Source organism: Capsicum annuum, chromosome 9 (genome assembly GCF_002878395.1).
Source record: "Capsicum annuum cultivar UCD-10X-F1 chromosome 9, UCD10Xv1.1, whole genome shotgun sequence".
Lineage (NCBI taxonomy): Eukaryota > Viridiplantae > Streptophyta > Magnoliopsida > Solanales > Solanaceae > Capsicum > Capsicum annuum.
The window spans coordinates 58,407,016-58,479,104 of NC_061119.1; the positions used below are offsets into that span (position 1 = coordinate 58,407,016).

Here is a 72,089-nt window from a genome sequence, read left to right on the forward strand (position 1 = left end):
TTATCAAAGTTTTTGCTGGAGCATAGACACACCAGAGGTAAAATTGACAATACCCTTTTCTTAAAAACTAATGGAAATGATTTGTTAGTTGTGCAGGTGTATGTGGATGACATTATTTTTGGCTCAACCAACATGAATATGAATCATGACTTTGCTAAACTCATGAGTTGTGAGTTTGAAATGAGAATGATGGGGAAGTTAAATTACTTCCTGGGTCTTCAAATAAGATAGTCAGCATCAGGAACAATGATCCATCAACAAAAGTATGTCAAAGAGCTTCTCAAGAAATTCTCCATGGAGGAAACTAAAGAAATAAGTACTCCCATTGCCACTGCCATAAAACTTGATTTGGATGAAACAGGTTCTGATGTAGAATAAAAACTGTATAGAGGTATGATAGGGTCCTTATTTTATCTCACAGCAAGCAGACCTGACATTGTGTTTAGTGTAGGACTGTGTACAAGGTTTCAAGCTAATCCAAAAGAATCTCATTTGAAGTCTGTAAAAAGAATCTTCAGATATTTGAAAGAAACTAGTGATCTTGGGTTGTGGTATCCCAAAGGTAGTAACTTTAATTTAGTAGGATACTCTGATGCTGATTATGTAGGATATTTGGTAGACAAGAAAAATAGTATGGCACACTTCTTAGGATCATGTTTGATTACCTGGTCTACAAAGAAGCAAAATTCAGTAGCTTTGTCTACTTCTGAGGCTGAATACGTTGCTGCTGGGTCATACTGTGCTTAATTATTATGGATCAAACAACAACTTCTGGATTTTAGGGTAGATGTAGGTTGTGTTCTCATCTTTTGTGATTACACAAGTGATATAAACATAGCCGAAAATCCTTTCCAACATAAAAGAACTAAGCATATTGATATCCGTCATCACTTTCTTCGAGACAATATTGAAAAAAGAAATATATCAATTATGTTTTGTTCAACTGAGGAACAAATTGCTGACATATTCACTAAGGCTTTGAGTAGGGAACTTTTTGAAAAAATTAGGTTAGCATTGGGAATGATTAAAATTATATAAATCTCCTTCAATGATTGACTAGAATATGCTATGCCTGAGTGATTGTTGATTAATTTAGTCTTACACATTTAGTTGTGTGTCCTAATTCCAAGATTTAAAGCAATGTGATATATCTATGTGTTTTTTTTATAGATGGATCATCAAGGCAAGAGTGGTCATGGACTAATCAAACACATGTATGATTATTGTTTTCCATAGTAGCATTAAGAGAAACAAGTCATCTACATAGTTCTTTCTATAATGATTAAAACCGCCCAAACCCAACAGTCATCTTCTCCAAAAGGCTGCCAGACCTTTCCCATCCGTACTGAACCTCTACATCAACACGTTTCTCCAAAATCACAGTCCCTTCATCTTTCAACTTCCTTCTCACTCTTCTTAAATACGCCTCTTGTTTTCTCTTCTATCTCCACTTCTCCTTCAACTTCTGAATATTCACCATACAATGGTGTCTTCCTCCTCTCCTCCTTCTTCTATAAAATCTGACATTAATCCTTCTACACAACTTATTCTCCACCCAAACATAAATTTACCGTCACTTATCCAACCCCAAATCCTTCTCAGCCTATCTGATTTCCTATTCATCAAGACTTTACCATACCCCTTCTCTCATTCTTCTTTCAAACCCTCACTCTTTCCAGAACCCTTACCATTATCAGTAGCTCCTCTTCAAATCCTTGATCGATATGACATTCCAATTGCCAACCTTATTCCTAGATGGTCAAGATCGAATCTAAAATAAAAACCCTCATTTGTCGCCATTGATGTCGATGATGATACTCCTGAACACTCTTCTACCGTCATCCCTTCATCTCAAACTCCACATACTCGGAGAAGGAAACAACAGAAAGATGCTTGTTTGGAAGAGGCACTTAGGGCAAGTAAAAAGAAATGAGTCGTGCCTAATGCTTCTCCTCCCCCATGTGATTCCTCTCCTGACATTCTCATTCGCTTCAAGAGAAAACTGAAGCAGAAGCATACCATAGCTAAAACATCAAAACCATATCTCTCTCATAAAATGTCCCCCCCTCCCACTCCCAAAGCCTCATCATCTTTAAAATCCATGTCAAAGCCTCTACTGACAAAGTCTCTACTGGAAAAATATCTACTCCTTCTAAAGATTCTCCAAAATCTGTGTCACTTCCGAAGAAACAGGTCCCCAAACCTGGTCCTTCTGTCTCATCTGCCTCAGATTCAGACTATCTTCCTGACACTTCTTCTGTGCCTCCTGATGATTCTGATGTTGATATTAATATTGATACTCCTGCTGATAAAGCTTCTCAATCATACCATATTCTGTATTTTCAGAAATGAAAGATGGTTAGAGGTAGGGTTGTCACTGGTTTTAGGGGTCCTGATATAGATACTTGGGTATCCAAATTGAGGGCTCAGGGGTGGTCATCCTTGCTTCTGCAAGGTAATCATCAAAAAGGTTTGGAAAAGATGAAGTGTATGAATTTTATACACATGGAGTTGCGATTGGGGAGATGATCTCAACCTCTATTCATGGAAAACTCATTAATCTTTATCCTGCTGATTTGGGTAGAATCCTAAGTGTTCCTACTGGAGGTTGGGGTCACTATGTGAAAGGATCTTGACCTCCTCTTGACAATCTTCCATCCGCCCTTGATATCTGCAAAAAATTTTCTAGAAATCCTCTCTTTCCTTCTCATCGTAGGGTAATGAAAAATGAAATGTCTTCTCTCTATCAATTGTATTTTGATGTGGTCCATAAAATGATCTTACCCAGGCAGGAGAGGCGCACAGTTGCAAGATTTCTTAATCTTACCTTAATGAAACTATTGGATTCTGAGATTCCAATAGACCTTCCCCAACTCATCATTAAGCATATGCAAAGGGTACTCGTCCAAGATAAAAATGGTCATGCTCTACCCTATCAGTTCTGGCTTGCCCCTGTGTTTGATGATTTTGTGTCTCTGTCAAGGTGCGGTTCTTACAGACGACTAAGGTTATGATTGGATAAGTGAACCATGTTATGTTACCTGCTGCTATGAGACATGCAGACAACCCTATACAAAAATTATGAAATGCCTTAGAGGCAAAGCAGGGTAAGTTGGAGGTTGCACAGGATGCATTGGAGGCTGCCCAGGCTATTCATGAAGATGAAAAGAGGGCTCTTGAAGCTCAAATTGCTTCTCTCACAGCCACTTTGGAGAAGGAAAGAACTGAAAATGCTACTATCATTCGATCATTGACCTCTTTTATCCCATTTACCTCCTCAAAATAAACTCCTCCTTCGTTCCTTAGTTTTTTTCGTTCTTCTTTGTTGCTTCTTGGTCTATCTTGTTTCTCTTTTTGGTCTTAATGGATAATGATAATTGTATCTGTTTTTGTGCATAAAATGGACCTCTTTTGCCTCACTTGATCTACTTCTGCTTAATTCAATGCTTAGTTATCTCTTACTCTGACTCTTGCTTGTTTTAGTGATAGCCCAGTGGCCATGGATTATTAAACAGTTTTTCACTTATTGGCTCAGCTTTTTGATGATGTCAAAAGGGGGAAGTATAGATTATACAATGCTTATAACTCAACTGATCTAACCTGTTTCATTCTACTGTGATCCTTTTATTGAATTTCTTATTGAGTATTTCAGGTTCTTGGTAATACTGTGCTGATAAGTTTGTCATTATCAAAAAGGGAGAATTCATTAGGGCATGAGAAGTTTTGATGATAGACAGATAAATGAAACATGTTGTGCAAGCTGGTCCATACAAGTGAAACTGCTTCAGACATATGGAGTGCATGCTGAAATCATTACATGCTAAAATTATGACATAAGCTGTCAACACATAGATAAGCAAAGGATGTTCATATGGCTATATGAAGATAATTGGAGCAGTTAGAGTTTGAGTAGATCAAGAAGTCTACAAGGCAAAAGGATAAAGCAAAAGAGTCCTACTTAATTTAGAAGAACGAGAGATGGTTACAATAAGGAGTGGGTTACTTGAAAGAGTCCTACACAAGATACAAAAAGAAGAAAAAGGACTGCATTTGAGGGAGCATATATAGAAGATAAGCTGCATTCAAATAACGATGATGCACTGATAAGAAAATCAATAATCAACAAAATCGTTTACCAACTTGAAGAAGAACCTAGTTCTCACTTAGTATGTTTTAGATTGCTTGTAATAGGAAGGTTCTTGAGTTGTAATGAGTAAATTGTTCTAGTCTCAGTACTCTATAAGCTGAGTTAGGAATCACGTCTTCAAGTTAGGGAACTCGAAGACTTGGGAACACTTATCTTGGGAAGATTTGTGTTTTTATAGTAATAGGAGTTAGAAGTTTTAATTCCTTCTTTACAAGAAGTTTTGTAATTGTGTTGATTGTTGAGGCTCAAAGTTATAGTGAAGATTGAGGTTAAATCCTGTAGAGGTACAGGTCGTGGTTTTTTACACCTTTTTGAGCCGGGTGTTTTCCACGTAAAAATTACTGTGTTCAGTTTTTACTTCTGTGAACCACGTATACTTACTTGTTCCACAGATAGGCAATCAGTAGGGATCATACTTTAACAAGTAGGGATTCAGATGTTTGTAGAGCAGGAGTAGAACAAACTAGATTGACAAGTTGTTGCATAGAGGTGTCTGAGACATGAATGTGGCTCAACCTCGAGAGACGGATTTGGAGATAGATCCACAGAAGAAGCCTCTGGCAATTGTTGAGCAACCTGATTGGCAGTGGAATCTCATGATTTATGGAGGGCACATACTAAGGAGTGGAGTCGTATGATTCTTTGTGCAGGATATCCCAACTGAAATTTAAAAAGTTCTTTTCCTTAATTGAGGAAAACATATCAGAAAAAGAAAATTTATTTTCATAAAGATAATATTTCAGAATATATATATACATATATTTTGAGAAATAAAATCATAACACTGATGACTATGATGAACATTTGAATAACCTAGGTAAACGCAAGGAGTAGATCTAGGATTCAATTTGTGTTTCACATACGATTTCAGCCATGAGTAACAAATGCAGCCAAGGGCCCTTATAAGTTGGTAATTTCGAATATCTCCAAATAACGTTTGGTATGGGGAATCATGATTGAGAGTTGGGGTAGGCAATATGTTAATCAGGAGCGTGGCTTGTAGACAAGCAAACGACCAAAATATTGGGGACATGAAAGCTGGATGTAAAATGATTTTGACTGTTTCAATAATGTGGCAGTGTCTACGTTCAACCATGGCTACTCATTGTGGGGTGTATAGGGGTGATACATGGTGTTCAATGCCGTTAGCATGAAGGAATGACTTGAGCCTTTCAAACTCACCACCACCATCAGTGTACATGAGAGTATTTTTGTATGAAAATAGTTTTCAACAAGGGGTTTAAATTTAGAAAAAAATACTTAAACCTCACTTTCGTTTTTAATTGTATAAAGCCAAACATATTTGGTAAATTGATCAACAAAAATTACATAATATAATTATTTATCAATCGATAAAACAAGTGGTGGCCCCCAGAGATCACTGAAATAATTTGCAAAGGCTTTTTATTCTATAAAGTATTCTGAAAAGAAAAGGTAACTAATGACTTTTATTAGAAGAGCAAGAGCAGGAATTATAATAATCAAACTTGTCTAAATTAGAAACAAGAATTGAAAACTTGTGTAAGAGTGTTTTAAACATTTTTTTATTTGAATGTCCTAATTTTCTTCGTCACGTTTGTTGAGTTTCCGCCTTATTTGTTTGGTAACTCAGATTGCATTGGCCTCCCCAGAGGGCCACTCATAAAGTCCGTCTCTATTTTGTTGCACGCCAATATCACCCTTGTACTCAAATCCTTCACAGGAAAAGAATAAGGAAAAAATTTCATGGATGTCAGGTTATCTTGACAAAATTTTGACACAGATATAAGGTTGTGCTTAATAGATGGGGCGCACAGAGTATTTCAAAGGTGAAATTTTTTGTTAAAAGCATTTAAAACTGAAAATGAACAGTGTAAGTTATAGGACTTGTGTTGCCGTTACCCATGGTAATTGTTTGGTGAACTGATGCCATTAAGGCATTATGACTAGTCTTGTCGAAAACGGATTTTATATTTGGGGTTGGGTACCTCTGAATTGTTCCCAGTGACAATCTTTAATGGCGTTGTCATGGTGCCGTCTATATAGCGGTAAAGGTTGTGGCCTAACATGAGATACTCAACCTGAGCCTTCCAAATAGCAAAGTTGTTTGGACCGGTAAGCTTTATGGGTAGTTGGGAACTTGGATTAAATTGAACCAGAGGTGATTGGTGTTATCAACAAAGATGACAGAGGAACCAAAAAAATATATGAAAGAGATGAGCAAACTGTTGATACTCGGAGCTTAGAGGGGCTGTGATACCATAAAGATACAAGGCAGAAACAATTGTGAAAGCTTCGGTGCTCGTCACAATGTGCAAAGTCATTTTAAATACGAAGAGTAACAATAACTCCTATATTATAGGAGTATTCCACTCATTTGGTAGAAGGAATAAGGAAAGTAATTCTGGGATAAAGTTTGGGACTAAATTTATCCCATGTTTTGTACTAAAATGGTGGGATTACTATTCTATGTGTAAGGTGAAATAAAATAATCCCATGTAATATCCCACCTCATGGGATATCCCTGCATACCAACCGACCCCTAAAAGTTACCTATAAGCACTACGTAACTAACTAACAATATCGACTCTGCACAATTAAACGAAGTGCAGTAACTCCACAACTGAATATGCACAATTACAGGGGGGGAGTTATGGGCCAATAATATGCAAATTTACATGTACATGAGTTCAAATTAAATACATAACAGCACAACAGACCTAGTATTGGGGGGGGGTCTACATTGTACAATCAATTAAAAGCAAATATCATAATACATTTCAGGCCAATATTCTAGAAACAAATCTTGAAGCACCTTCCCAAAGCATGGAAAAGCTCTATGCTTTTTGAGTAAAAAATACGAGAACAGGATCTATCACCTATAGTCGACTTCTGGAGCTGCGAATATACGCTGAAACATCCATTGGAATGGTCTCAGAAATTGTGCTTTCTGCTTCCTCCAGTACCAAATGGCCGCACTGTACTGTTCGTTACGAATTGTTCTTGTTGCAGCCTTCCAGCTGTATTTCTCCATTTCGATGCGTGCAGCTTTCCCCATGGTTTCTCTCAATTCACTATCGCATAAAAGTGGCACTAGTTTGTTCATGCAGTCGTCCAGGTCACCAGGATTAAACAGATACCCAATCTTGCCCTGCTGATCATCAGGGATGATATCTGGAACTCCTCCGGCACGTGCAGCCACTACAGGAAGCCCTGATGACATAGCCTCCAAAACGACAAGCCCCAATGTCTCCGACTCTGAAGGCATAAGAAAAACATCTCCACTGGCATATGCTTGGGAAAGATCCTCCCCTAGTAACATACCAGTGAACACGGCAGGCATGCCATGGAACATTTTCTCCAATTCCTCCCTACAAGCAGCAGACAGAACGACAATTTTACAATTTTTCAGGTACGGATCTTATATTGTAATAAACAGAACAGCTTCTAGGAATCCACATTCTTAGCTCAGCATTCAATAGTAGATTCCTTTTCTTTTCTTTTCTTTTCTTTTTTTGACAACTGAAAAATCCATTATTTACAGCCAGCTTCACAACTAAGCGGAATGAACCCGCCCCTCTACCATTCTAAGCTTAAATACCAAACTTGGTTCACAGCAGGATTCAAACTTGTGGCATGCGCCTTCCACATGTTCAGAGTTGAGCTACCTTTACCGTCGAACTAAAGCCCTGGGGAACATTTGACGGTAGATTCTTGCAAGCAAACAACTGTCTTGTCAGAAAGAGCTGCTGGCATCGCATTGTAAGATACTATTTATTACTTAACTATTATTTATGCCAAGAAGGTAAATAATTTACTTTTGACAACGGAAATGCCAGAAAATGTAATTTGACCTATATAATGATGACACATCAAGTATCTACAGAGGGCATGACGAGCATCATAAGCGCACCACCTGGCTTGCTAATACCAAAGTGATTCCCACCCACTTTAAAGAATCTGGGATTAGTCAAAGTGACAAAGTGGCTGAATAATGTGCTGAATTCTACTTCTTACTCAGTTCTCTATCGCATCCAATTATTTAACATACTTAAGCCTTAACAAACTAAGAAATCCTAAGCAATTAATCCAAAACTGACATATACTATCAGAATTTCTACACAAAGTTTCAGGTGAGATTTTTGGGTAAGCATTCCATTTCTTACAATTGGAAGTCTCTTTTGAATTTTTTACCTCACAACCTAAGTAAATATTCTGGCAATACTATTGAGAACGGGTAAATAACCCTCGAAGGGTCCAATCATGTTGCATTCTCTAAAACCGACATCAATAAAAATTCTGTAAACTGAACATTGGTTATGGTACAAGAAACAAGATTTAGTGTACTGTCTTAGCAAAGAACACGATACATTCCGGCTGATGTTCCAGAAACAAGAAGCAAACAATCATCATAACTCACCTGTATGGCCCATCTCCAATAAAAGCTATCCGAGCATCTGGAAGTCTATCCATAACCCTGTTTCAAAACCATTCTCCAATGTCATGTGAAAGTTATCGGCATTTTCATATTAACTTGACAAGCACATAATTTGCTTGATACAATATGTTAAAATTGCAAGTACATTTTCCCCCATATCAATGAAGGAAGACTATTTTGTAAAATGCTGGCCTGAGTTGAATTTAGATTGAGAACATGAATAGTGAGGATTCACATAGACCATTGTTTGAGACTGAAGCGTAATTATCGTTGTTGTATATTAACGAAGGAAGAGTTGTACCTTTTGAGGAAATCCAGACTCTTCTCAACTCCAATTCGTCCAACATGGACTATCAATGGTTTATCTGGTTCTCCATTACTTATTGTGAGTAATAGCAGGAGCAAAGGAGAAAGAATTATCAGCACAAACTAAAGATTGCTTCATACTGTATCAAATTTTAAGCTGAGAGGTCCTACCTTAGCCTTACTCGCATTTCACGAGACCGATACTGGGGGTGGAAGCTCTCTGAATCAACACCCTTATTCCACAAACGTATTTTGTTTGCTGGGAACAAAAGAAAAAGAAAAGCAAAGAGTGACCAACTTTTAGGAGAATGCTTTCATGGCAAACCATCTGAATCCAGCCAAAAACTGCTCTGATAGAACAGAGAAGATGTATATTTTCTTTTTTCTTTCTCCGGTCACTAATTACTAAAATCATCATTGGAGAGCAATTGACTAGTTCAAGTTTCTGCCTATTACCTGATGCTACCTTATAAGCTTCCAGATCCTTTGCGATAGCAGCAGATGGCACCAGTGTAAGATCAGCAGCTCTATGTAGAAACTCTGGGTGAGCAGTAAATGCATCTTAATTAGTATCAAGAAGGGGAGAAGAGAACAGACAATTGATAAGATATTGTAACTGACATACTTATAACCATCCACATTGGTTGAACTAGCCAACTAAAGGTGTATCTTGGTATGTACCTGAAGAACAGAATGAGGATCAGATCACTTATCCAGAGAAAGAAAAGAAACATAAATAGGATCAAAGTAAAGTCCTCCAGTGATATAGTGTAGATAATTCTAGAAGCTTCAGAGATTTATTGCTAAGTATTCCTCATCGTCAGATAGAACTTATGTTTCAGGGTTAATGTTGTATATTTAAGATATCAAATTTTCCAACATGGATTTGAGCTAAGAACCAGAAGGAAGGAGCAAACTTACACTGGCACATGTGTGTGATAAGACATTACAATTGGCACGGACAGAAGTTTTGCCATGATAAGAGCACCAAATACCTAAAAACAAGGAAAAAAAGTTATATAAGACAGGAAGCTGGAAAACATTAATTCCCTTCAGTTTTTCAATAGCAACAATGATATCATAACTGAAAGAAGGAAAAGAACTGAAATCTTACCATTATACCAGGAGATGATGCATGTATGATATCGGGCTTGAACTTTGCTACCTCTGAGATTATTCTAGGGCTGAGAGCAAGTGAGAGGGGTACTTTCCGGTACCAGGGGCAGGGAAAACTGCAAGAAAGGATATACTTCAGAAAGAAGCTTTCTTAGGAGACGGGAAAAGCTCCGTATATTGACAATTTTTCATAATCATGGAGTCCTTAACCTCAACTCTTTGAAGGTAACGTAGGAAAAATGAGTGAGTTAATTATTCAAACAAGGAAAGCAAAAAATATTTAAGGTAACAGTTGCAACCTCCGTGATCCTATCAATTTTGCCCCATAAAATTCTTCGGGTACTCCTTCATGTGTTGTCACAACCATAACCTGCGTGACAAATGCACAAAGATCTGTTCAGCAGTTGATCGTCAAGTGTAGATCTTCTATTCTTATGCCATAAATACTACTCCACTTAATAGACTACAAGAACTATGCCTACGAGTATATTTATATCAAAGGATACCTCTGAGCTAAATTACTTTTAGAATAACCATTGGCTGAAAATGTGCAGAAAAAGCATATCAAGTTGCTTGACATTGGTTTAGGTGAAAGAAAATAGAAAAGACCAACGGATATTAAATTTTTTATTGATATAATATCATAAAATATTCATTGGATTTAATAATATGAACATGGAAATATCCCAAGTAGATAGTTACGCTATAGCATGTCATTCAGGCCCCCTACCGAAAGAACACCAACAGACATCATAAACTAACATCATCATTGTTAAACATAGAATATACCTCATCCCCCATTTCCCGGAGATACTTTATAAAATTCTGGAACCTGTTCTTATATCCAGAAACATACCTGTATTACACAAAAGGGAAACAGTGGTTTTCATCAATAATAAGACAATTGAAGAACAAACATAGTGGGAGTAAGAAGTGATTGAAGTCATGCATAAATCTTGATCATGGAAGTAGAGAATTCAGTATGAATTTAATTTTCTAAGACTATAATCTATCTTGTCTAAAATCACATTTGCAATGTCAATGTAAATAGAAAGGTAATATTCTAATTTCTAGAGAAGACACTAGAGACTCTAGGAGAAAGGATCTTCCCACCCAACCCTCACCTAAAAGTAAAAGACAAACCAAAGGATGAAAGAAGTATCACTTATATTCAAGGTTGAAGGTTATCTATTTTAAACAAAATGCCTTTACAGAATATGACGTTTGATATTTTGCAAATCTTGTGAGGATCCCTCTTAAGTTGAGTAAGCTTGAGGAACCATGCAAGACCAGTGAAGAGCCAAAATGTGGCGAAAAGCAATTAGCTTCAAGTAAAGAAGCAGTAATGAGCACTATAAAAGTGAGAAAGAAGTTTCTGTCCATAGGAAGAAATGAGAAAGAAGATACTGCATTATCAACTTATGCTCAATGCCATTCAAGTAAAATAAAAACATTTCTTTGTACTTCTAAATAGAAGTTACATAGAACTTTGCATATGATTCATCAAACACCAAATTGCATTGTAATATTGATATTTGACAACACATTATGACAATCAACTTAGTTAAAGTAACATAGGATCTCTGGCAGGATTCCGATACATGACAATATGTTGCAAGGGAAAAAAAAGACACACAAAGCAAGAAGAGTCGACTGCAAAATGCAAAGCAGAGTAATGGCATTTCCCTATAATGCAACTCAGATGGTTAGTAATCCACTCTTAAACAGTAATGTCTGTCAGCACACATGAATAAAAAATATTTCTTGCAATAAATGCTTTCATCGAAGAAACATATGGTCAGTATGTATGACTACACTTCTACATAAAAGCATAATAATGAAATAATAACAAGGCATGATACATAAACAGGCACTCGAACTTGGCATCAGTTGACATCCAGACACTAACTCATCTCCAGTTTGCCAATTAAACACTCCAACTTAAAAAATGATCATCATAACACCTCCAAAATTTATGTGCCACGTCAGTATTGGGTGCCCACAAGACACAATGGGGACGAGTCAAAGCATTTAGTTGCCAGTTGAGACCAAGTTGAAGTGTCTAGATGTACACTGTCAACGTTAGAATTCATATATTCCAGTTGAGGCCAAGTTTGAGCGTCTGTTTATGTACTATGCCCAATAAAAATATAACCCTAACACCACACATCCAAAAGTTTCTTTAACTCATAATCATACAACCTCATAAAGATTTCATAATAAATGGATCTAGTGGATCACATAAACTAAAGTCAACATATCAAACGTAAACAATCAAGAAACCAAAATTTAGCAAGCAAAAGCAACCAACTTTCCCAACTTTTAATTAACAATTATACAAAGTGAATCTTCGACAAAAAAAAAAAAAGGAAATCAAGAATGGTCTATAATTAATTTAATGAGTAATTAATACTCACGCAAAAGGTGAAGGTTCAACAAAGAGAGCAATACGCCTAGGCTCTTTCATCTCAGATTCAAGTAAAAGTGGAGGATTCTCATCATCTTCTTCATCTCTGTACTCAGTAATTGTCATATTACTACTAATTCTCTGGAAAGGGTTTGTTTTAAAGTTGCTTTTATACTGTAAGAAGGTGATCTTTGTGGAAATTAAACTAATGGGGTAGGTTCTTGAAGTTGAAACTTTATAAAAACTAGAGGTGAAAAAAGAATAAGAATAAGAGGAAAATGAAGGTAAGGAATCACAAGGTGTAAAGTTAGAAGAATTTATAAAGTGAGAAGAAAGATTGGACATGTTAAGAGTTTGTCTAAATGAGGTTATAATATGTATCTGCGGGGTTGGGTTGGGGGGAGGGGGATTGTATTTGAATTAGTGCTTGCATAATAAAAACACTATGCCACGAAAAAATACATCTTTTTGCTTAATTAAAAGTATCGGTTTTAAGTCTTGAGTATAAAAAAGAAATTCTTAGTTAGAAGTGTGATTTCTAATGAGTCGTGTTTAATGTAAATTTGAATTAATCGAATTTTAATATAAATATTAAATATTTAAAATAAAAATAAAAAATTAAATGTGATGGACCATGAGAAGGAGACTCTAACATGAATATTCTTTTGCACCATATTTAAAAAAGAATCAATCTATGTCACTAATTTAAAAAGTTACAAAAATAGATTGTTTGTATAAAATAAGTGCATAATATTTTTTTTTTCATCTTAACACCGTTAAAATAGAATAATGCACTAAATAAGTGCACTATCCATTTTTATATGGATAGTGCACTATTCATTTTTTTTTATTAAATAAGTGCACTACTCATTTATTTTATGGACAGCGCACTAAAAAAGTACACTATAAATTATTTGATCTCATAAAATACGTAAAATTTCATCTCATAAAAAATTACAGCATTCATTGACATACAAATACATAACTTTTTACATTGTACGTTATGTTGCAATTTGATATTATAAAAAAAATTAAAATTTCATCTCATAATAAAATACTTAAAATTTCATCTCACAAAAGAAGTACAAGATATCAAAATAATGGATAGTGCACTTTTTTAATGCACTATCCATTTATTTTATGAATAGTGCACTAAAAAAATGCATTAAACTATAAAAAAAGGAGAATAATGCACAAAAGAAGTGCAATATATGAAAAATAATTAATAATGTACTCATTTAGTGCACTATTCTATTTTAACGGTATCAAAATAAAAAAAAATAATATTATATACTTATTTTGTGCAAACAGTTTATTTTTATAATTTTTTAAATTAGTGGCATATATTGGTTTTTTTAAAACATGATGACATATTTAAATTCCGCACTCGGAAATGTGGAATAATTGAAAACTATGAATAGCATATGCTTATTTAGAACCACAAATATGGGGCCTTCATTTTTTGGCAGCAACATGTTATTTTCTCCGTAGGGTCTATATTTATTTCTTATACTATAATGTTGAATCAAGTGAAACTGAATATCTGGCCTTAAATGGAAAATCTGTTTTCTGTCCATAGAGATTTGATTTTGTAATTTTTTATAAATTTTCTTTAATTCTATATTTTTTTTATAAGAGATATTCATGTTTACATCATATCTTTATTTTTATATATAAAATATTTAAAAAGTTTATTTTATTTTATTTAATTTGTAAGTTATCATAAGATATTATTTATTGTGCATAATTGTGTGCTTTTGAGTTTCAATATTTAAGATATTGACAGCATATGGTATATGCTATTTATGATTCTATGGAAAAATATACTGTAGGAGTATTGTTTAAAAAAATATGTATTAAATTTGTAAAAAGAAATATAAAATAAGAAAAAAATCATAATGGCTACAAAATCAATTGATTCCCACCTCAAAGTAAGAGTGTCAAACGAGCCGGGTTGATCCGGTCCACTTCCAAAAATCAACCCGATTTGACCTGGTCCGATCAGTCTACGGGCTGTAGGGTATCGGGTCTCGGGCCAATTTAATTTTTTTTTGGGTCCGGTTAATCCGGTCCGGACCAAAACTGATCCATGCTCGCCGGTTAATCGGCCCGGCCCAATTTCTATTTTTTTTTTTTCAGAATTTTGGACATTGGGCCCAAACTAGCCGTTGGCCTAACGACTATATTGCCGTTTTTGGGTCCAAACGGCTAGTTTGACCTTTATAATTATTTTTTTCTTTTTACATTTAAAATTATTTTTTAACCCCAAAAAAATTCTTATAAATACCCTACACTTTCAAATCATTTTTCACACAATTTTTCATTCTCTCTCAATTCTCAAATATTCAATGTAGAATATCCTTAACTTCTGCTCTTGATTGTGCTGTAAATAAAAATGATTATTTAACCATTACTTGTCACTGGTTAGATAGTAATTTTGTTATGCAAAAACGTATTCTTGCTTTTTTATATGATGAAGATCGTAAACATACTGGAGATTTTATTGCTGATTTGATTGCTAAAGTTGCAGAATTTTGCGGTATTGAAAATAAAATCTTATGTATTGCTTTTGATAATGCTTCTAACAACAAGACTACTATAACAAAGTTAAAATCTAAGCTATCTCTGCCGTTACTTGAAATTTTTCATGTTAAATGTGCTTGTCATATATATAATTTAATTGTAAGAGATGGTCTTGAGTTTTTTAAACTTTATATTGAAAAAATTCGACTTGTAGTTGGTTTTATTCAAGGAAATAATTGTAGAAAAATAATTAAAGACTTTAAACTTAAATGTGAACAAAATGGACTTGCACCGATATTGATGCTTGAAGAATGTGATACTAGATGGAATGCTACATATGATTTTTTAAAAACTTGTTATAAATATAGAGTTCCTATTACACTATCTTTTAACCAACATTGTGGTTCGTTTGCTGATTCTGCCCACTGCATGCTACATGATTTTAACTGGACTATAATTAATGATCTTGTTAAGTTTTTGAAAAAATTTATATAACTATAGTTGAATTTTTCGGTGCTTATTATCCTACTGCTTGTAATATTTTGACATATATAGCTGATATTTCTGCTTTGGTCAAAGAATATAAAAATAAAGAAGGTTACAAAGAAGCTATTAGTGCCATGTTTACTAAATTTTTAAAATATTTTTTTTTCTGATTCCCTCTATTTATTTGGTTGGTGCTATACTAAATCCATGCATGAAATATAATACTATGTGCCACTTTAGTACTCTTATTTATGCTAACTTAAAGATAAATACTAACAATGATTCTGGTGATGAAGAACAAGAACAACCTGATTTGTGGACGACTATGGGTGATGCGAATGCTTACATAGATAAATTATATAACCGCTATGCTGATTTAGTTGATTTAGTTGTGCCGACAAATATTACTCCAACTGTCGCTCTTTGTCCTCCCAAGGAGCCATCATCTTCTAAAAAGCCGGCACATAGTGATTTTCCTGATCACTTTTATGATTTACCTTGTTAGAACAGTGTTGACGAGGGAGCTTACACATCAACTTATCGGGAAGAGTTGAAGAATTATCTCCGATCGCCGCTAGAGGATCGTAGACGACAGATCAACACGTTGGATTGGTGGAGGTATAATGAAGCATAATATTCTGTGCTTTCAAGATTAGCTAGAGATATCCTGAATGTTCCAATGTCAACCGTTGCATCGAAAAGCGCTTTTAGTCAGGGATGACAGTAACTTGGAAACAATCGATATTCATTGGGAAGTAATGCAATGAATGTTCTAGTTTGCCTTAGAGATTGGATTAGAGCAGAACAAAGAAATCAAGGAATGGAAGTGGAGCCGAACGACGAGCAGAGACTTGAATACATTATGACTTCACGGGAGAACTTAGCAGAATCAAGTCCAATGCATGGTTTTGTCCCCGTTGACTTTGACTATCGCATGCAAGTTCCCGTTAATATTAACATGAATGAGTTAGAAAAAATGATGCAAAATTTGTAGATTTTTCAACCATATAAATTATAAATTTTGGATTATTTTGCAATCAATAAAATTCAACATTCATTCACTCCTTAGTCTTTACTTTGTAATTTTTTCCATTTAATGATTTAAATAGAATTTTTAGTTTAATTAAATACTTATTTTTAATATATTACTAATTTACTATAAAGTATTATTAATTTATTATATTAAGTAGCATATGTTTTATTTAAAGAAGTACATATATTTTATATGTGTACGTATATATTGAATGGTACGTATACATGTGTATATGTTTTATAAATTAGTGTATAACTATATATATAGTGTGTGTATATATATATTGTAGTATATTTTATTTAAAGTAGTACATATATATTGAATGGTACGTATATACGTGTATATATCTTCTATAGACGTATATATTTAGCGTATACATGTGTATATGTTTATAAATTAGTGTATAATTATATATATAGTGTGTGTAGATATATATTATAGTATATTTTATTTAAAGTAGTACATATATATTGAGTGGTACGTATATATGTGTATATATCTTTTATAGACGTATATATTTAACGTATACATGTGTATATATTTTATAAATTATTGTATAACTATATATATAGTGTGTGTATATATATATTGTAGTATATTTTATTTAAAGTAGTTCATATTTATTGAATGGTACGTATATATGCGTATATATCTTCTATAGACGTATATATTTAACGTATACATGTGTATATGTTTTATAAATTATATATAGTGTGTGTATATATAAATTATAGTATATTTTATTTAAAGTAGTACATATATATTGAATGGTAAGTATATATGTGTATATATCTTCTATAGACGTATATATTTAACGTATACATGTGTATATGTTTTATAAATTATTATATATATCATTATATTGTAGTATATATCTTGTAGAATATGTTTTATTTAGAGTAATATATATATATTTAACTAACGTATAGTCGTATACACGATTACATGTGTAATTGTGTATATATTTTTTTAAATTCTAATGCGGTTTATACTATATATATAGTGTATATATATTGTTTAACGTATTTAAAATGTATATAGGTGGGTATATATAGTGTATATTGGAGATTTTTTTTGACTGATTTTGATCGAATTTTCAATCGATTTTGACCGGGTTTAGGTGGGTTGGACCGGGTTGGGTTAAGTGGGCCAAGTTAGGGTTGTTTTGAAATTTTTTATTGTTGGGCCCAAAATTGGACCGACCCGTTTAACTAGGCCCGGAATCGGACCGGCCCACAACCCGGCTAACTTTCACGGACCGATTTTGGGTTAACCCGGCCCGACCCACTTGACACCCCTACCTCAAAGTCTTTTTTCTCAATTGAAAACCTCCCATGGTTTTTTTTTTGTTTCCTTCGTTTCATCCCCATTTTATATTGATTATCCATTTTACTATAAATAATTATCTAAAATTACTTATTTATCTATTAAATTAAGACAAAATTAATTAAGATTCTTGCATTTTACCTCTATAATTAATCTTTTTTGAAAGCCTAAATAAGAGTAGTATAAGATTCAAAAAGTTTTTGTTTCAAAAAAATGGATAAAGAATAAATTAATTAAACTAACACATTTCAATTATGATTTCTTAAAAGGTGTGTAAAAGAAAAAAAATGAACAATTAATATGGAGCGGAAGGACTACTATTTAGCTTTTGTGTTGATATTTCTTTCTTGATTTCTTTCTCCAAAAGATACTATGGGTGTGTTCGGTACGGAGAAAAATATTTTCTAGAAAATGTTTTCTCATTTTCTCTTGTTCGATTGTATCAAAAGTTAGAAAAAAAATTTCTAAATCACTTTGTTTTCTTAAAAAATGGGAGAAATAACTTCCCAAATGAATCAAGGTTAGTCATTTTTCAAAGGGAAAAAGCTCAAATATGCCATCAAACTATTGAAATGACTCATCTATGCCACCCATTATAAGTTTGACTCATCTATGTCACTGTCATTGAAAGTTTGGCTCCTCTATGACACTGTCATTACATAAAGATTTATTCGTGTCATTATTTTACAATGGTGATTTTTGCTAAATTATTTTTTCCACATGACCTCTTATTAAATATTTTATTTTAATGGGTATGATTTTTTTATTTTTATTTAAGTAATATTGATTGATTTGGATTTGGTAATGTGAACCTCTAATAAGAGGCCACGTGGCAAAAATGGTTTAGCAAAAATTACCGTTATAAAATAAAGGTATGAATGAATTTTTCTATAGTGACAGTGGCATAGATGAGTCAAACTTATAAATAATGACATCAATAAATCATTTCTAATAATTCGATGACATATTTAATCATTTTTACTTTTTCAAATGAAAAACATAAACTTTCCCTCCCAAAAAAAAAATACTTTCTTGTTTCTACATGTAACTAGTGGCGGTGCGCCCGTGCAAAGCCCAACATGTCTTGACAATTTTTTTCTATTGAAGCGTGTTTATAAAGCATCTTTTTTAAAAAGCATCAAAGCATTGCATACAACAAGATCCCCAGTGACCATCTCATTAAAGGTGAAGATAGCATACTCGAACATCAATAAGACAACTTCGGAGAAATACATCCGACAATGGTGGAGAAATACATCCAACTCCGGACCAACTTTATGTATATAGTGGTAGAGCTGCCTAAAGCATGAAGGTGAAAAACTTCAAAGCCTCATTATTGATCTTAGCGCTAGAGTAGACAACTATTTGTTGCTACTGGGTTGCTGCAACAGAGTAACATCACATTGAAATTGATTTTCTTCTTAGGCAGTCATAATTTGGGAGTGAACAGTTTGATCTTTGCCTAATGAAATGCAGTGCATTACTACCCTGTGACAGACGAACACTTAAATAACTGCAAGAAAAAGTAAGATACTAGAAATAAAAAAATAAATGCTGCCAAAATATTATTGTCAAGTACAAAACTACAGTTAGCATACTTTTGAAGTCAGAGAAGTTCAAGCTATCACCTATTAAACAATTAGATTTCTATTAATACTCAAGTCGACATAAAGCTACTTGTGAAGCAAAAAGTTTATTGAACAAGGTTAAAAAAATTATTCAAAATATTCAATCCCAGATATCATCAAAATTCTCAAAACTACACACAATAAGTTGTTAAAGATAAAGAGTACCAACCTTAGATGCTGTGTACCCAGCTGTACAACTATATAAGGTGCCAAAACATTTAAAGTTTTAAGCATAATTTCAGCAGTATATTCTCAATTTTTTGGTGCAGTCATAGCTCTTTGAGTCAAGAGAAAATAGTGATCCTATGGGTCACAACGCAGGTAATTGAATATACATTGCTGTGATAATAGTATAATGACCAAAATTTTCAAACTACAAAAGAATGTAATTATTTTATTAACTCATCTTTTTTTTACAAGAAATTGATAAAAGTCGCAGCTATTCACACAAGTTAAGACTTTTCTTGTATTTATTATTTCTTTCTGTAAGGTGACAACTTTATTGAGCATCAACTATATAACTTGTGTATATGCACTCTCATTTTTTTATTTTATTTTTGAAAATTGCAGTATCCGGTCTAACTTGTACGCACATCGACTTTACTGTTACATGAATCAACCAAATAGAGGAAGAGTGAGAGTTACATAGGACTTTAAATGTATGTCAATTTTTAGCAAGCTACACAAGAAACCAACAAAAAGGAGGAACTTCAATTTCTTACAGTGTTTAAATCGTTTAGTAAATTCAATATTTTTTTGTCCTTGTTCAGCTTCAATATCTGTGGTTTCAATAATAATAGAACTCAAACAGCAGAGTCTGAAATTTACATAGCAAAAAGTAGAAAAAGATTATCATCACCCATTCCATCAGTAAGCCCATGCATCCCAATGATTTTTAAATACACCATTAAAGCATAAACAGTACATATAAACATTTCAAAGAATAGTTTGTGAAAGGTAAACTATCAAACACTGTATACCAATTACTATATTTGCTCGAAGATCATAAGTAGAAATAATTTGTTAAAACTTTTGAGAAGAACCACAAACTTACCTCTTTCAAGTGTTTTTGGAAGGACTTGGAGAGTGGAGAGTGAGTCGAGCATAGGATCATGATTTGTAGACGATGCATTTGCATAGCTCTATATCAATATTCATATGTTCAAGAATTTGAATTGTTTGTGACAACAAACATGTCAAAAAAATTGCGTAAGTCATAAGTTGAGAGAGTATGACGTGAAAGATTCATTGGAAAGCTTTTTGAATAATCTCATCATAAACTATGTTATATGCGGAATCATCATCATGACTATCTGAGTTTGAGGGTCGAATTAATATTTTGATATTATTTGAGGATTTTGCTATTGATAACGCAATATAAAGTTGACTATGTGAAAACATAGATTCTCATAAATAAATTTCAATGAAATTTAATATTTGGCCTTGCACTTTGTTTATAGTCATAGCAAAGCATAATCTAACTGAAAATTGTGTTCTTTTAAATTGGACATGCAATTTTTCATCTCGTGATGTTAGTAATGGTATTCTTGAAATAAATATATGTGTATTTTTTAAGTCGCCAATTGCAATTTTTGCACTTATAACATGTGTTTTAAAATCACAATATGTCAATCGAGTATCATTCCATAAACCCTCACAAGGATTCAAATTCTGCAACAATATAATCGGATAATTTTCTTTTAAAACTAATTTATATGGAGGCAAATCAGTAGGACATGAGGTATGCATAAAATCTTCATACTGACTTTGATCACTTGATTCTATAGTTTCATCAATTGCAATATATATTCTAGCATCCTTAGGAAATTTACTGATAAGCATAACATTTATTTCATTGACAAACTCATTTTTCGTTGTTAAGATGGCATGAGAAGTCGTTGAAGTTGAATTACAGAAGAACTCATGCAATTTTGAAAATGTTGCTTTAAACAATACATTTAATGATTCCTTTTCAGTAGTAAAAGGAACAATAAATAAATCGAGAATTTTAATTTTATTTTCAAAGTTAACAGGTTTTTTTCCGATTTCAATTCTCATCAAATATTCACAAAAAGCTGAATTTATATTTGCACGAATGTTTTCTGACAAGTGTAATTTTTTCAGTTGATTCCAAATGTCTGAATATAATAAACTTTGATAAATAATATCTGTCCTTTTTTCATTTTGAACAACCGGTAGTGTTTGTCTAAAATCACCACCAAAGAAAATAACTTTACCACCAAAAAGTATATTTGTGTTCAACAAATCTTTTAAAAGTAGATCAAAGGTCTCAATCATTTTCTTTTTCCCCATCGACACTTCATCCCAGATAATTAATTTGGCATCTCGAATTAAATAGGCAAGTGAACTTTGTTTGCTAATATTGCAACTAAAGTTTTCATCAATATCAATAGAAATTTTAAAGAGAGAATGAGTTGTACGCCCACCATGAAGAATAGAAGCTGCAACTCCAGAAGTTGTGGTTGCTAAAGCAATGAATCCTTTAGATCGTACTGTAGCTAATAAATCTCGATATGAAAAAGTTTTACCTGTTCCTCCCAAACCATCTATGAAAAAATCTCCTTCTTTGTTAGAAAATATTCTGTCCATAATTAATTGTACGTTGCTTGCTGTTCAAGGTTTAACTTTCTCTCCAGTGATAATTATTCTTCAGTAACAGTAATGTTTCTTTCAAAATAAATTTACTTTGCTTCATTTGTAATAGTATAAGACTTGAAATTTGTTGAAATTAATTTATACTCATTAATGTTATGTCCCATAGAACATAAGATGTCATTAATATTATTCAGAACTCCGTACTGAATATTTTTTGCTTCACTGTTGGTAAATTTCTGAAGTCATCAGACATAGGTGCTTCAAATTTCTCTCATAACTCTCTTAGATTAGTAGGATCATAGTATACTAATAATGTTGTGAACAAACGCCTTAAAATACAGAGCATTTGATAACTCACAGCTTTTTCCATACATTCAGTCAAATTATTGTCACACTGAAGCAATCCTTTTTTTTCAGCAGCTTCTCTAAATGTACTGTAGGGTATTTGATTAACAGTTCGTAGATCTTTGTATGACTTTGGTGCTCTTACATTCATTAATAATAATCTTAAATATCTTTCACCTTCTGTTGGATGACAGGTTACAACGCGTCCAATAACATTACCTTTTTTTCGTCGAGTCCACATTTATATTGCACCCACCATACAAAGTATTATGGAAATTCTTTGTACAATAGGTTCAGTTCTTTAGCATCTTCGTTTTCTCTATTCATAACAAAGAATTCCGTCAATATTTTTTTTAATCATCTGATTATTTATAATTGTATCAATGCTTGTTGCAGTATTAAAAGAAATGAATTATTATCCTTCAAGATGTAGTTGAAGATGATAGAAACTTGAATTAATTTCGTTAATTGAAAAATCAAATAAACGCCATGTAGCTTCTAGTGGAGATACCCATCTAGCAAATCGATATTCTTTTATTTCATCAATTTTTGTTTCTATATCATTGTTATGTATGTGAAATACAGTTTTATCATGTCCTTCGCAGATATATTTACAAATGTATTTAGCAGCTCTAATATCTGAAAAAATTTCAACATTTATATAATAGTTAAATTTACTAAGTAAGAAAGGATTGTACGGGACAACACATGAATTATCAAGGTATTTAGTTCTGACCTTTACGACATCTCTTGTTTTTCGTCTTCTATAAATTTGGTATGAATTCTTTCCTTTTAATGTTGGTCGGCAAATTTTTTAAATATTTGAATTTACAATGACCTTGTTTTTAGATACATAATTTTGTTGGATCTAAATTCCACAAGGTCCATATATCATATGCAGTCGAACAAGTGACCGCAAATATTATTGTGAATTAGAATTAGGTAATTCTGCACAAACCATGTTATCATAAGATTCTGGAGTCAGTAGTTTGTAGTCATTGGTAAGCGTAACAAGAAAGTGTGCATGGGGTAGATCACGTTTCTGAAATTCTATTGTGTACATGAAAGCCACAACTTTTTAAAAAATATTTCTTTTTAGTATGTTTGTCTTAAGTTCTTCAAGTTTTGCTCTAAATACTCTACTAACTAAATTAGGTCTATTTTGTGCTTTATCAGTTGATAATAAATGATCTTTTATTTCTGGCCACGATAGGTTACAATTCATGGCTATGATTAAATTAGGTTTAACACAATGTTGTACTAAAGCAGTAGCGTCCATATATCGTCGATGCATATCTCTTGGTCCTCCAGTAAAACTAGCAGGAATGAATACTTGTTTTCAAATATTGAAAGTGTTTGTTTCCCTAAGTCGTAAAACATCGAGGAATCCCTGTAACATTTTCGTTCTAAATAAATTTGGATTAAATGAATAGAAATCTAATCTTTGTGTTTCATGTTTTATGTATTCATCTACTGAAAACTGTTGAAGTAATCTTCCAGAATGTAAAGTTTCATTTGTTTCATTTTCTCCCATTTGAAGTTTGTAACAGTAATATTCAGAGACAGATACAATCTTTTTTTCACTTTTCTTTTTCTAAATTTTGAGCCTCTATGTCAAGATATCCACTAATAGAACACATATTTTTAATATTTGGTAAATGTTCATGTTCACTATAAGCGCGACGTTCAGAAGTTTCTTTTGGTAGGAAATTTTTTTTATACCATAGTGCCAATCTCTTTGGCCGTATGAAAATAATAATGGGTATTGTAATGGATCATAACATCCATAATAGTAGTTCAATATCTGAGATCTATTGGTGCGAGTATAATTTTGGATATGAGGTGCAGAACTAATTTCGTTGAATTCTTTTTTAGCCCATATTGCTGCTACTTCTGATGTATTTGGAGGATTGTATACTCGTTGATCTAAACCATAATCACTTTTAAATGCAATGTAAAAATTTGATAGGTCTGAAACATCTATTAAGGATTTAAGAAAATTAGAATTTGGATTAATTTTCAGTATGTCCATAAGCTTTGCAACTGTTGATTCATGAACTTTGATTGAGCATGCCATTTGATTAGCTATTTCATTATCAGTATCATAAAAGTATAGCTGAAGGTTTCTTGTTATTTGATCAGTGGATCATTTATAAAGTGGTACATCTGACCCTGAACTCTGAATGTGTAAATACCATCCTTTCTTTTTGCCAATTCTTTGTCATAATTTATGCCAAGTGATGTAAATGCAAACATATTATTGTATGTTCTAATGTATGTTTGAAAATACACAGATTCTTCAGAATTTCCAAAGTATAAATTTTGTAGTTCGACAGGTACCTGATAGAAAACTAACTTGATGGAGTCGTTTTGCAACAAAATTCAAGAGCCTCATATTCAAATCCTTTTGCACCGCAAAATTTACAGTGAGGAACAGTCTTTAAATACACGTATTCAAATAATGTTTTTCATATATATACACGACCTGTGTTTTGTTTTTTGTGAACTGTATATTTTTTCATTACGTAATTAGATAAATAAAATGAAGTTGCAAGTAAAATATGATAGTATTACAACAAATGATTACGGCAAATCTTTATGTTGAATAATCTTTCAAGTCACATCACATTGTAAGTGAGATGTACTTGGTGTCGAGCCTAACATAGAAAAACAACAGGTTAATTTTGTGTAATAGTTACAACACAAGAAAGTAAAAAAATTATTTTTGCCGTAGCACTCAGCTACTTCATTCATAGAGAATGAATAAGTTATGTTCTTTTGGCTCTCACACGTAGCAGGTAAAGCCGCAAGATGAGATTCATTGGTTAACATATTTACCGTAATGCATTTTTACAATCAGTTACTTATAATCAGTTGTAAAAGGGAAGAAGGAGGTGTTAGTAATAAAACCTATTGTTGCTCAAATAATATAGAAGTTCATTGGAACAAGATTTTGAGATACAAAGTTAGATGCTCCAGATGTTGAGCCTAATGCGCAAAGGAAGTAAGTTAGTTTCGTATAACAATTGTATTGAAAATGAAAACAATATTACTTTTGTTATCCACTTTATATAATTATAGAGACAAAATTACCTATTTCGTGAATCACAAAGGGGTTGCATATATCTTTTTCTGAATTGTGATACAATGTGGTCACTTGTATTTGAGGGTGGTAACTGATACAAAGAACAAACACAATATTTAAGGAGACTAAATATTAGTGGATGCAAAATAGAGCATGCACGAAAACACAAAATATTAACAAATCTTACTTTTATTAAGATTAAAAATGTAAGGCACCACACATAAAAATGGAGAATATAAATAAATTTTACTTTTTGTAAAATAAAAAAAGGTATGGTGCTTGCTACGATGCCATGATAATATCACCTATTTTAGTAAGTGGAGTTGGTTCTTATATGATCAGAGGAGTTTGTTTCAGGAGTTTTTAATTGTGACAAGATGATGTTAGTTGGTCAGATTGCCCCCTTGCATGGAAACAATCATATGTCAAAGTAAATCTAACAATGTGTCAGAATTGGAAGATATAAATTAAGTGCAAAACAATTATATTTAATAGCTTAACACATATAATGAATCACATATATACTATTGGTCATTTTCAGTTGAAAACTAAATTTTTTCAATTTACTTGACAAAAATTAATTGGAAATAGCCCCTGGCAGAAATACAAGGTAAGGATACGTACAATACACCCTTGAAAAAAATTGTCAGACAGAATTTCGTGAAATCACCTGTTGTTGTAGAAATGGTATAGATGTCTGTTGGAAGAGGATTAGTAGACGTGGAGCAATGACAATCTCTATGAGTTTTAAATTGATCTTGTACATGTAACAGAGTAGACATTTACTGTCAGGCAATCTTTAATTTACTTCTACAACTTATTTGTCATTGCAGAAATAGCAGAGAACTCTATAAGAGGTGGATTGTTAGACATGGATAGACTGTACGTCAAGTGATTTTCATGTTGAGATTGTGCATAAAAACCTCCAACTTTAGAAATAGTAATTTTAACTCTTGTTTGTTTATTCGGCGCTGCAGTAAAAACACTTTTTTTTTTCTGCAGAAACTTGTTTATATATTTCACGTCGTCGAAGCTTCATCCCAGAATCCTTTTCTGTTGAGCGGGATTGATTGTTATTTTTATCACGTCATTAGTCCTGCAAGTTCAGTGGACACATAACAAGTCATTAGTCCTGCTGGTTTAGTGAACACATCTTCCTTAATTTGATGAAACAAGAACTTTCACTGCACAACTTATCTTAAATGTCAACATACTGTATATAATAGCTATGTAAATCTTTCAAGAAATGTTTTCTTATTTGATTGGCTTGATATGTGATTCGCGCACTTTTATAATTTAATTATTCTACTAAAAAATCTTCAAAGTTCAATAGATTTTCTTGGCACAAATAAAAATATAACTTAAGAGAATATAATATGAAACAATTAAATCAATATGAAAACTTTTATGAATTAAATGAATATTTGATGTTGTTAACTTTATACGATATGAGTAATATTTTCTATATAACTATACCAATTTTTCAAGAAATTCTTCAATTTATTTTGGAAACAGATGATTAATCATCTGCTTCTCACGTTCTGTGAATAGTCGGGACATTGAGGAATATCTAGAAAGGCATTTCGGGAATCGGCCTGATTCTATCTCTTTTCATTCTGTTTGAAGAAAGAAAATGTTTTCCTTCTCCCTCGAAGAACCTTCGATTTCTTTCCCACCATACTTCCACATATTAAAAACAAGAATATTCATCCAAGTGTTTTGATTTTGATAAGTGATACTATATTTATAATTTCTTTTCTATAAATTCAGTTTCTAGAACTTTCAAAGGAAAAGAAGCTATCGAGGAAAAGTTAAGTCCAGTGAAAAACAAAAAATAATAGCAAAAACAAAATCATCAAAGTCAAAGTCTAAGCAAAGCAGTTGAACAAAGTTTGTATCAGAAATAAAAATCAAACTCTTTCTTGAATAAATACACAGAAGCCAGTGTGTCGCAAGCACCACTAACAACGATATAAATAACAACCTCTAGTTTATCCAAAAACATTTGTTCATAGACCACAACAAAATAACCATAATGGCCCCTCATATGACATTATTAATCAGATAATCTATTGCACAAAAACTGTTTCATCCCCATTCGCTTTAACTCAGCAAGCGTTTTAGTGTTCTTCCTATTTACTATGAATTTGATCATCTCCATTTCTCCCTATTCAGTAGTTATTTTTCCAAAATAAAGCATCTCTATTTCTCAAGCAATCCTAACAACTAAAACACAAGCTACATCGATCCCATACCAGTCAAAACATCACATTTTTCTACGCAAATAGCCGATCAAATTCACTGTTTATATTTTCTATTCAAATACATAGATTTTTCACTAACAATACATGATCACACTTATATTAAGCATTTGCCAGTTATATTCAGGTTATAACCAGTTAGAGTCACTGTTTACTTTTTCTAATCAAATATATAAATTTTACACTAACCATCCATGATTACACATGCATTACATATCTTTCAACCATTTTAACTTTATGGGGTTGAGTAAACAACTATTCGGGTTAATTCTTCAAAAAAGAAAAGGATCTTTACACAAATAGCCAATCACATTCATCATCTAATTTTTTCTAACCGAATAAATAAGCTTTTACATTAATCATTCATATATTATACATCTAACAATTATTTTAACTTTACAGGATTAGGTAAATGGCTATTCGAGTTAATTCTAGCTGGTCAGAACAGTTCCAATTTTTCTAGCCAATTACATAAATTAGAAACATATATACACTCAACACGCTGAATCGCACAAAAAAATCATGGATTATCAAATCGATAAAAAATATGTAAGTCATCAAGATAGAAGAATTTTGAAATCAATGATTTCATGTAATTTCCAAGCGAAAATCAAATCTAAATGAACGCTTTTACTATTATAGTATATAGTCAAAATAAATGTACGCTACTTGTTCTATCATATCACCTTCCTAACATTGAATGACATGATCTTATATTAATGTATAAATACTGAAGAACAAAATAGATCATTAAAAAAATTTGTATTAGTTAGCCAATTCTACAGAATTTTCATTGGGAGAATGGGAAGCACAAACAATGATAACTCTAATACATATGGTAGTATATATATAGTGAGACAAATGTGATCAGATCCAACTAATTAGGTGATGTAGGCAGCTAATGTATTTCCATAATAGATCTAGTATACTTAATCTCCTTATTAAATATATATAAGATACAAGGAGAAGTTCAAATAATAATAAAAAAAAGGCACATCGCAGAATTCCTATTTATCACAATTTCTTTTTTCCTTTTGGCATGCTCCAAAGTAAATGCATACAAAAGATAGCAGATGTGTACCTATACCACTGCTAAGGCCGATTTACTTTTCATTTTCATGAAAAAGAGAATGAACATCTAGATCCATATCAGGTAAACAATTTTGTGTGTGTGTGTTTTATTAACCGTGGTGTCCCTGCCAGCTTTTGATTTACTTTTCATTTCCATGAAAAAAAGAATGAGCATCTAGATGCATATCAGCTAAGCAATTTTGTGTGTGTGTGTGTTTTATTAACCATGGTGTCCCTGCCAACTTTTGCACACGTCCATTAATTCCATCGAACACCAGCCATCTCTCAGCAGCATATCAAAGCATTCTTAAGAGAAGCAGATTTCTCCTATCTTTCTATTTTGTAATTACAAAGTTATAGAAAAATTAATTTGAGACATTATTCAGCTACTATAATTGGTCTTATTTAGTATATTTAAGTTGGGTAGTTATACATTGAGGTAATGAACATCATATTGGATAGTATAATGCATAGACAAAATTGCAAAAAGGGAATATAAAAATAAACAAAATTTATTAGGAGGTAATTGTTATGATGCCATATAATTTTTTCATTATATCGACTTACTAGATTAGCTTCAATCTCATTTGTTCTTCTTTCTCTATCCTAATTTCTTTAACTTTAAGCCATCATCTTATTATAGCATGATATTAGCTTGATTCCTTCTCTGTTGCACCTCTCATTCTACCTAGATAAGGTCTGTTACACGCATGAAATTCATAAGAAAAAGTGAAGAAATTATTATCTAATAATACAAATTATGAGCACATTTGACTTATTTAGATGTTGTTAGTAGTGATTTCATAAAACCTCCGTCATATATGACTAGATTTTCATGTTTCTCAAGAAGAACCCAAAATCCCCAAATTGATTTCATGACCAACAACATAAATTAGAAACATATATACATCCAATACGCAGAGTCGCACTAAAAGATACATGGATTACCAGATCGCAGCAAATGGCGACATCAAACATATAAAGAAAAACTCCAAATCAAAATATAAAATTCAAAATTAGAGAAGTGATGAAAGAAAACTCATAGATATAAACAACGAATAACAAGAATAGAGTCGGAGAAAAAGCTTCACGAAGCTTTAGTAGATATCTGGTAAATTGGAACAACATCAGCAAAACAAATGAGGTCAACTGCATGATGCAGAGCAAAAACTACCCAAAATATAGAGTAAGTGTAAAGCTGGAAGCATGCCACCAAGTATACTGATAATGCCTAAGCACACACGCAAGTATACCTGGTCTTATCAACTAGTAAATGACTTTAAGAGAGCCCAAATATCGATCTCTTAGGGACTTGCATTCGCCGACTATCCTATTTTAGTTTAACCAATTGAGGAAAGTAGCAAATAGAGTTTTAGAATGTAAACTAAAAACAAACTAATCTAATGCAGAAAAATAATGACATAGGAAAATCTATGGATAGAAGCCCAGGGTTAAGGCTTACGAACAATCATACTACGTTATTGAAATTCATTCATTAAATTGCTTATTCTGGTTGTTGATTCGTAGGGTTAATTGCATGATCATGGTTTCCCAACCTCTATTCCTTTACCTAAGTTGAACCTTACAACTACATTGTTGAGTGGGGATGTAATAGTTCACTTAAGTTCTTTACAAATATCATCCTACATATGAATCAAGTAAGGTATTGTAATACCCCAAATTATAATGAAAAAATTACAGAAACTAGCATCCTTAAGATTATAATTACAATAAATAGCAGCACTTTTTCACAATTACAACTTATAGCAAAAGTAGCAATATTTTACCCACTTCATAGTAATATAGCAAAATTTTACTTAAATACAAATACAATTTGCTATTTTTCGTAATTATGAAACTATTGCTATAAAAGTTATAATTAAGGCTATAGAGTTGCTATTTCTGAAATTTTCCCAATTATAATTAGTGAGTAATTATAATTGGAAAAGGAAAAAAAAAGGAAAAGAATTTGGGCTAAAGCCTAATTTACAAAGGAAAGGAAAAAGGGCCAGGCTTTCTCCCCAATTCTAATTGGAATTGGAATGAAAATATAAATATAAATATATATATATATATATGATATAAAGGGCTTCTGACCATTAACTCTAAAGAAATACCAAATATAGTAAGGCAGTACTTTTGCCTAAACTCACACCAACGCAGGGAAAGGAATACCAAACCAAAGTTGATCGTGCAATGCAGGGAAAGGTAAATTTGTTCCTATATCTTTATCGTGATTTTTGGTCTTGATAATTTATTTTGAGTATTGAAATTTAATTACCAATACAAGAATTATGGGCAATAAGGGTTGTCTTAAATACAGAGTTTGATGAAATTGAAGGTTATTATGAAACCTTAAGGGTTGGGTAGTCTAATTTTACCATGAGTTAGTCTAAAATAAGAGAATTAACTTGAGATTGAATTGATATGATATGATATGATTTTAGATTCGATCGAAGGGAGTCCTATCAATTGTTCGAGGTGACAAGTTTGGTATTTCGACACGTGTACTGTGAGTAGTAATCTTGCCATAATTTATGTTTCATAAATAGCATATTTATACCATGTTTTGATGAAAACAAAAATTATTGAATGCTTTAAAAATTTGCACGTAGGACAAGTTCTTTACTTAATATGATATTGATATGGTTATTTGAGATATGATATTACTATTGTGAATATTCTTCACTTACATGAGGAATGAGTATTTTTGATATATGCTTTATTCAAGTTTACATGTATTATTATTGACATGAATTTGAAAGTTATATTCTATTTTAAAAGATGTTTTCACATGAATATTCTATTATTTTCAAGGAATTTATGAATGAGAGTAGACCTTGATTGAATCCCATAGCTAACGGCGGGATCGTTAGACCTGGTGCACCTTATATTACTGATGACTATTACAACCCTCGCTAGTGGGAAGGTAGAACTAGAATACTGATACTGGTATGATATTTGACTCTTTTATGAGGGGTCCACTATTATGGGCTATTCTTGATAAAGAAGAATGCCACACTGATTACATGATTCATCCTTGGAAACCTCCCAGATATGTAATATTTGATATGATAAGATGCTTTTTGAGTTTATTACTGAACTATTGGTTCAGTTGACTTACATGAAACAATGATATTGTTTAACGTTACTATTTTCTGAAAAACCATTATTTCATGATGTTTTATGACTTGTCCCCATTAAAACGATTGTGGTTAAGTGCTATTACTCACTGAGCTAGCATCTCACTCCTCGCTATTATTTTTTTGAGAACACAGGTGATAGTGAGGATTTTGTTAGATAAAGGATTCGAGTGGCATATTCCTAGTGAGCCCCGCATTTTTCGTGTGGGCAAAGCTTGTTTATTTTTATGTTCGTCTTCTTGAAAACTGTTAGAGTCGCTTCATAGTCATGTCTTTAGATCTTGAGTATTCTTTCATTATTTTGAATTTATGGAATATTTGACTCCCTTTTATTTTGGAGATGGATTTTGTATTGTTTGTTGATGATATATGGTGAATTGTGTTGGTGTTTGTGTGATGGTTGTGCTGTTAGGTTGTTTTGTTGTTGAATTGAGGCAAGGAAAATTTCTTGTTAGGCCCAAAAATAGGGAAAACTCTATCCGATTTTTTGTAGAATTCTGATGAGGCTTACTTTGGAGTTCTAACTCCTTACCGCCGGTCATGATCCTATTTTGGGTCGTGACAAAATTGGTATCAGAGCCAGGTTAATTCTGTGACTATGGAGCATACGGTAGTAGTTGAATCTCAATTATAGTTATATTACCGGCTATTTCTATAATCATGATTCTGCAAGAGCGTGATAGGATGTGTCTTGATCTTCTTTCTTATTCTTCTATACGTGTGTGGAATTTAGGATCAATTAGATGACTCTAACTGTCTTGCTTTATTAATCAGATGGTTTGTAGAGGAACTACTGGTAAGGAAAGAGGTAGAGCCCGTAGAAAGGGTCGATGTAGGGGTAGTCATGATACCACAGGGAATCGCACTGCCACTCCAAGAAGTTCAAGAAAATCTACTCCTAAAAGGAATGATAGTCCACCTCCATTATCTTATGAGGGTAGTACTGCTGAGGTACTTGCTTCCTACAAAGAGAAATAGAGGGCTTGGCTGATCGACTAGATAGGCAGGTGAGGGGTGGTCAACACAATGCTACTCAGCCTTAGCCACAGTTCTAGGAACCTATTCAGACTTACAACTTTAAAAACAAGGAGGTATCTTTGCAGGAGTTTCTAAAGTTGAAGTCACCAAACTTTACAGGTTCAGATAGTTCAGCTGATCCTCAGAGCTTCTTGGATGGTACTTTCAAGGCACTGCGGGCATTAAGATGTTCTACTCAGAGGGTTGTGGATCTTGCATCGTACAAATTAGAGGACATGGCTAATACTTAGTATGATACTTTATTGCTAGGAAGGCCTGCAAGAGCAGCACCTCTGACATGGGAAAAGTTCACTTAGTTCTTCATGGATACCTTTCTTCCTGACAGTCCGAAACAAAAATATGCAACTTAGTTTGAGAGATTGGTGCAGACTCCAGATATGGATGTGTCAACCTATAATACTCTATTTTTCAAGCTAGCTAGATATGCTCCATACTTGGTGTCCACAGAAGAAGCTCGAGTCCAGAGGTTTGTAAATGGGTTGGTTACTTGTCTTTATAATGTAGTGGGCCCACAGATAAAAGTCTTGACCTATTATGAGATAATGGATCTTGCTAGAATGATTGAGGACAAGGGTCATGCGGAGCGAGAAACTTATGAGGTTTGTAAGAAGGCTAAGATGGGTGGATCTTTCAATGGTGACTTAATTGCATATCAGAGAGTGGAAAATAAAGAAAAGCATCAGGGCCATCAGACAAGGACAAATTTGGTTTCACAGTCTGGAGATAAGCCACCTTCTAAATAGGGTACCCAGGGATCTTCAGAATTGCAAGGATATCGTAGTTTGGGCCAGATGTATGCCACTACTCCATCTTGCCAGACTTGTGGTAAATCACATATGGGTTAGTGTCGCATTTTGAATGGAGAGTGTTTTTGATGTGGACTGTTAGTTCATCGCATCATGGATTGCCCTCAGCTTTAGATAAATGCTAGTCAGGGTTCTGGTCAAATAGCTGCACCTAGTCAGGCTACTCGTAATCTTGCAGGTATGAGAAATAGAGGCCGAGGTAATGGGGAATGGGTTTCTGGAAATCAGTCATAAGGAAATCTTGGTAGAGGCCAACCGAGGGTCTTTGCACTTACTAGACAGGATGTTCAGGCCTCGAATGCAGTGGTTACAGGTATTCTTTCCATTTGTTCTTTTGATTCATATGCTTTGATAGATACGGGTTCTACCCACTCTTATGTGTCCTCATACTTTGTAGTAAAAATTGATAGACAGCCTGAGATGTTAGATTGTCCTTTTCTTGTTGCTACTCCCGTGGGAGATTCCTTATTAGTTGAGTATGTGTACCATGATTGCAAGATTATAGTGGGAGGTTGGGATACCAGTGCTGGCTTGATTATACTTGATATGATTGACTTTAACGTGTTGATGGGTATGGATTGGTTATCTCCTTGCTATACTACCGTAGATTGTCATGCAAAGACAGTTCAATTTGAGATACCCAACGAATCTAGTTTTGTTTTAGAAGGGGGTCAAGTTCCCGAGATTAGTAAAGTTATATCTTTTATGAAGACCCAACAACTTTTGAAGAAAGGTTGCATGGTTCTCTTGTCTATGCTAAGTGATGTAAGAGAGGGAGCCCTTAGTTTGGAGGAGCTACCCATAGTGAAGGAATTTTTTGATGTATTTCCTAAGGAGGTGCCAGGATTACCTATAGTACGAGAGATAGACTTCGGTATTGATTTGGCACCTGACATTGTGCCAATATCTATACCCTCATAACGTATGGAACCAAAAGAGTTGAAGGAACTCAAACAACAGCTGCAAGACTTGCTAGATAAGAGTTTCATCAGACCGAGTATATCGCCATGGGGTGCAACAATTTTGTTTGTAAAAAAGAAAGATGGGTCTCTAAGAATGTGTATTGACTACAGGCAACTAAACAAGGTAACAATACACAATAAGTATCCGTTGCCTTGTATAGAGGACCTGTTTGATCAGTTACAAGGAGCTGCTCATTTTTCAAAGATTGATCTCTGATCGGGTTATCATCAGCTTAGAATCAAGGAGAAAGATATATCCAAGACAGTATTTAGAACTCGATATGGGCATTATGAGTTCCTTGTGATGTCTTTTGGGTTAACCAATGCTCCTGCTGCATTCATGGATTTGATGAATAGGGTGTTCAGTCCGTTCCTGGACAAATTTATGATAGTATTCATTGATGTTATTATGATATATTCTCATAGCCAGGAAGAACATGAGAATTATTTAATGACTATTTTGCAGACATTGTAGGAACATAAGCTTTATGCTAAGTTCTCATAGTGCGAATTTTGGCTTGACTCAGTATCCTTTTTGGGGCATGTTGTCTCCAAAGAAGGTATCACGGTGGATTCTAAAAAGACGGAAGCAGTTCAGAAATGGCCCAGGCCTACTTCGCCCACTGAGATTTGCAGCTTTATAGGTTTGGTTAATTACTACAGGCATTTTGTGCAGGATTTCTCTAAAATTGCAGCTCCATTGACCAAGTTAACATAGAAAAATATAAAGTTTTAGTGGACGGAAGAATGTGAGCGGAGCTTTCAGAAACTTAAAACATGTTTAACCACCGTACCGATGTTAGCCTTACCATCAGGTTCTGGAGGATTTAAGGTATTCTGTGATGCTTCGAGGGTTGGATTAGGATGTGTTCTCATGCAAAATGATCATGTTATAGCTTATGCTTTGAGATAGTTGAAGAAGCACGAGATGAATTATCCTACCCATGATTTGGAGATGGACGTTGTGGTATTTGCTCTTAAGATTTGGAGACATTATTTATACGGTGAAAGTTGTGAGATCTATACAGATCACAAGTGATTGAAGTACCATTTTCAGCAGCGAGATCTAAATCTTTGGCAGCGTTGGTGGATGGAATTACTCAAGTATTATGATTGTGTTATCTTGTATCATCCTGGAAAAACTAATGTTGTGGTTGATGCTTTGAGCAGGAAATCTATGGGTATTTTGGCATATATAGCTCCTAAAAAGAGGCAATTGGTGAAAGATGTACAGAAACTTGAAGGTGAAAGTGTCAATTTTGGTGTCGGAAAGTCAAGGGTATTGTTGGCTTGTGTTCAAGCTAAATCTTCTTTGGCAGAGAGCCTAAAGGCCACTCAATTTGAGGATGTGCAGTTGTGTAAATATCGAGATAAGGTCCTAGTTGGTCAAAATAAGTCGATGAGTGTTGATTGCGATGGTATTCTTCGAGTAGGTAATTGATTATATGTACCAGCTGCTAATGGGTTAAGACGAGCTATTCTTGAAGAAGCTCACAAATCCAGATATACCATTCACCCTGTTTCCACTAAGATGTATCATGACCTGAAGCAGTTGTACTGGTGGAAACGTCTAAAGAAAGATATTGCTAACTTTGTTTCTAGTTGCTTGACTTGTCAATAGGTTAAAACGGAGCATCAACGACCAGCAGGATTACTACAAGAGATTAGGATTCCAGATTGGAAATGGGAAAGAGTTACCATGGATTTTGTAATCGGGCTACCGTGAACCATTAAAGGCCATGACTCTGTATGGGTAATTGTAGACCGACGTACTAAGTAAGCTCACTTTCTGCCAGTAAAGACTACATATAGTGGAGTGAAATATGCTCAGTTATTTATGAATGAAATTATCCAACTTCATGGAGTTCCGTTGTCTATCATTTTTGATAGAGGATCACAGTTCACTTCATGCTTTTAGATATATTTCCAAGAAGCATTGGGTACTCGAGTAGATCTTAGTATTGCATTTCATCCATAGATAGATGGAAAATCTGAGCGTACTATACAAATCTTTGAAGATATGTTGAGAGCTTGCATTCTTGACTTTGGAGGTAGTTAGGATGCTTACTTAACCTTACCTGAATTCACTTACAGTAATAGTTTTCAGTCAAGCATATAGATGGCACCATATGAAGCCTTGTATGGTAGGCGATGTCGTTCTCCTATTGGGTGGTTTAAAGTTGGAGAGGCTAAGGTTCTAGGATCAAACTTGGTACAGGACACTATGGAAAAGGTCCAATTGATTAGATAGAGGTTGCTCATATCTCATAGTAGACAAAAGTCTTATGCAGACAAGAGAAGAAGAGATTTGGTGTTCACAGTTGGGGAAAAGATTTTTCTATGAGTCTTTCCTATGAAGGGTGTGATGCATTTTGGGAAGAGAAGTAAACTGAGTCCGAGATATGTAAGACCTTATGATATACTTGAGCATATAGGAGGAGTGGCATATCGTGTGGCACTCCCCCCTGAGATGTCTTTCATTCATCCAGTGTTTTATGTCTCTATGCTAAGAAAGTGTATATCAGATTCTTCTCACGTGCTTGAAGCACCGACTATGCAACTTGATGAGAACTTAACTTTTGAGGAGGAACCAGTGGCAATCATTGATCGACAAGTAAGGAGGTTGCGATCATTGATCTATAAGTAAGAAGGTTGCAACCGAAGGAGTCCGTGTCCATGAAGGTCTTATGGAAGAAGTATACCACTGACGAAGCTACGTGGGAGTCAGAAATGGATATGAGAGTCAAGTACCCTCACTTGTTTCAGTCTTCCGGTATGCACTTACTCTAAAATTGGGGACCAAATTTCTTAAGGTGGGGAGAATTTAATACCCCACATTATAATTAGTGAGTAATTATAATTGGAAAAGGAAAAAAAAAGGAAAATAATTTGCGCTAACGCCCAATTTACAAAGCAAAGGAAAAAGGGTCGGGCTTTCTCACCAATTCTTATTGGAATTGGAATGAATATATATATATATATATATATATATATATATATATATATATATAAAGATATGATATGATATAAAGGGCTTCTGCCCATTAACTCTAAAGAAATAAAAAATATAGTAACGCAGTACTTCTGCCTAAACTCGCGCCAACGCAGGGAAAGGAATACCGAACCAAAGTTGATCTTGCAGTGGAAAAATAAAAAGGAAAAAATTCAAGTTTTGATTGGAAAATTATTGCGGGTTAAGGTAAATTTGTTCCTATATCTTTATTGTGATTTTTGGTCTTGATAATTTATTTTGGGTATTGAAATTTAATTGCCAATACAAGAATTATGGGCAATAAGGGTTGTCTTAAATACAGAGTTTGATGAAATTGAAGGTTATCATGAAACCTTGAGGGTTGGGTAGTCTAATTTTACCATGAGTTAGTCTAAAATAAGAGAATTAACTTGAGAATGATATGATATGATTTTAGATTCGATCGAAGGGAGTCCTATCAATTGTTCGAGGTGACAAGTTTGGTATTTCGACATGTGTACTGTGAGTAGTAATTTTGCCACAATTTATGTTTCGTAAATTGCATATTTATACCATGTTTTGGTGAAAACAAGAATTATTGAATGCTTTAAAAATTTTCACGTGGGACAAGTTCTTTACTAACTATGATATTGATATGGTTATTTGAGATATGATATTACTATTGTGAATAGTCTTCACTTACATGAGGAATAACTATTTTTGATATATGTTTTGTTCAAGTTTACATGTATTATTATTGATATGAATTTTAAAGTTATATTCTATTTTGAAAGATGTTTTCATATAAATATTCTATTGTTTTCAAATAATTTATGAATGGGAGTAGACCTTGATTGAATCCCGTACCTAACGGCGGGATCGTTAGACTTGATGCACCTTGTATTTACTGATGACTATTACAACCCTCGCTAGTGGAAAGGTAGGACTAGCATACTGATACTGATATTATATTTGACTCCTTTATGAGGGGTCCACTGTTATGGGCTATTCTTGATAAAGAAGAATGCCACACTGATTACATGTCTCAACCTTGGAAACCTCCCAAATATGTAATATTTGATATGATACGATGCTTTTTGAGTTTATTACTGAACTATTGGTTCACTTGGCTTACATGAAACAATGATATTGTTTAACGTTACTGTTTTCTGAAAGAGCATTATTTCATGATGTTTTATGACTTGTCCCCATTAAAATGATTGTGGTTAAGTGTTATTACTCACTGAGCTAGCATCTCACTCCTCGCTATTATTTTTCTAAGAATCCAGGTGACGGCGAGGATTTTGTTAGCTAAAGGATCCTAGTGGCATATTCCTAGTGATCCCTGCATTTTTTCACGTGGGCAAAGCTTGTTTATTTTTATGTTCGTCTTCTTGAAAAGTCTTAAGAGTCGCTCCATAGTCATGTCTTTAGAGCTTGAGTATTCTTTTATTATTTTGGATTTGTGGAGTATTTGGCTTCCTTTTATTTTGGAGATGGATTTCATATTTTTTTCGATGATCTATGGTGAATTGTGTTGGTGTTTGTGTGATGGTTGTGCTGTTGGGTTGTTTTGTTGTTGAATTGAGGCATGGAAAATTTCTTGTTAGGCCCAAAAACAGGGGAAACACTGCCTTATTTTTTGTAGAATTCTGACGAGGCTTGCTTTGGAGTTCCAACTCCTTAGCGCAGGTCATGATCCTATTTTGGGTCGTGACAGGTATCTAATACATCTCTGTCCTAGATACTAATTTGAATTCCTTATTTCTTAAAGAAACACAAACCATACCTTGCTTATTCCGATGTTCTATCGCCCTATTCCCTCTCCCTAGTTCACAAGGTTGACAACTGATATATTCTAAGGGTAGCTAATTCTTAAAATAGTTAAAATAAGAATCAACAAACAACCAATGATGATAAGCAAATTAACAAACTTAATTCAAAACGAAAGTAGTCTTGATCTTGGCCTTAACCCAAAGGGAGTTTTAGCCTTTTATGGAATTATTCATCATCCAATCCCTTGGATTGATGATACAAACCATAAAGAAAACTAAAATAAAGAGATATAAACCCTAAAATAAGTGTTGATCAGCCCCACAACTCATCTAAGACGTCCAAAAGAATATAAAAATGTGATACAACATGTATTTGTAGTGTAGGAGCAAGCCAAATCCGTGTTGGACATGAAAACTGTCAATTATTGAGGCCGGGACTAGGTGGGGCGTTTCCATGGTTATCCTCCCACTCCATATAGGACACCACCCTAGTTATATCCCTACTTCAGGTGGGGCGGCGTGTCTCCATCGCCTTGCTCCTCTAGAATTTGCTCTCTGAATTTTAGTTAAGTGTTAAGTCTCCCTTTTGATCCTTTGTCTTGTGGCATATTTTCCATGAATTCCAAGCCTCATTAACAAAAAAATATCATCATATTCAGATCCAAAAGCCTCCTGCATCATCACGCCACACGAATTAAAAGAGAAACACAATACAACACCTATTATGATGAATCAAAACAAGAGCTAAGCTATGCTAGTTTGCATTGATCTTTCACTTATTGTTCCAGCTGAGACTCATTCTAATTGAAATTTTATCATTCCCAACAAGTTATTTCACTCTTAATAATTCATAAAAACCATTTGTAACACCTTAAACACAATAGAATCCACTAGAATCAACTAGACAAGCACCTAGCTCAATAGTAACACTAGTTTTCCGGGTTGAACTCTAAATGAATCTGTTAAGTACAAACATGTTTGGAACTCACTCTTAACATCATAAACACATGCTTTAACACTTTGATACACATTTATCTCATTATCAACCCATATAGCACATGAATCATCCTCAAAACAAGGCTAAAAAGGTTAGAATAATGACGCTAGAATGTATAAATACACCCAACATCATATACTCAGGTGAAAAGGCGAAAATACCGCTATGTGGTGATACATTCATGTCGTCCATATCCTGTGGGGTTATCACCACTTATATATTTATAGTAGAAGTGGTTTTAAAACAAAGTGAAAAAAATCCCTTTTTAAGGTAAAATTAAAAAAAATCTCTTGAGGGGGTTTTCAAAATTTCAAATATAATTTTAAGTAGTATTTAATATTTTTATGAATAAATAAAAAATTTAAAACCAAGTGAATAATATTTATGGACATAAGTCACCTAAAAAGATGTTATATTGTTCAAATTTTTGTTCTAACTAAAGATCTCTTTTTTGGCCATGATCGAGTGTTCATGGTTTGGTTTTGAGGTAAAATTAAATTGAAAATACTTTAATTTTTTAATTATGAAAATCAAATTGAACCAAATATAATTCGATTTCACCAGTTTGCTTGTTTAGTTAGATTTAATTTGACTTTATTTTTTTTACTAATGATATTTCTCTCTCTGTCTCTCTTGCTTCAATTAGAAAATATTTTCATTCACCAATTGAACACTATAAATCTAGAAATATTTTCATTCATGAAATGAACACTATAAAATATTTCACTCACCAGAAAAATACAAAAAAATAAGTAAGAAATTTACTTATTTTTCAGAAATATAATTTCTAGGAAAATATATTTCATGAATTTTTTTTCTCAATACCGAACACACCCTAAATATATAGAAAGAGACACTCACTTAAAAAGTATCTAGTTCAGGAGATAGAGAAAATACATTGTCCATCTTGAACTTATGGCTTAGTTTTGTGGAGACCTTTTAATTTTGTGTGGTCCTATTACTTCCTGACTAATTTCATCAACTAAAATAAATGCCTTTTAACTCATTTTTGCACTTGTCGTATTGTCACACTATTTTGTGAAATAGATGTACCTCCGCCAATTATGGGCCTTCTCTTTGTCGGATAATTATCTTTTCATCCAAAATAATCACATCCACCATTCACCTACAAAAATTAACTAACAAATTTTTAATATTTGAAATTATAATATTTAATCTACTCTTTTTTTTTTGCTTGAAGAAATTCATACAAAGCCTTTCTTAACACACACTTCACAACCCCAAAATTTATGATCCTGATTTATGGGTGTGTTGGACAGTAAAATTTTGAGACTGAAAAAATAAATAATCGTGAAAAGAAAAATACTGTAATAATTATTTTATTAATTTCAATATGTGAGTGTTACAATCTCTATGAGTCTTCTGATTTGCCTTTTCAAATATAAATTTAAGGACTTTAAGATTGATCTTGAATTTGAACTTGATTTGACGGATTTGATGGATTTGATCTTGACTTGTGCTTGAATTCAAGGGCTTTTAGGCTTTATCTTAAATCATGCGGTCTTGATCTTAAATCTTGATGAACTGGATTTGAATGATCGTGCTTTGTGGAGAAATATAGTGTGTTTGATCCATGAGCTCTCTCTTGCTTCTTCTTAGAGTTCTTCGTTCTTTTTTTGAATTATGAGATCTCTATTTATGGTTGTAGGAAGTAAAGAATCATGGTGAATATGAACTTTTTTTGACTAATCAGATTCAAGTGACACGACATATTTTATGGATTTTTGATTTCACTAGGCCTACTCATTATTTTAATATGTGGCATGGTCCTATTGACTCTTTCACTTGACTTGGCATGCCACATCATTCGACACGTGACACTTATTTGGGCCTCTAGAATATGACAATATCTTGGGCTTAGTTAAGTGGGCTCATCATTTGTAGCCCAAATCAATGAGCTAGCCCAATAAAAATTTCTAAATCAATGGGCTAGCCCAATAGAAATTAGACTTTAATTAAGTCCATACATGTTTGGACTTAAATAATTAATCCAGTTATATTAATTCACAATATTTATTTGGAACTAATATATTTTGAATTTAATATAATTCGAATTTTGTATGGAGTTTAATTTAATAAAATTTTATTGTCCACAACATGTTTCTTACTTCAAGGCTGATTGAGTGTATACTTTAGAGACTAGACTTTAAATATGATTATTTAAACATGCTTCCTTCAGGCTTCAAATATTTTCATACATATTAACACCCGATTTCATTAATTGAGAAAATTTAAAGCCGAACCATGCAATTTGCATATTGATATTGCCTCTTAAAAATTCTCTTTTTTAGACCCAATTTATTTCATGAATTTCTACATGTAAGACCCATTAGTGATACATGATATCCAAATCCAATAATAAATTTCTTAATGAGGTCCATTTCTACTAGGATATCTTGACTTTGTCCAATTCCAAATAGTTTTTTTGAAAACTTTTCACCGCCTTACTTAATCGGGAATAAAATTCTTTCAATTTAAATTTGTATTGGAGATGGAAACAACCTTCAATTTGAATTTAAATTGAAGAAGAAAACACTTCCAATTTGAATTTATATTGGAGAAGGAAACAACCTTTAATTTGAATTTATATTGAAGAAGGAAAAAACCTCCAATTTAAATTTATATTGGAGATGGAAACTCTTTCAATTTAAATTTATATTAGAGAAGGAAACAATCACCCTACAATTCTACAAAAGGATGTAGGTTCCTCACTTTTTCAATATCAATTGAGGTAAATTTCTTTCCTTTCTACTTTTCTTTTATTTTTCGTCACATTTTTCCAGCCAACATGCTAGTGGTAAAAAAATAACATATCATTGTAGGAATATAAAAATTATAAATTGTTTGATATTAAAGAAAGTACACTTCTCGATCTATAATATATATAAAATAACATATCATTGTAGGAATATATTATTCTAGACAATTTTTTAAAGTTGATCCTAAATTCTGTCCGGCAGAGAATTTTGGATTTGCGTTGTCTCACTAAATAATTTATATCTTGATGTAGAAACGTCATCATCAAAGGGTACTTTGATTGTTGAAAATCAAATTTTAAGGGTTTTATTCTCACCATAATATTTTATCTCAATCCAAGTTGGTGATACATGACTTTCAAGTTCGAAACATCCCGCCTGGTACCAATCTCTTTCCTACTTGTTTTTTTTGTGTTGTCTCTTTTTTCTCTTGTAGAATCGAAATAGATAACAATGTGTAACAATCGGCTTAAGGTTCATGAGTTTAACTTCGCATCCATACACCTTAAGACAACCAATTTGAATTCAATATTGGTGCTTTTTCTTCAAGGATGGTCCCTTTCACCGATGCACTTATGCAATGATCATCATTAAGTATGTGCCCTTTCACCGATGCACTTTTGCAATGATCTTCGTTAAGTATAGACCCTTTGATCGATGCACTTATGCAATGGTCTCTTTTAAGTATTGGTCTTTTCATTGAGCACTTATACAATGGTTTTCTTTAAGTATGGGTCCTTTCATCGATGAACTTATGCAATAATCTTCTTTATATATAGACCCTTTCAATGGTCAGCTTAAGGTGCGAGAGTTTAAATTCGCCTCCGTCACCTTAATGCTTAACAATTTCGGTTTCAAGTATGGTCCCTTTTCAATAGCCAGCTTAAGGTGTGTGAGTTTAACTTCGCCTCTGTCACCTTGAGACCTGATAAGTTCAGCTTCAAGTATGGACCCTTTTCAATGGTCAGCTTAAGGTACGAGAGTTTAACTTTGTATCCGTCATCTTGAGACCTGACAAGTTACACTTCAAGTATGGTCTCTTTTCTATGGTTAGCTTAAGGTGCGAGAGTTTAACTTCACCTCCATCACCTTAAGACCTGACAAATTCAGCTGCTTTACATAATAAATCCATCAAAATGCCAACTTAAGGCGCAAAGGGACAAATCTTGTCCACCTTAAGGCATAGAATTTTCAAGATCCTATTGGGGATAAATCCGTGAAGATACCAACTTAAAGTGCCAAGGACGAATCTTGTCCATCTTAAGGCATGGAAATTTCGAGATCCTTTTAAAGATAAACCCGTGAGAGGCCATCTTAAGATGCAAAGGAATAATTTTTTTCCACCTTAAGACATGGAAATTTTGAGATCCTTTTAAGGATAAACCCGTGAGAGGCCAACTTAAGGTGCAAAGGTATAAATCTTGTCACCATTAGACATAGAATTTTCAAGATCCTCTTAGGGATAAATCCATGAAGAGACCAACTTAAGGTGTAAAAGGAAAAATCTTGTCTACCTTAAGACATGGAAATTTTGAGATCCTTTTATGGATAAACTTGTGAGAGGCCTACTTAAGGTGCAAAGGGATAAATTTTGTCCATTTTAAGTCATGGAAATTTTGAGATCCTTTTAAGGATAAACCCGTGAGAGGCAGCTTAAGATGCAAAGGGATAAATTTTGTCCACCTTAATGCATGAAAATTTTGAGATCCTTTTAAGGATAAACCTGTGAGAGACCAACTTAAGGTATAAAGGGACAAATTTTATCCACCTTAAGGCAAGAAAATTTTGAGATCCTTTTAAGGATAAACCCATGAGAGGCCATCTTAAGGTGCAAAGGGTCAAATTTTTTCCACCTTAAGGCATGAAATGTTTTAGATCCTTTTAAGCATAAACTCATGAGATGCCATCTTAAGGTGAAAAAGGACAAATCTTATCCACCTTGAGGTGTGAAAATTTAGAAGGCCTCGATTTGAAGACTTGGAGTTTTTGTCAACTTCCACTTGCAAACTTGGTGGATTGGGCGGCTCAACTTTCAAATTTGGTGAATTTGGCAACTTTAGCTTGCAGGATTGATAAAATTTTCTTACTTTAAACTACAATCTTGGTATATTTGTGCCCTTAGTTGTAGGCATGGATATCTTTAGCATTCCAAAACCCATTAAGGGAAATCCTTTTCTTTTCGATGGGTTGCCCCCATTGAGCCACAAATATTTGAAGTGAGTCCAAAATTTATTAGAATATTTTCATACAAGACTTCATATGGCGGATACTGCAGAAAATATTTTTTTTTATACTCATGCAACTGAACTCAAAACGAAATTCTAAGCGCCTACATACCTCAATAAAGAGGATCAAGTCACACCGTAGTTCTGGGTGAGTTTTTTTCTGCGTCCTAACTTTTACCTAGGCCACCTCTTTTGAGGTTTTCAACCTAGCAGACTTTTTTTTTGAGTCTTACATAATTTAAACTTTTACGGGCCAAGAGTGAACATGCAGTTTATACTCATGCCTTAAGGAGTTCTATCTTTCTTTAAGGATAGTACTTCTTCAAGAACTTGGCATTGATAGGACCAATTCTGACACCATCTGTTCCTACAATCTTGTAAGCACCATTCGAATATGCCTTTTGTACGACATATGTTCCATCCCATTTTGGGGTAAATTTGCCCCCAGACTTACAAAAAGTAATAATGGGCCTTCTTATTGCAAGGGCTTGATCTCCAACTTGGAAGCACCTTAACCATACTCTTTTGTTGAAACAACGAGATAGATGGGCTTGATGACATTCAAGATTTTGCCGAGCCCTCAACCTCATTTCATTAAGAACTTCTAACTCCACAAGATGCAACTTAGCATTTTCTTTGTCTGTGAGCCCTTCTTGAATAACCAATCTTAAAAAAGGTATTTAACGCTTACGTGGTAGACATGCTTCAACTCTAAAAGAAATTGCATATGGGGTTACTTGCGTCAACATGCTGTAAGTCATTCTATTTGCCCATAAAGCTTATTCCATTCACTCATGCCAGTCTTATTTAGACTTGGAGATGACTTCTTCAACAGATTGCATAAAGTCTTATTAAATATTTTAGCTAATCCATTGGCAACAGCATGGTACATAGAAGATTTATGCTGCTTTTAACCAAAGAGATCACAAATCTTGTTCATCAGCTTACTATCAAATGGCTTACCATTGTCAGTTATTATATACTAAGGTATTCCAAAGTGGTAGATGATATTTACTCGGATGATGTTTGCGATATTTTCTTTCTTCACTTTATTGAGAGCAACAACTTTAGCCTATTTTGAGAAGTAATCTATCGCAACTAAGATGTACAGGTGTCCACTAGAAGATTTTGGCAGTGGTCTAACAACATCTAATCTCTAAGCATTAAATGGACACGACGCTATAGTTAGGTGTAGTACTTCAGGGGGTTGATGTATGAAATTCGCATGGAATTGGTAATCTTTATATCTTCTAGCATAGTACAGGCAGTCTTTCACCATCGTTGGCCAGTAATATCTCATCCTTTTAATGTGAAAATAAAGCTTTGGTCTCGACTGATGAGATCCACAAACTCCCGAGTATGCTTCTTGCAAAGTTTGAACTGTTTCTTTCTCTTCCAAACACTGCAATAGTATTTCTTCAAATGATCTTCTATTTATTTTTTTTGTTGAATCAAAAGTAACGAATCCCACAACGTCATTTTCATTGTAGTCAACCAGCCAAAAACCTAGGATTTATTCCCTATTTATTTTTCTTACATAAAACATGAATCATATATATACTCAAACATACATATATGACCTTTATTATCTATTTAGAATCAAGTGTGACTCTTAATGACGTGTCCTTATAGTAAAGGAAGCAAAGTGTACGACGACGAATGTCAGTCCTTTTTCTTGAATTCTCTGGAAGTATCCCATAACGCAAGTAGTTAATGACAACCCCATAACGCAAGTAGCTAATGATAGTTTGTTGTCAATCTTTATTTATATCTTCAGACATGGCGACGAGGTGTTCAACCTTATTTTCTATGTCCTCATCCTTATTTGATGACGGTACTACTCATTCTTGGCGGATAGTAAGTCATGTCTGATTCAGAAGAGTTAGGGTTGAGGCCAAAGTAGCTAAGGCATTAGTTTAATTATTTTCTTTCCTTGACACATACTGGAGGGTTACTTCTCTAATCCATTCCATCAACTTCTAGGCATAATCATGATATGGTGTCGCTTAGGCTTTCTAACTTTATATCTTCCCAAAAACTGCTTGATCACTAGTTGAGAGTCGCTAAAGACCTGTAATTATAGTTGCTTCATGTCGACAACCATCTCAAGTTTGAGTATTAATGTTTGATATTTATCAACATTATTTAATCAATGATTTGTCAAGGTAAAAGAGTATGGGATGACCTCTCCTTGTGGAGTTACAAATACTGTGCTAGCACCAGCTCCATCTTGATGTGTTGCACTATCAAAGTACATTTTCCATGGGAATCTAACCTCAACAACCATTGCATCTTCATTAGAAAGTTCATCGGTTAGTTCCCAATCATCGGGTATTGAGTGGTCTGCCAAGAAGTCCACCAATGCTTGTCCTTTTACGGCTTTTTGGGGGATGTACACAATCTCTAACCATTGAAGTTGAAGGTACCACCTTGCAAGTCGGTTGGACTGGTTTCAACATTACAAATTGAGGGAATTTACCCTAGACACAAGACGAATGATATAAGCTTGAAAGTAGTGTTTCATTTTTGGATTGAGAAAGCCAATGACAGACATAACTTTTTGATCGGAGATTACTTTAGTTGATTTGATGTCATCGTTCTTATCAAATGGTAAAGAGAGTTTTCTTTGCCTTCACTATTTTCTTGAGCCAATAGTTCTCTAACTTACCTTTCTTGTGCCGCGATACAGAGTATAAATAGTTTTCCAGGTATGGGTTTCACAAGAACTGGAGGCTTCATTAAGTATAATTTGATACTTTCACAGGCCTTGCTATATGCTTGGTCGTATTTAAAAGGAGCATACTTCTTCATGAGACGGATAAATGGTCGACATTTTTTGGCCAGTTTTGAGATAAACTTCCTTAAATATTCTAGCCTTCCTTGAAGTTTTTTTAACTCCTGAATGTCTTAGGGTTCGAGCATCTTCACAATTGCATCGACCTTGGTATGATCAATTTTAATTCCTCGGTATCATACAATGAAGCCAAGAAATATTTCAGAAGTAAATCCAAAGGCGTACATTTCAATGGATTCATCCTAAGTTCGTATCTTTGGAGCAACTCAAATACCATTCTTAGGTCTTTTAAGTTGTCATCTTTCTTTCTTGACTTCACCACTAAGTCATCCATATAGTATTCAATATTTTTATGGAATAGGCCATCAAAGATATTTTGCATATCCCTTTGATAAGTGGCACCAACGTTTTTCAAACCAAAAGACATTATCTTGTAGCAATAAATACTTTTGGTCTTACAAAATGCAGTGAGCTTTTCATCCTTTGGTGCTATGCGGATTTGGTTGTATCCAGATGAACCATCCATGAAGGACATTGACTCATAATAAGTGGTGGCATCGATCATCAACTCTGGTATGGGGATTGAAAAATCACCCTTAGGGCAGGCATTGTTGAGATCACGAAATTTGACACAAATTCGAATTTGGCCATTCTTCTTCCATACCGAAACAATACTTGAAATCCACTTTAGGTATTGGACTTTATGAATAAATCCAACTTTAATGAGTTTTTTAACCTTATTTTTTATCAATGGAACCAACTCTAGCCTAAAACATCTTTGGGTTTGCTTAATAGGACGAGCACCATTCTTGATCGCCAACTGATAAACTGTTGCTTTTGGGTCTAAGTCAGGAATCTTCTTATAACTCTAAGTGAATACATCCCTATATTCTTTGAGTATGTCCATATAGGTGATTTACTCTTTGATATCTAGAGAATTACTTAGGTAAGTTGGTCTTGGGTCTTCATCCGTGCCAAGATAAACTTCTTTCAGGGGATCTATTATAGCTTTCACTTCTTCTTTAAGTTGCGATGGAGCATATACAAATCTTTCTCTTCTTGAGGATTATCACTGTTGATGGATATATAGTAACACTAGAAAGTATCTTTCATCTCTTCATCAACCTTTATTTGAGATGAGACATCATTCTCATTTTGGGTTATAACAAGATGTGTGGAGCTGATATTTTCTTCATCTTCCTCACGTTTCCTGGTATATACCACAGTATGAACCTTTATTTTTAACACCTCCTTGCGTGGAATCACAAGTTTCGTCCATTACCTTATTCTAGAAGGAATCAAACTTTAAGAATCCTTCTGGATCTTGGGTGAAGAGTACATTATCGTAGTTTGCCAACTTCTTTAGCTCTTGTTGATTTTTTTCTTATTAGAAGACCTAATTTATCAAACACAAAAGTTCTTGTAGCTGATTCTCTAAGTCGATCAAAGACAGAAGGTTTTTTATTAGAAGTAATAGAGTCCTCTTCCACGGTGATGTATTTACTAACCATCCTTCTAATGGAGATGCGAATTGGAGGTAACTACGTGCACCCTAGGCCTTCACGTGCCTGCCTGGTTGTAATTTCTAATAGAATTTTTCCCAATGTGGATATTTCATTAGGATTATATCCAGCCTTTAAAGTTTTCTTGTATTCATTTGAATCCAAGGCCTCTTTTGTATGCTTTGTAGGGAGTGTTATATCTTATGGTAAATTTTGAGCCACAAATTCTCCCAGTATCCTTGAGGATGGGTTTATTACGTCAATCCACTTGATAGGTAGTGTTATTCCTCCTAGCATATTATCTTAGGTATTGAATGAATGATCCTTTTTTTCTTTACCTTTGGTACTTAGCAGAGAACATGAGTTGCCTTCTTTTTTATAGATGTGATGCTTTCTTTATTCGAAGTGGAGAGATACTTCTTGGTGGTGGATTTTTTGATAGTTATTGCGACCTTATTAGCTGCAAGATCATCACACTTGGTCTTTATTACATCATCAATCCTTTTATCTTTCATAACATAATTCTTTAAGTAGAATTTTGCATCGACAAATTGTGACTTGACTTTAGTGAATGGATTATCATCGACCACTGTCTGTCTTTCCACTCTTCCTTCGAGATACTTTAATTATTGATAGTAAGAGGATGAGATAATTTTGTTCTAGTGTATTCAAGACCTACCAAGAAATATATTGTATGAAGTTTGACATTGATCACATGCATCAATACATTTGATTGAAAATTATCTATATGAATCCCTAACTTGACAGAATCCATGGCCCTCTAACCCGCTTGGTTGAAGCCTTGGATTATCAAGAGGCTTTCATCTAGTTCATTAGTAGCGATGCCAGGTTCCTTCACTATGCGGATAGACAAGATGTTGACTCTGGATCCTTCATCTATCAAGATTATATTTATCTTCTTTCCTAGAACTTGACCCACCATGTACAAGGGGTGGTTATGTAGGGTTTCTCCAAGCAGAAGATCGTTATTCGTGAATGTGATTTTTTATCACATACATGTGCCTCTTGGCCAAGAGGTTCAACAAGATTTTTAGAAGATAAAGGAACTTTTATGGGTAGATTTTCACCCTTTGCCCCCTCTTTGGTAGTATTAAAACAAGATACCTCAAGGTTGACTTGAGCAATCTTTGCACGAAACCAACTTAGTAAGAATTCTTCTAAAGTTACTAGATGCAGTGTTTTTTGGTGGTGAAGCTCCATTACTCTCATCTTCTTTGGAAGCTTAACCATCCTCTATTTCCTCAGTTTTTCTTACCATCTTCTTTCTAGTTGGCTTCTCAGATGACTTCTTTCGTAGACTAGCGTCCAACCTTTATCAACTAAAGACTTTTCATGATTTATTGGTTCTTCTTTATGCTCTTCGAATCATATTTGCACTAGATCGAGTGAGCCAAAAGTGATAGAGATTTAATGAGAAGTGTCATTCTTATCATCGAAGAAGATCTTATTCTCATTTGCCAATTACATGACTTTGTCCTTGAAGACAAAACATTTTTCCATAGGGTGGCCCACAAAACTATGATACTTGCAATAATTTAGATCATTGGTCCTTTCATATTCATCGGGCTGCTTCATCTCTAGTATTTCAATGAGCTTATGCTCAAGGAGTTCATTGAAATCTAACAATATCTGAATCATAAAAGGGGTATTTTTTGTATCTACTTTAAAGTTAACTTCTTGTTTGGATGCTCTCGAGAAGTCATCCACATGTTTTGCTTCTTGCTCACCTTCATGGTGACCTTTATAGCAGACATGTCGACATTCATGAATTTTTTATTATCATTTTTTGGGATAAACTTGCCCCATCTTTTAGGTTCCTACTTATCCTTTCCCCTTCGAGGGTCATGGATAGATGCTACTCCCTTTCCAGCAGAAAACATGCTCAACCTTATGTCGTGATCACGAGTAGCTAACTCTTCAAAGGATTTTAGCTTAATACCATGAAATATATAAAGAATCTCCCAGTGCATTCCTTGGATGCATATATCTATTGTTGAAGTTTCACTGAGCCTGTCTTTGCAGTTTAGGCTTATATTTCTCCATTGATTGATGAAGTCAATGACTAGATCATCCTTTATTTGTTGAATATTCATGAGCTCTACTATGCTTACAGTACACCTTGTGCAATAAAGGTAATTTAGGAACTCATGCTCTAACTTCTTCCAACTATCAATGGAGTTAGGCTCAAGGTCCGTATACCAATTGAAGACATTTTCTTTTAGGAAAAGAACAAATTTTTTGACAAGATAGTCACCATAAGTTCCAGCATTATTACATGTCTTAACAAAGTGTACAACATATTGTTTTGAATTTCCTTTACCCTCAAATTGTTGAAATTTTGGGGGTTGACAGCTGGCAGATATTTTTAAGCTATCAATCCTTATAGTGTAGGGCTTTACTTATGTCAAGGAAGACTTGGTGGAAACATCATACTTTTCTTTGAGGGTCCTTTCATTTAACTCTTTTAACTGATCAACCGAGATCATTCCCTCAGAAGAAACTTGTATCTCCTTAGCTGGTAGTGTTTGTTTTTTTTTGGATGTTTTGTCTCGTGAACTGCTGGAGCTTTTACAAGTACATGACTAGAGTTTTTATCTATTAATCCATCCATATTATCCACTAACTTATCAATCCGAGCGTCTTAATTTTGCACATACTTAGTGAGACCTTCAATTGCCTTTATCAGGTTTGCAAGATGCTCCTCCATAGATGAGGCATCAGTCACCATTACTTTTATGATCACTGGACACATTTGAGAGCAACATGTATTATTGCATAAGTTGATCTTAGAAGAGCTCAGCTTATGTGGTGTAAGTGGAGATGATGTGTTAGTTGAACGACGATCATTCTTTGTGCTAGATTATTTGGAACTAGAACGCTCAAGTAGAGCTAGAATCTTCATAAATGATTCCTCCACAGTGGTTTCTTCCTTTGAAACACTTGCATAAGATCCCTCTCCTATTGGAGTTGCAGATTCAAAAATTAAAGTTGGCGCGGATGACACTGGATGTGTTTGTTGTCCTAGCATGTTGTCCTTGCTCCTTGTGACAACTCCAAAGCTTCCAAAAATAATACCAAGGGTGTTTTCTACTTCAGTAGTGAATTTTGAATCAGCAGCCTTGGAAGTAGTTGATTAAGAATTGGCCTTCTTAATTGGAAGTCATTTCAGTGTTCTTAATCTTTAAAGTTGGAAAAGTTGAGATGGGAGGTAGAGATTGTCTCACTGGGCGTGTCAAAATTTTTTAGACAATAGAAATTCGAGATAAAAAAAAATAATCTGAACAAGAAAAATATTGTAATAATTATTTTATTAATTTCAATATGTGAGTGTTACAATCTCTGTGAATCCTCTGATTCACCTTTTCAAATATAAATTTAAGGGTTTTATGATTGATCTTAAATTTGAACTTGATTTGTGGATTTGATCTTGACGTGTGCTTGAATTCAAGGGCTTTTGGTCTTGTTCTTGAATCTTGCGATCTTGATTTTGAATCTTGATGAACTGAATTTGAATGCTTGAGCTTTATAGAGGAATCTGTTATGTTTGATCCACGAGCTTTCTCTTGCTTCTTGTTAGAGTTCTTTGTCCCTTTTCTGAATTATGAGACCCCTATTTATAGTTTAGGAAGTAAAGAGTCATGGTAATTATGAACTTCTTTTGACCAATCGGATTCAAGTGACATGGTGTCTTTTATGGGATTTTGATTTCACTAAGCCTGCTACATTATTTTGACATATGACATGGCCCTATTAGCTCCTTCACTTGACTTGGCAGGCCATGCCATTCGATATGTGACGCTTATTTGGGCATTTAGAATATGACAGTATCTTGGGCTTAGAAAAGTGGGCTCATCATTTTTAGCCCAAATCAATGGGTTTGCCCAATAAAAAATAAACTTTAATTAAAGAGAAAGGGACATGGGATGACCATTTAAAAAAAGACCCATAATTGAAAAGGTGGACATGCTGTAGCCAGTCGGCTAAAGTAATTCTCTTTTTTAGCCATTTGGCACAATTGTGCACATGCAGTCTCTATACTCAATTGATACACTTTTATACTATATTGATACACTTTTTAAAAAAGAGAAAGGAAATTATATGTAAGAACATGCAGTCCCTATACCCAATTGATATCCTTTTATATCACATTAATACACTTTTATACTACATTGATACACTTGCAGTGTCCATATACTCAATTGATACTTTCTTATACTAGATTGATACATTTTTAGAATGCATGTAAAAACTATATAGAGTCGTATAAAATATGTATCTAAATAATAACTGTAGTTAAAAATTGTATAGAATGTGTATAAAAATGCTATAATTATTATATAGAATATGTATATATATAGAAACTGCATCATTGTTATATATAAATATATATCTTTAACAATTGTATTATTTTAACAATATATGGTATTGTATTTTATTGTATAAATAAGTAAAATTAAACAAAACAAATATATATCCAGTGCATATCTCGTGATGTCTACAGATGCATGTCGAATTCTCCAAAAATAATATATTTTTGAAGAATCAGACACAGATGCGCAATTTTTTTGAAGAGTCCGAGCAACTTAGCTAAAAAGCAGTAACATGGAGAACAGGAGTTATCAAACATGAAGCATGAATAGATTTGACGGAGAACACAGGTTAGAGAACTAGAAGGTGCGGACTAGTAGAATCATCATTCATTGTTGAATCTGGATCCCTTTTGGTGGGTCTCACAACACAACTTATGTCTCCAATTTGTAGATAGCGCAAACATCCTTTTTGGAGCAAAATACATGTCCATGCACTGGATCCGTGTAGTACTGAAATGGCTAAAAGTAGGAATTACTTTAGTGGCTAATTATAGGTAATTAGTTTTGAGTGGCTATTATGGTGGAATTATTTTAGAATGAAGTGTTATTGTTGTCCTTTCCCCTTAATTAAATCCATACATATTTGGATTTAAATAATTAATCTAATTATATTAATCCACTATATTTATTTGAAACTAATATATTTTGAATTTAATATAATTCGAATTTTGTACAAATTTTAATTTAATTTAATTTTGTTACCCACAAGGGGTTATTGATCTTATAATAATCTCTGCACAAATAAGTATTGGATTGTACAGAAGACTTGAAAATTTCAGACATGACTAATCTTTCACAAAGTATGAAGGAAGAGGAAAGTTCTTAATGATGAAAGAGATGAACCAGGGCAGAAATAGTTGATCCTAATTTCAATGAATTCTATAGTGCACTAAATTATTGCTCTACAGGAGACCATAAGCCTAGGCGCGGGCCTTAACTTTGTTTTTCCACGTTATTTTGATTTTTTATTTGGTCTTTCCATGTCATTTAGGTTTCAGATTCTTTCCCCAAAAAGAAGAATGAAAGGAAGCTACTTACGCTTATAGGTATGTAATGTCTCATTTCGAATGTGAAAAGTTTTGTTGTAAGCTCCAAACAGATAAGGTAACTTAATAATTTTGTAATACTTAGAACTATGTTGAAATTATATGTCAAGAATGAAAACTTTTATTCAAAATCTCCATAAATATGTCTTCATTTGAGTTATGTATGATTCACAAGTTCGAAACATTATTTTTGTTAAACCAAATAAGTTTTCTAACAAAAACAAATTAATGTGTACCTATTTCAATTATTAACTTCTAGTCTCCTTATGAACTAAATAAAAGTAAGCGGGATTCACTGTAAAAGATCCTTTGCATATTGTGCTTGTATTCTGGGGGTTCCCCACAGATTTTTCCTTCTCTTTCTTTTTAGTCCCTGAGATCATCCTCAAATAATTTCTCTGAGGTTTTTGACGAGGGTAAGATAAAAACTATGGGTGAGGATCGGGACAAGAGAGACTGTAGAGAACGTATCCATTTTTGTTCTTCTTTGTCTCTCTAGTGCGAGCACTTAGTTTTATCATCCCTTCTTCAACAGTTTTAGATGCAACATCGGGACAATATGAGATTTCTTTATACATGTGTTTCTACAAGTTGAGGTCTATCTCAATAATCATGAGAGCTCCTATAGGGGCTTTTGGCTGAGGCTCTTTAGATTCACCCATTTTCAGCCTTTTGGGATTAAAGAGGACTTGCCTGTTCCCCTAGAACCCACAGATAATTTATTTAAAGCCAAAATCACCAAGCTTCCAACATGAGGGGTGGCCACTTTTCCCAAACTTACTAGCTTTGTAGGGGGCACGATCTAGATAAGACTTGAGTTCTTTTGATGAGGATCACTCAGACAAATTCTAGACTGATAAGAAAGAAATCATATTGTGCCTTAGGGATATGTTGTCTTCGCACCTCATGTTGTTTCAGACGTCCCCTAGTTATTTTTATTTGCTTTGTTTGAAAGCTTCCCCTGTACTATAATAACTTTGTACTTAAATCTAGTGCATTATTTGTATTGCACACTCATTTATATTCAATGATTTTGTTAAAGTCATCTATTACAGCGAATACTGCCTTGGAGGTGCCTCATCCTCTTTGAGGCTTCTGCATTTAATGTACAATTTGCATGAGTTGAGTTTGAATTGACGAGTAAGTCCATTTGCTAATCGATTTTTTATTTTGCGTGTCTCTTGCCATTTTAATTTTTCCTAGTTCATCCACTGGGCATTTCAGCCATATGTACCCCAACATATTGAGGAGGGATCCTATAATTTATATTTCTTTGAGCTTCTTTGTCTAGATGTTTCCAAGATAGTTTAGCACGTATCCTTAGAGTACTAAAACTCTGAATAATCGACATCGACTAAGAGGACTATACCTTTTGGAATGATCAAAAATACTCATACGCGTTTAACCCCACCCGATCGGAGGCCTTATTGTAATGGGTATCCCAAGTACATCCAGGACCGGGGACCATCCTTAATACCCAACCAACCGTCCAGCGCATACCCTGAGTCGGATGAATTCCAAACATATAGCAAGGTAATGTATAACTATCCAAATCCAGACTCTAGGATAGGTCTATAACCGTGACCGACCCAAATGAGTCCAACTATCTCAAGCCAACCGATAACCATAGCCAAACCGCAAACCAAAACCAAAACAATAACCAAACCAGGTCCCATAACATAATATAAAAGGATGGAACAGTGAGAAATTTCGTCCAACGGTATCAACCCCCATGCCAATGCAATTACTAAGGCTGACACCAATACCGATCCCGCCCATGCCAACCAATAGTAGTTCCACAAAAGTCTTTAACCAAAAGAAAATCAATATTCGGTTGAGATATGCACCCAACCATAGCCAAAACCAATATCCATAAATAAACCAAAGTATATGAAAATGTCCATAAAATGAAATGGAGCCTTTCGAAAAGATGAAAGCTCACCACTTCAATCCAAAAGCTGATCCCAAAATTCAATCACTACGCAGGAGGAGTAAAACGTTCGATTCCTGTATCGCGTGGGGATACAACCGCCCGAAGATAGGTTAGCGGGTAAATGCTAGTATGAACTTAGGATAAGGATAAAATAATGCCAACCAGTAAAACCAAGTAAACTAACAATATGCATACAAACATATTGTGTATATATATATAACCATACCGGGAAAGTGAACCGTGTTTAACATGCATTTAAAACCATTAACCTGGGCATGTGTAGGTTAACCATCCTAAACCACACATGGGCTATATAGGTCCTGTGTAACCCTCTGAATGGGCCCCAATGCATGTAGCCGGACTAACCAGAGATACCATAAGCGTAGGGGATTCCTAAGTACCCTTACCTTCTATGATACATATGTACAATGTACTTAGAGGATTCTCGTGTACCTCATAGTATCATATATGATTTCCATGACCAACCCCTTATGTAGGCAAATATGAGTTTCCAGTGTTCGTTCATTGAACCCCCACCTTTACGGTTAGCTATCACACCCCACCATTATTGCCCAATTAAACCATTTCTAACTAATAAATCCATTATTCCATTTATTATTAACCAAGGCTATCAATAGTGGTATCGTCATACCGACTATAACTTGTAAGTGTTGTCCTTATACAAACCTTTTTGGGTAAAGGGATTCCCGTGTACCCATTTACCAAGTTAACTTGGGGGAGTCCCATATACCCAACAAGTGTTCCATTATTATGTTTGCTTAGGGGAGTCCCATGTACCCCACAAGTTATTCATTAGCATGTTTACTTGGGGGATTCCATTGTACCCCATAAGGAGTTAATTAACCATAACCATGACCACCAAACCATTCAATTTAACTATTCAAAACCATTTACGGTTCCATTACCAAACCATACCATGCAATAGTTCCATTAAAAAGTCCAATAATATAGTTAAAGCATTGTCATAGGCATTTTATCGAACATATTGGTGGCATAGTATTTCCAAAACCAAAATCATATCCCAATTAGCCATTCCCATCAACCAAGTATCCAAACCACCATTACAACATGTAAATACATAATTAAAACATGGGAAAATCATAACCAAGCCATTATAACCAAAACTCCCAAATTATATTTGAAAATCCAAAATCACACAATAATCAAACCATGAAAATATTGTATAAAACCATGCCTTTAGTTGGAACTAAAAATGAGGGAAGGAGTACATGCCTTGAATTAAGTAGATGATGGAGAGAAATCACCAAGACACGCTCCAAATTAATCCTTAAGATGAAACCCTAGCTTTCTTTTCCCAAGAAATTTAGAGAGGATTAGGAAGTGTTTTATAAGTGTTAACAAATAAAATAATAGGGAAAATAACCTCCCAAGTGTGTTAAAAGTTGTGGGGCCTTATTAGGTTAAGTGGGAAAATATCCAGATTACCCTCACTTAAACTGCATAAAATTCCCGTCAGCAGAATACGACTATTCATACTAGTGGTACCCACCACTCATACCCCAGGCCTCCCCCTTGGACCCAACACTATCCAAGGTATGACTTACCCAAACCAAGTCGTACTCAAAGTATACGACTAGTACCTTTGACCCGTACCCCTGGCAGAATAGAATCACAAGAGGTTTGAACACTGTCTATCATACAAGTCCATGGTATGATTCGTTCCCTGGCTTACGGCCCCTGGTGAGCCATTAGTTCTCAGATCCAACCTAAGTCACTAAGTCTAAGACTAAGTGAAGTAACCAAACAATCCGTATCTGCCTATACGACTCATACCAAACAAATCGTACCCATTCCAGTAACCCAACTAACACTGGTCAGCATACGACTAACCCATACTACTCGTACCATAGTATACGACTGGTACCCACCAGTCGTATGTTGTACAGAACCCAGAAATCTAGGAAATTTTCTAAGGGTCCCAAACCCAGGATGATCGCGCCACCTGTTGTATAAATACACTGCCATCCTCGAAGTCCAAGAGAAGAACTACAGGGTTAGCCAAACGGTGAATATCCTTCACCATTCTCGCCTATCCTTATCCACATGCGACAAGATACCCATGGACAACCTGCTAAAAGTATCAGTAACCATATTAGCTTTACCTAGATGGTAGTGAAGACTTATACATAGTCCTTCAGCAACTCAAGCCACCTCTTTTTCCTTAGAATAAGCTCTTTCTAAGTAAACACATATTTTAGGCTCTTATGATAAGAAAAGATATCAACGTGGACCCCATACAGATAGTGACGCTAAATTTTTAATTTGAACACTACGGCTAACAACTCCAAGTCATAAGTCGTGTAGTTTCTCTCATGAACCCTTAACTGTTTAGAGGTATAAGAAACAACCTTACTATGTTTCATCAAAGCACAACCCAAACCAACCCAGGACCATCACAATAAACCACAAAGCCCTTGGTACCTTCAGGTAGAGTCAAAACTAGAGCTGAAGTCAACTTATCTTTTAGCTTCTTAAAGCTATCCTCACAAGCATTGGACCACAAAAACTTCACCTTTTTTGAGTCAACTTAGTCAATAGAGCAATAATAGAAGAAAAACTCTCCATAAACCTCCTATAATACCCGACTAAACCTAAGAAACTCTGAATATCAATTGGAGTTGTGGGTCTAGGCCACTCTCAACCACAATAATTTTCTGAGGATCCATCATAATCCCCTTACTCGATACAATATGACCTAGAAAAGTTATGGCATTCAACCATAATTCACATTTAGAAAACTTAGGATACAACTATTGATCTTTCAAAGTCTACAACACAAGACAGATATGATTGGCATGATCCTTCTTACTCTTAGAGTACACTAAATTTCATCAGTAAAGACAATCACAAATAGGTCCAGACACTGACGAAAAACCCTATTCATCAAATCCACGAATACTGTAGGGGCATTGGTCAAGCAAAACGATATCACCAAAAACTCGAAATACCTATATCGAGTATGGAAAGTTATTTCAGGGATATCCACTTCCCTAATCTTTAATTGATGATACCCGAACCAAAGATTGGTCTTAAAGAAGAATTTGGCACCCTAAAGTTGATCAAAGAGATCATTAATTCTTAAAAGAGGGTATTTATTCTTTACCGTCACCTTATTCAATTGTCGGTAATCAATACACAGCCAAAGAGAACCATCCTTCTTTCACATGAACAAGAAAGGTGCACCCCATGAGGACACACTAGTATGGAAGAAACCCTAGTCTAAAAGATCTTTCAATTGCTTCTTAATCTCCTTCAACTTAGCTGGAGCTATTCTATATAGGGGAATAGAAATTGGACGAGTGTCCGAAACAATATCAATACCAAAATCAATCTCCCTATTGAGAGGGACACCAAAAAGGTCATTGGGGAAGACCTCAGTAAACTTATTCACCACCGAGATGGAATGCAAAGAAGGACCCTCCGAGTAAGAATCCTTAACTCGGACTAGATGATAGAGACACCTTTTGGAGATTAATTTCTGAGCTCTAAGATTCAATATAAACTTTCCCTTAGGATCTTGGGAACTATCCTCCCACTCAACAATTGGCTCATTATGAAATTTAAACTCGACCTTGTAAATTCGACAATCTAAGGAAGCATAGCACGAGTGCAATTAGTCCATTCGTAGAATGACATCAAAACTAACCATGTCTAACTCTATCAAGTTCACCATAGTTTATCTACTACCAACAGCTACCACACCCCCCCTATAGACTCTTCTGACAACCTCAGAGTCTTCTATCAGGGTAGAAATAGAAAAAAGGGTTCGACAGACACTCAGGACCAACACCAAAATACACAACCACAAATAGGGTTACATAAGAGAGAGAGGACCCTAGATCAAGTAAATAGTACACATCACGGGAAAAGAGTTTCAACATACCAGTAACAATATATATAGACGCCTCTGACTCTTAACGAGTAGTGAGAGCATAAAGACGGTCCCAACTAGTGTTGGAGCCAAAAGTGGCACACTTTTGTGCAAGAGCAAAAGAATAGGCAACAAGAATATTGTTTGCCCCAGCAGCAATTCTAGAGGGACAATCCCGCTGTTTATACCCAATCTGACCACATATAAAATGTTGGTTCCTCCTCTTCTCACACTGACCACGATGATGCTATCACAGAATCTAGAAAGAGGGTAGGACAGTGCTAGTTGGGCCTTACTGGATTGAGATTGGGCACTTTGTGCCCTCAAAGCATCATTACCCAAAAAATATCTTTCTCCAAACGGCTTTGGGTAGGGAGAAATAGCAGTCAAAAAGGAGTTAGGACTACCTCAACTCTTTTTCTTAGGCCACCTCCTACTTTGTTGTTGGTCGATAGTCTGTTCTAAAAATTGTGAACTCTTACTTTGCCTCTCACCAATCTCAGCCTATTTCTTCTTTCTCTTCAACCTGTTGTGTATACATAACTAATATGGAGATGTACATATCCTTGATCAATAAGGCAACTTTACTCTCCAGAATTAACTCATGAGATAATCCCAAAAAAAACTTTCTCATCTGGGCGATATTAGACACCAATTCAGGAGCATACTAGGACAATTGATGGAACTTCAAAGAATACTCTTTGACTGTCATCCCTCCTTGCTTTAAGTTAACAAATTTTTCCTCCTTAGCTTTCCTCAACTCTTGAGAAAAGAAGACGTCTAAAAATGTACTAGAGAAATCATCCCACAAGGAAGAACCAACATTCTACCTCTCGATTATTCTCACTCTTCGTACCACTGGTACACCATATCTTTCAATTGGTAGGCAGCAAAATCTACACCCTCAACCTCCGAAGCATGCATAACTTGAAAGATATTCTTCATTTTATCAATGAAGCTTTAAGGATCCTCCTCAACCTTTGTACTAGTAAACATTGGAGGATGCAACCTCATAAATTGGTCAACTCTAGTGGCCTCAGACAAACCAATAGTAGTAGTGGCAGAACCTGAATTTTGGGATTGAGATGTCACCAACTAAGTCAATAGGGTAATGAAGTGACAGAACTCAACATTAGTAACCTCCCCGAGAGGCGACTGAGTATTAGTGTCACCTCCAAAAGTGGGATCAGTAGGATTAGTGGGGAGAGGTGGGAGCCCATAAGGACAGTCAAATACAGCGACCCTTGACTAGGTCTGGACCCTAGAAGTTGGATGAGCTCTATCCATATTATCCCCAGACAGGAAAAAAGAGTTTGCATGAACATCAGATCTTCTTAGAGGCATGATCTGAAAGACGAGCAAACAAAAATAAGAAGATTCCAATACCTTAGACTCTAAATTCCTAAATTAAGACAACAAGACAGAGAAATATTCCTAAATATCTCAGTCTCTCTCTCATAAGTACGGCATGCTATACACCCATAAAAGAGACTCTACTTGACACGAATTTGTCAGACACATAATGGCACCAAACCTAGGCTTTGATACCAACTTTATCATAATCCTAACTAGGGTCTAGCCGTGATGGGAATCTCAAGTCCCACATGGACCAAAGATCACCCCTTTCACCTTACCTAGTCAGCTCAATAACCACAATTGTTGGGTGAATTCTAAACATATAACAAAATAGAGCAAAATAAAACTATCAGTAATTCATGAATGTCTAATCCAATCCACCAATGCAACACACCCAAGTCCACAGTAATCCAATGAAGCCTCTATAGATTTGAAGTGAATAAAGTATCGGGCCATGCCCCCGGCCACAACCAAAACCAAGTCTAAACAAATTCTAAGACATAGAACATCAAGAGCATGAAATAAATGACTTTCAAAGTATGAAAGCTCACCACTTTAATGTCAGCCCACGAACCACTCGAACACCTGGTCACTGCGTAGGAAAAAAAGAAAAAGTTTCGATCCCTGCATCGGTGGGGATACAACATCGAAAGACGGTTATAAGTTCGAGTGCTAGCATGTAACTCAGGGATAAAAGAATAAAATAATGCCATCATTAAAGCAAATTCAAATCATTAAATGCAATGACATGTGTACATATATATATATATATATATTGCTTTAGGATAGGAAATAAGGCTTGGCATAAACTTTGAAAACACTAACCTAGGCTGTGTAGCATAACCATCATATAACAAGGCACCCACGAGATATATGAGCCATACTCTCCCTTAGTTGGAAGGGCCTCAGTGCATGTAGTCGCACGAACCAGAAAATATCCATAACTGTAAATGCCATTATGGGAGACTCGAATCTTCCGGCATAATCAAGGTGACTTAAGCACCAATGTATACAATATAAGGGACTTAAACCTCCCATTCACATTCATTTGGGGTACTCAAACCATCCAATCATATAAACACCCACACCGGCTAGTGCGATTTCCAATTTTAGTCCTTCGGACTCCACTTTCATGGACCGGCTACACATCCTGCTTTAAAGCCCAATTAAAGCATTCTTTATACACATATACAACCATTAATCCAATTACTTACTGAAGCTATCCCGTTGGTATCGTCATACTAACCCCACTTGTAAGTGTACAACATTTCATAACCATTATCAAATCACTTTGGGACTCGAACCCATTTAGCCAATTAAATCTCCAGGGTTATGATTAAATCAGTTTATGACCAACAAGGCCTTCATAAAATTATTTACCAATCATTAATATTTATAGGCCAATTATATAGTTCAAAATACAATTTATATGTGACAAGATTCTTCTCATTAATATTTTCACAAAGAGGTTGACGGAATACCATAATCAAACCATTATTCAAGCCAAAAACCATCAAGTTAGGGTTAAACATGACCACTTAGTTTAAATCATAATTTCCAATCACCCACATGTGCAAAATAATTATTAAAACATGTATAAACATAAGTCAAATCATGAGAGAATAATACTCAACAATATGCATTCAACCCTCAACCATAGATTTCTAAACCACCAGTAATAAACCATGAACAATGTTTAAAACATATATTTTTGTGAACTAACAATGAAGGAAGAGTCACATGTCTGAGTCACACAGATTCACTGAGAGATTTCGATCCTTAAGACTCTAGATGACCACCTTGATAAAACCCTAGCCCAATCTTCTTGAGAGGTTTTTTTAAAGTGTTTTGATCTTCTAAAGTGAGGAATAAAAGGCCAAAAAGTGTTATAAGATGTAGGTTCTTAAGGGCTTTGGGTGGGAAATATCTAAAATACCTTCAGCTTAAAAGTTGTGAAAGACTGGCAAAAGGGTACGGTTGGACACCTCCACTCGTACCCACATCATACGAGTGGTACCTTCTACTTGGACCTTGATCAGAAAGTTGGACACCACATTCTGTCCAACATACGATTCCCTCACCTAACTCGTACCATCACTATATAACTAGTACCCTTAAAGTCGTACCCTAAGTAGAAATATCTAGGCTAGATATTGTACAACATAGGTTAGGACCCTACTTCTTGTATCATGTAGATACGTATCGTATGGAGTATTTTCATACAAAGAATAGAACTTGGCCAATGTGAAGCTGACCAACATACGACTAGGGTCCTTGAACTGTACCCACACTATATGAGTGGTATGGTGTAAGTTGTATGATGCACAAAAGGTTTAGAAATCTGGAAATTTTGCAAGAGCCAAAGTTTGAGATGTTTCAAGATAGTTGCCTAATTACAAGTTCCCTGACAACGGCGCCAAAAACTTTTTCCACCCACATCTTTTATTATGCCCCATCGCATTAAGCTCACTCTCGTATAATATGGAAAGGAGTATTTTTTATTCACATCTTATTCTATTTTGAACACTTCTTGATTATTTTTATTACACTACTTGTTGCGCCCAAGCGCACACACTAGTGTACTTGATCTCACCAAGTAATATAATGGCTCTAAATAAATCCGAAGATCGATCCCTCAGAGACTTATTTTCATAACTATTCAATTCTAGTTTAACTATAGAGATTAATCAGTGCAAATGTAACCAAAAAAGTTTTTGAGTTATAAACTAAAATAAAGTAAATAATGCAATAAAGTATAGTTCTTGGACAATCAATGGAGAGGAACCCAGGGTTAAGGCTCTGTAAGCAATCCTACTATTCTATTAAGCTTCATTGGTTAGATTACTTATCTTGATTGATGATTCACGGGGTTGATATTATAATTATGGTCTTTTGAGCCTCTAACCGCCTATCTAACTTAGGCCTACAACTACATCATTGAGCGGAGATGTGAGAACTAAGCTAAATGCATTTATATTTCATCCTGTAATTAAAAAAAATAGGTTACCTAGGTATATTCCTATCCTAGATGCAAATTATAACATTCGTTATGTAGAAGTTTATAATCCTACTCTATTTATCCCCACATACTATTTTCTTGTTCCTTCTCCCAAGTTTACAAGTTAACTATGGATGTATTCTGAGGGTAGCTAAGACTTAAAATAGTGATATCAAGGATGAATGAATAACCAAATATGATAAATAATCAAAACCAAATCAATTTAAAATAATAGTAATCATGTTCTTGGCCTTAACCCCAGAAAATGGCTTTTAGCTGCTCATGGACATAACCGTAATCGCAAAGATAGAAAATATGTTAAACTCCATAAAAAACTAAGTAAATATATAAAAACCCTAATTTAATTATTTTCGATCTCCTCTCCAAGTTTCAAAGTCATCCAAGGTGTCTAGCCTCATGTTGTCAGTTGACACACCCGTAGGGATGAATGTGTCACTAATCTCCAAAAGTTCTACAAGTGGACTTATGGATCTTTATATAAAATCCTAGTAAAATTTCCACTGCTAATTGAAAGCTACACTATGTTCCGTTTCAGCTTGAATCTACCTCCAAAAGATGGGTTTTTAATAGGGGAGGTCAGATTTGTCGCAGGTGGTATTGCCACTTTGCAAACTATCCTGCGGGCTGGTGGGTCCTCAGCTATGGAGGTAGGAATATCTTTTTCTTCATTGATTTATGGGATGCGGTAGAGAAGCATTAATTCTCTCCTCCTTTGGTGTAAGTATTGTTCGGGCTCAGGTTTAGGTTAAACAAACTCCTTATCCCTTGCCAGCTTACTATTCTGTTAACCTGTTTCCTGCAAATTCCAATCCAAGACTAATTGAAAAGCACCAAATAAATCCAAAAAGTAATACTAAAACTAAGGAAGTTGCAAAATTACAAGTCCCCGATAACGATGCCGAAAAACTTGTTGCGCCCAAGCGCACACGTAAGTGTAAGTGGTCTCACCAAGTAATACAGTGGCTTTAAATAAATCTGAATATTTATCCCATAGGGACTTGTGTGAATAAACTATCTAATTCTAGTTCACTATTGAGACTAAAGTGGTATAAAAGTAGCTGAAAGAGTTTTGGAGTTGTAATCTAAAAGTAAAGTAGCCAATGCGGAAAGGTAAATGCCTTGGACAATCAATGATAATGAAACCCGGGGTTAAAGCACTATGAACAATCATAATATGCTATTGAACTTCATTGGTTAAGTTATTTATCTTGGTCGTTGATTCACAGGGTTGATATTATGATCATGGTCTCTCGAGCCTCTAATCACCTATCTATCTTAGCTCGACAACTACATCATTGAGCAGGGATGTGTTTATAGGTTAAATGCATTCATATTTCATCCCGTAATTGAACCAAATAGGTCACTTTGGTATATCCCTATCATAAATGCAAATTACAACTTTATTTTATAGAAGATTAATCCTACTTTATGTACCTCACGTTTTGTTCTCTTGTTCCTACTCCCGGGATCACAAGATGACAATGAATATTATAAGGGTATCTAATCCTTAAAATAGTTATAAAAAGGATAAAGAAACAACCAATATTGATAAATAATCAAAACTAAATCAATTCATAACAAGAGTAATCATGTTCTTGGCCTTAACCCCGGAAAAGGGCTTTTAGTCGCTCATGGACATAACTGTAATCGCAAAGATATAAATATGTCAAAATTCATATAAAAACCCTAACTTAAATGTTTTCCGTCCCCTCTCCAAGTTTTAAAGTCGTCCAATGTGTCTAAGCTCATGTTCAAGTGTCCTATTTATAGGAGGTCAAATCTGTCGAAATTGGACTAAAGTCCGCATCGCACCCTCTATCGTGGTATCTAAGGTGTGAGACGTGCCCTAATCATAGAGGCATACTATTTTTTGTCCCTTAGGAATATGCCTATGTATGAAACATGTCCTATATCAGTGGCTAAGCCCCGCGATGCACTAGTGAACTCCAAGAGGTCCGTTTTAGTCAAATCTTGTCCCGTGCTTTTGTCCATCCATTCCAAGCCTTGTGGTGTTGTTTCCACTTAATTTTCACCTTATGTATCATACATATATCATTATAATAAACTCACCAAGCCTCCTATATAATCAAACACCACTAATTAGAGCTCAAAACAACGTAACATCCAAGACGGTGAACTAGAAATTAAGCTAAGAATACTAGTTTTGCCTCTTTTGATCTTTAATTTGGTTTTGACTCTTGGCTTGATTCAACTAATTCTTAAACACTGTAAACAAGTTGTTACACACATAATTACACAATAAAACCTAGGAACTCATTATACTTATTAGAATCCATCGACATCAACAAGAACGACACCTAGCTCAAGCTAGAATACTAGTTTTCTCATTTAGATTCTAAGTGACCAATTTGAATCCAAACTTGTTTGAAAAACACCTTACACATTGAAATCAAGTACTTCAACACTTAGATGCTCATTTATATCATTATTAACACATTAAGCACTCGAAAAGTCCTCAAAACAAGGCTAAATAAGCCCGGATAACAACACTGAGGTGCATAAATTCACCTCAGACCAAAAGACCTTGAGTTAAGTCTTGCCTCTAAGGCAAGAGTTATAGAACATCTCATAAATCAAAATACAATGTGGTAGTGTCAGCACTTGTCCATGGGGCGTAACTTGTTGCTTGAAAGCCCATGGTCTAAGTCTTGTCTCTAAGAAAATAGTTATAGAGCATCTGATAAATCAATCCACTATGTGATAGTGTCAACTCTTGCTCATGGGGCATAACTTGTTGTTTGATGGTCCTTGGGATAAGTCTTGCCTCTAAATCAAAAGTTATAGAGCATTTCATACGTAAAACATACAATGTGGTTGTGTTGACTCTTGCCCAATGTACGTAACTAATTATTTTATTATCTTTAGGATAAGTCGTGCCTCTAAGGCAAGAATTGTAGAACATCTCATAAATCAAGATATAACGTGGTAGTGTCAACTCTTGCCCGTAGGGCATAACTTATTGTCTAAAAGTTCTTGGACTAAGTCTTGCCTCTAAGGTAAGAGTTATAGAATATCTCATAAATGAAAATACAATGTGGTAGTGTCAACTCTTGCCCATAGAACATAATTTGTTGTTTGAAAATCGTAAGTCTTGCCTCTAAGATAAGATTTATAGAGCATATCATAATTCAAGATAAAATGTGGTCGTATCAACTCTTGCACATGGAGGTAATTTATTCTTTCGAAGGAATCGAATAATAATAATAATAATAATAATAATAATAATAATAATAATAATAATAATAATAATAATAATAATAATAATAATAATTGTGGAAAAAGAAAAAAATGAAGTCAAATATTAAAAAAGAAAAATAAAAATCAAAGAAAACAAGAAATAGAAAAAGAAAATATAGAAGTTGAGAGGAGAAAATGCAAGAAAATAAATGTTAAGAAAAAAGAAAAATAAAGGCTGAGAATTTTTTTTTTAAAAAAAACAAAAATTAAAGAAAAAGAAAAAAAGAAAAAAATTTAAAAAATAAAAGTTGAGAGGAGAAAAGAAAAAAAGTAAAGGTTGAGAAAAATTTAAAATAAAAATAAAAATAAAGTAAAATAAAAAAGATAAAAAAAATTAAAAAATATAGAGGTTGAGAGGAGAAAATAAAAAAAAAAAGTAAGAGTTTGAGAGAAATTTAAAAACCAGGGGGGAAATAAAAATCAAAATGACATAAAAAAAGAGAAAAAAATAAAAGTCGTAAGATAAATAAGTATGAAGTTATTTAAAAATATTTGAGATAAAAAGTGAAAAATCTGTATTTATTCTATACATAAAAAAGAATTAGTTTTGTTGAACTTTTCTTATAAGAACAAAAAATCAAAGTCGCCCAATTATCAAGGTCATTTATGTAGTTACCATTAAGGGGTCGTTTGGAATGAGATATAAGTTATAATAGTTCCGAGATAAAATGTAGGATTCTTCTATCCCATGTTTGGTTGGATGTATTAGTTAGTCAAATGATTATTTATCCCACCATATTTATCTTAGTGATGGAATAAGTTATCTCATATATATGGTGAAATAACTAATTCCGAGATAACTAATTCAGGAATTAATTATACCGGGATAACTTGTATCCAATAAACGACCCTAAGTATTAACCAGCGGTCCAATAAGAAATTAGTGTACTTGGTAACTTAATTATCTAACCAAGTTGTCCAAAGCACAACAAATTTGTGCGGACATACTGTTGGTTTGTTTGTACCTTTAATTTAAAGAAAATACAGAACATAGATTCCAAAAAGAAGGAAAACAACACATGGGAGTTCATTAATTGGATTTGGGTTTATATATAAGACCAGTGACTTATTTTTAAATCTAATTAAGTGCATTACCTTGTAGATGTTAGACAAAATACTTATATCCTTAATCAAGCAAACTGTTTATAAATAGTTTGAGATGATTGTTAATGATGTCAGACTAATTTCTAGCTTATTAGTAACTTATGACAATGACATATTCCAAAACAAATTAAATATCAGAAGGATATACTATGGAATATATTTACTGATGCTAAAGCTCGATTATTGTATTTTTAAGTTGGCACTCTCTCAACTTTTTTTACTTGTCCACTTATTTTAAAATAGATTCCTTCTTTACTTATCATTTTTAACATATTAAAAAAATATTTTTTTTATTTTTTATTCTTAGTATTAATTATTTATATTTCAAATCATTTTTCAAGACACAACATTAAACATCGATTAATAGAGATAATGTTATCATTATTTTCTTGATCGACATGTCAAGTCCAAAATATGACAAGTGAATGGAGGAAGGACAAATATACTCTCAAATTATAATAAATGGTACGTATATACTCTCCGTCATAATTTGGGTACACATATACTCCTAACATTAAAGAAATGGTATATATATGTCCCTCACACTAACGGCAGGGGCATATATGTACCCAAAGTATGACGAATGGTATATATGTGTCATTCATCATAGTTCGGGGGTATATGTGTCCCTTTTTTGTTTTAATTTTTTTATCCTAAATAATTAACACAAAGTCACTACCTGACCCAATAAATCCATCGAACCCGATTTCAAGTCAACTAGACCCGACCTCTATGTTTTGTTCTAAATTCGGTACTTCCTCTGTTTTACTCTTAAACGTGAACCACAATCAAATTATAGTGATTGGTCGTTGTTGCTAGTTGGTGTTTGCTGGTTTGCAGGATTAGGCTGGAGGTGGCCGGAGCTAGGGGTGCGTGGTGACGGTTGGCCTGGGGTGTTTTTGATTCAACGGAGACGGTGGCTATGTGGTGTTGACCGGTGATGGATAGTGTTTTTCCGACGAAATTTTGCTAGAAATTAAAACGTGAGGAGTTCAATTTTCTGGTGTTATTTTTAGGTGTTATGAGTTAATGCTTTTTTAAAAAGAAAAAAAAATGGTAGTAGTGAATGTTACTGTATCATGTGTGTATATCGATAGAGGGGTGAAAAAAATACGTCTGTTAGATAGGCGTTTTGGATTTTAATTGAGATTGGATTGGATAGTGGATTTGAGTTCATTATTTAAAATAAAAAATAAAAATAAAAGTGGGACAAATATGCCTCCGAATTATGATTAATGGTACGTATATACCCTTTGTCATACTATGGGTACTCATATGCCCCTGTCGTAAGTGTGGGTATATACATATCATTTTATTAATGATAGAAGTATATGCATACCCAAAGTATGACAGAAAATATCTACGTACCATATATTATAGTTCGAAGGTATATTTCTCTTTTTCCGAAGTATTACACAAGTCATAATGGTTGTAAAAGCTTCTCACTCACACAATTTCTTTCTTGATGTGTAATGTAAAAGAGGTGCTTTTTAGACGCTATCATCTTTAGATATAAACGAATAACTTTCTAATGGCCAAACACCTACTAAGTCAATGTTTTAACCATGAAGCAACTTGAAAATAAGCTCTCCAACCTTCTTCTATTCAATTGGTTTAGTAATGGGAATAAGTAAAAAGAGAACGCTAGGAGTTATTTCTAAAATAAATTAAGTAGAAAAAATAATCGAGAAGATAATATGAGAGTAAAATTTTATGGATGGTCATCATGTTTTGTGTTCATTATTCAACCGTGACGATTTTTTATTTTGCTAGACAAAATCATTTAATGTTGCCTCGTCTTTCACAAAATTAACTTTGTCAAAAATTGGTTAAAATTCTACCTAAAATGTGAGACAAAATAACAAAAAATATCCCTTTTGTTTGAGGGTGTGTTCAAAATGATCCATTACATATACTTTTCAACAGTTTTGACACTTTAAACTTGCTAAATTTGGGCGCATTTAGTCTCCATTAAATACTTAACAAACTCTAATTTGTTTAATTTTACAGAATTGTGAAAAATAAATTTAATCTGGACTCACATTTAGAGGTGTTTTCTTTGTAAGTTCTCTTTTTGTTTATTGTAGAATTTTGTGTAGGTTGTTAGTTGTAATTTATGCTATTTTTTGAATAATTTCTCCAAATTTTGCTTCATAACACTGATTTACCATGTGACATGTGATACTACACTTATTTTGGTTATGTTGATTTCTTTATAACAATGTATGAGATAAATAGCTTAGAAGACTAAAGTGGAGTCGGGTGTAATACGGATCGATCCGAAAGGGCGTTGTCTCGAAAATGAGTATGAC

General features: G+C 34.2%; 1 protein-coding gene across 1 annotated transcript; it reads right to left on the reverse strand.

Annotated features, from left to right (window-relative positions):
• Nucleotides 1-6,723: 6,723 nt before the first annotated feature.
• LOC107842773 (sulfoquinovosyl transferase SQD2) lies at nt 6,724-12,843 on the reverse strand. The gene is made up of 11 exons (XM_016686797.2): nt 12,404-12,843; nt 10,776-10,842; nt 10,286-10,356; nt 9,985-10,102; nt 9,792-9,865; nt 9,496-9,551; nt 9,327-9,410; nt 9,042-9,129; nt 8,866-8,943; nt 8,547-8,603; nt 6,724-7,497 (listed from the first exon to the last, which is right to left on the reverse strand). Exons 1-11 carry the CDS (start codon nt 12,736-12,738, stop codon nt 7,002-7,004), a joined length of 1,524 nt encoding a protein of 507 aa, XP_016542283.2. The 5' UTR covers nt 12,739-12,843; the 3' UTR covers nt 6,724-7,001.
• Between the last annotated feature and the right edge of the window lie 59,246 nt (nt 12,844-72,089).

What these genes read in the sequence shown, in the direction of transcription:
- LOC107842773 (XM_016686797.2), bottom strand. Translation starts at nt 12,738, where the DNA reads ATGTCCAATCTTTCTTCTCACTTTATAAATTCTTCTAACTTTACACCT. An exon ending in TCCGGGAAATGGGGGATGAG is followed by an intron (nt 10,357 to 10,775) that starts GTATATTCTATG and finishes TTTGTCACGCAG; the next exon opens with GTTATGGTTGTGACAACACA. An exon ending in ATTGGAGATGGGCCATACAG is followed by an intron (nt 7,498 to 8,546) that starts GTGAGTTATGAT and finishes TGCTGCTTGTAG; the next exon opens with GGAGGAATTGGAGAAAATGT.